Below are 72,089 nucleotides of genomic sequence, written 5' to 3' on the forward strand. Positions count from 1 at the left end.
GACGAGCAGGAGCAGTCAGGCCTAGGGACAAACTTGTAGGTTATCTGAACTTATGAGTTAAGTCTGGAAGAAAATAAAGGCAGTAAAATGAATTCAAACTGATAAGTTGGAAACATCTATCACAGTTCTCCAGATGAGGGATTATAAATGACATTTTGGCTAATCAGGCTAAATTGTTGGCTCGTTTTCAACCTGTCTGGCTGATCATACTTTTTCATTTTTGCAATATGGTTGTGTTCCCAAATCTCAGAAATGACCGACAGTCCAAAACCCGAACATACTCAGTTTACAATCACATAAAACTGAAAAATGCAGCAAATCCCCATAATTGAGGAGCTTGAACCAGAAATTACTCAATTAAAGAGCGACTCCACCAATTCACTATTGCACCTCCATAAAGTTGCAGACTCATGAGACACAGATTTAAGATTAGAATCGTCAAAATCAAAGAAGCATAAGTCCAGATGTCCTGACTTTTAGTTCCAGGTAAGAGTTAAGCTTCAAAAACGCTTAATCCTACAATTCCCATAATGCAACCAATAGCCTCTTTTCATTAGAAAATCACTCCCTGGTAAATGAAAAGGGTTCCCACTTTCTGTTATACAGATGTAGTCTTCAGTCTTAATCACACATAACCCTGAAGACATCATCAGGGGCTATTACATCAGACTTTACATCATATATTTGTTTTCCGAAGCTGCGTCTCCTCAAAGTAAACTAATCCTGAGGTGAGCAAATTGTTGGAGTTCTCCTTTATCGTTCTGACAATCAGTTCAGTGTTTCCGCACTAAAATCAAATATCCTCTTTCTTTATTCTTCTGGGTTGACCTGTTTCATCCTGTCTCGTTTCAAGAGACCAACACTCACTTCGAGAAATTTCTTGAAACAAATTGACGTGTCAAAAACCAGCAAACACAGTTTTTAGGACTTGATTGACAAAAAATGACTTGATGAGGGTGAACATTTCTTGCAGTGCAGGTGTCTATATGCATGAGCAAGAGTGTGTGTTTCAGGAGGGGAGGTGGAGTGTGTGTGTGTGTGTGTGTGTGTGTGTGTGTGTGTGTTGTATGTGTGTTTGTGTGTGTGTGTGTGTGTGTGTGGGCGTTGGTCGGGGTTGCTGCAGCAGCTTTGGGGATATCATATCAGATTGAACAACAAAAGAGGAGCAAGGGAGAAAAAGCTGTTTCCACACAAGCTGTTTTCATTCTTCTCCGCTTCCGGTCCAGTGGAACAGTTGATGAAGTTTAAATGAAGCAGAATTAGGAGATCAAGCAGACACGGGAGCCGGTGTTGATGGTATCTGCCCCCCCCCCACCCCACACACACACACACACACACCCCCGCACACCCAGGAGGATCGAACCGGGGGCAGCTGACCTGGATGAAATCGAGAGAAAGAGAACCGTGGAGGAAAGGAGAAAAAAGGGCATGGAGGAGGAGGAGGGGGTGGGGGGTGATGGGGGGGTGGGGGGGCTGAGAGAGATAAGGGGATGAAGTATCTCCTAAATGTGATAATCTCCAATCACCTCTAACATCAATTCTGTCAAGGCCTGGGTTAATGAGCTCACAGCCGATCAAGCGTTATGCACCGCCAGCCCCACCACCCCCTGATTCTCCCTTTCTCTCCCTCGCAGTCGCTCTCATCATCATTGTTGTTCTTTTGATTTAATCCCTCTTACTTCAGCTGATTTGAGCAAGAGGGGAAAGAGGGATGGAGGGAAGGGAAAAGCCTATTACCCAAGCTCCTCTGCTCTCAACTATCTAAATGCTAACGATGTGAGGGGGCGAGAGCGAGGAGGGAAGGAGGGGAGGGTAGGAAAATGATGATGGGAGGAAGGCATCGAGGGGAAATGGAAAAAGAGAGCACGAGTGTGTTGGCAGGAGAGGACAAGACGCAGCAGAGGGGGGCTAATCTGCTGTTGCTCGGGGTCTCCGGGAGCAGTTTGGTTATTTTGAAAGCAGGTTAGCTGAGGAGAAAGCCTAGCATCCTGTGTGCTGACCTTCCATCCCTGGGGTCAAAGCACCACATCTTGGTTCTTTACTTCCTCTTGAACAGTTCTGACACACCAACACCAACATCTCCTGCCTTTTTTTTTTTTTTTACCTGCTTTCACTTTTGAATTGATTAAAACACAAGGGGAGTGTGTCTGCCTGCTGCACAGAATAGATTTATAGAGTTATAGATTTGATTCGCTTTGGCTGGTGTAGTTGGTTGGAAAAGACTGGGGTAAAAGCTGTGGGTCACCTTGAACTGAGAGTAATGTCTGTTTCGATCTGGTTCTCTGCGGCGCACCGAGGGACCGGAGGCATTTTCACATTGTTTCATTATGAGTTTTTGCTCCTCGCTCTGCCTCCTGAACAATTGTTTTCTTAGTTAGGCTTCTTGATACAGTACCCAGAGGCCCCTAAAAACAACTGAGTAAATATTTGGCAATTGCTCGAGCTGAAATGATGATTATGAGCCAAGGTTTGGCACGACCACAGGATGCAGTATCTGTGCCACCACAACTCAAACCTACTGAGCTTTAATTGGACTACAAATTCTCCAAAGAGAGCACACGCAATCCAGTGTTTCCCTTGTTTAATTTCGCTTTTGTGAACTTTGCAATTACACGGCGGTAGGTAGCGAGGCACCTGTGTGTCACAAATTAATTGCCTTGCAAGTTCGCATGGCAGCTTGGCTAATTTACATGGCGATATGAGCGAGAGAAACACAGCGCAATGTGCCATTCCTTCAGCTGTAACAATCATTTTGACTTGTTTTCGCTGCCTGGCACTCAGCATTTCAATTCATCTCAAATACACAAGAACAATGGGAGGAATTTGCTCGAAAACACACACACACTCATTGGGCTTGTTCGCGTCTGCCTGAGAAGCACAGTTACTTATTCTGTGCATAACAACTCTACCCCTCAGATTCTCCTCTTTCAAGAATCCCATTTGATTTGATATTGGCCAATGAAATAGTAGAGGGTGAGAGGCAAGTGAACAATCAATCTTTGTAATGTGATCCATGGATTGAGCGCGGTGAGTAAATGTTTGCACAGGCAGCCATCCAAGCCTGCAGTCAAACGAATTCTGCAGAAAAGGAATCTATCCAGGGCAGGCCTCTCTCTTTATCTCTCTCCTGCCCGACAGCAGCAGGTTATCAAGCACATTATATTCCAGCGCTCTGTGCATTTTTCATATAGGCTCGCCTTTTATGTTTTATGTACGCCAGCTCAGGGGAGAACAGCTGTGTGGGCGCCGCATCCTCTGTAAGTTTAGAGGGAGAGAGAGAACTCATTTCAGTGGGAGAAGTGGAGCAGAATGCCAAACGCAGCGAGCGCTGTACCTGCGAACAAACAGGAGCTGCAGACCAAGGCCTGCCTCAGCTATTACATTACCATAATACACGGAAACAACACCTCGCATGCTGTTACTGCAGTAATTTGAAAACAGATTGACAGGATTTACAAGTTCTCAGCTTATCTTCGCTGTGACCTCTGTGACCTCTATCTTCACTGTCAACTTTTGGAGTAAAGTCATATGTTGGAGGCTTATTCACAGTTGTTGCAGACTTTTCCAGGATAATCTGGTATTATATATAATAATGTAAATTGATTTTTTTTTTTTATCATTTTGCGTTTGATTCTGTGGAAATGTAGCCAGACTAAAACAAGAAAAGAAGAATATATATAGTGTGATTTTATAATTGACCTTGCTTGCTCTTTCATGCAGAGTTGATAAATCCCCTCAGGCTTCTCCTGTGACTGTCAGTCTGTTAGAATATAATACACTTCTTATATGGAAGATCTCATTGGGTGAAGCGCCACAGTGGTTATAGAACAACAGCTCTTTGAGACACAGACTACATTGTAGATCAGTTAATGTGCTTTCTATAGGAAATGTAATACTTTTGTTTCTGCTAATGTCAATAGAGGATCAGTGGAAAACAAATAAATGTAAATAACAGCATACGACTTGTAGATTATAGTTTAGAAAATAAAATATACAAGGGTTTGGCATTTTTCTTCACACAGTTTAAATTAATCTTTATGTTTCAATATAATACAACATTTCCATATTTAAAAAAAAAAACAATTAAATGTTTTTCACAGGTTCTTTTACAAATATGTTTAAATGAATAAAAAACACCCATACACAGACATTAATATAGTTCATCCACTATTAAAAAAAGGCCAATTAGCTTTTATCAATACAATTAGCTGAACCTGGCCTATTTTTTATTCATCAGTTAAAGCAAACTAAAGCTTAATAGTGACTGCCTTTAGATGTCGGAACCTGTCTAAGTCTGAGTGTACTGGCCTTCTATTAAAATATGCAGAACACCATGACAAAAGACAAAAAGGAGCTATTTTAATGCATAGCTCTTATCTGGGTGCATAGCAGTGAATTAAAAATAACACTGAGTGATTTAGACCCTTGTCAAACAGTGTTTTAGGATATTTGACCTCTTTGAAGCTTCAGACTGGTCAAAGCGAGATGAGGAATCCTCCAACGTCACCTCAGAGACTCTCACTTCCCACAGACTGAGCTCCTCTGCTGGAGACAGAGGGTGAAACCTTTTTGTTTAGAGGGACATACTGCCACCCAGTGTTACAGGCTGTGAGGCAGGAAAAGCTGCAGTTCACTGAAGTTTGTCCTTTTCTCCAGTCCAGCCCCTTCACTTCATTCCTCTCTGCTTTAATGATCCTGTCTGCTGTTCAATAAATATATTTATTTCACATCAGACAGGATATGATGCGATAATTACACAGCTGTTCCATGTCATTATTTAATTATGGTATAACCTACTGAAGTCATAATTATATATGATGAAATTAATTGTCTCATAATTATGCCACAGTTATCTCATTATTATAAGATAAGTCATTTATACAATATGAAGTTTCTTATAATATGCTAATCTCATAATTAATAAATCTTGTGTAATAAGTCACATAATATGACTTTGTGATACGCTCATTACTGGAATAGCTTCATGTCAATGAGACAAACAGTATGACATCATAGAGGGGGAGTGCAGTGTTTGGTGTCATGCAGTATGTTCGAATCTAGATGAACAAACATCCTCTGCCCATCAATCAGTAATATGTCTGCCACCTTTCTATAACCTGCCTGCTACAGTGAAACCTGGATGGTTTCAGTGTCTGTGTGCGACAGTTGCCAAATGGCTCCTGTGAGGCCTGATCGGCTCACTTGCAAACTTCCATCTGTTGGTAGAGATACCTCTGGTTGTATTTTGACAAACTTAAAAAGTGTGTGTCACGGCTTCACTCCTTACACTTGTATGTCATGTTGTCAGTGCATTACACACATTATCTCAGATGAAGCTGATTAGATTTGCTTCAAATGTTGGAAAGAGATACATCCTCTTATTCAGTCATGATATTCTTAACATCGCACTGATGGTCAGACAAGAGCTGCTTCAGCACCTGTTGGGTTTGCTAAAACTTAGTTGAATGACCATTGTTACACCTTGATCACGAGTTCAGAGTTACACTGATCTGTCACTGTTCACTCATTTAGGTGCCATTAAAACCTCACGCAAGACTGATCTGATATTGACATGTAGGGAAGTACAGAGTTGGAAAAAAGATGATAAACTGATGAATTCACATATTGACTGTTGACAAGTCATTTATCAGTCCACAAACCCACGTCAGCTGCTGAATTGATGAATCTAACTCCATTTTTTTCAGTATTTGATACACAACGACATAGCTGTCCATATATTAATGGATCGCATTAGGTAGATTGAAACCCAGAACCCTGAACTGTATATAAAACAAACATCAATGTCCCGCTCTCAGTCTGTTTTTCATAGAGCAAGAGTTCCGTTTTTGACTCTTCAGACTCTAATGTAAAAACTATACAACTGATTCTACTCATAAAGAAAATTTTCTTATTCAGTGTAGTTAAAGCACTGTTTCTCTTTCAGACTGGGTCGGACCTGTGCTCAGCGCTGCTGTCTGCTGATAGGGACACTGTCAGCAGGCAGCTCACTGGAACCACCTCAATGACCCCTAGTGGCCACTTACCCAATCACTTATCAAACATCTACTGTATAATCTACATCCAGGATATTTACAGAAGACAAAGCCCCCACTGATGTCAGATTTCACATTTACAGACTCATGTTATTCATGCCAGCTGCACTTGTTGTCTATTTTTGGATTAGCACCACAGAATTGATTTTACATGCTCAGTTGATGTTCTATGATCAAATCTGTGAACCCTAAATTTCGCCATAAGTGTGTGTCCATCTGCCTGAGATCCTGAAAACACAACAAAAAATTACACAAACACTACTGTTTTAATACAGTAAAACCCTGAATTTGTATTGCATATTACATGGATTCATTTACATGTGCCAATTATATCCAGATTCTTCTGCATGTAGATCTGAAGCATGGTAATCCAGAACTGTATGACTTTGTACTGTGTACTACATTGAACTAGTTTCTTTAAGCCCTATCTGTGCATCTTCAAAGATCTGAGTAGGCAGCACAGACTATTTGGCTCTTAATTGATTCTTTTGTTCACCGCAATCCCCATCAGCATGAGGCTGAGCTTCTATTATTGACCAAGAAAGAAGGAGGGAATGTAGAAATTGACAGACAGAGCATGAAGAGAGATAGTTAGGGATGGGGAGCGATAACGAGGAGGGCAAAGTACCCTGTAGGCTTAGCAAAAAGGGTGGATAATAGGGAGCAAGTGTGACCGCAGATACAGTAGCCTATCAAGTGAGAGTGAAAAATGGGGGAAGGATTGGAAATGAGCGAATCATATGCTGTAACTTATCCTCCCAGTTCACCAGAGACTAGAGACACTTTGTTTTAGAAGCAGAAAAGCCAAACTCCAGGTAGCCGCAGGGGGATGGGAGGAGCATTTTTTCACGCTTGAGAGGGTCTTTGCTGTACCTAACTGGCCACACTGGCCACCAGTCCTGTACACTAGTCCCAGCTTGGTGCTTTGTCAATGTGCTGTGACTAATCCAGGAGGGGTCCCGCATTTTCTCTCACCCTAATTAAAAGAGGATTAGATGGGATGGAGCGCTAGGCCACTCCAACATGCATAGCCACCATCCCTTTTGCTTTCCCAGGATAATCGCACTCACTGGAATTGCCTGGATTTTCTGCGCAGGCCACCACCTGAACTCAACGAGCAGGTCTCCCACTGAAATGGTTGGAGCTAAGACTAGAGGGGCTTACAATATATATTGGTACAAAAAAGAGCATTGAAGCAATTCTCTAACTGGTGTCTATATATAGTCTATACACTGTAAATCTGCTTCATCTCCAATGTTGTATGTCTGAACTATGATTATTAACATTTTCAGCAGTGGCTATAGCATCTTTTGTATCATTTATACATGTACTCTGGTGATATTTAAAGTGATTACATTGGCCTGTTTATTTTCTTAAAAATGGAAAATTCAGAAAATTTCCATCAGTCCACCAACAATTTATTTTGATTTAGGGACAAAATTGAGTTTAGGTGCCTTTGCCTTCCTTTACACTGCAATAAAAATGAACTTATTGTCACTAATGAATAAATTAACATTTCAGCTACATCTAAAGTCTAAGTCAACGAAAGAAAACAATACAAAGTACCATTTGGACGATTTACTGAATTAAGAAATCAAGCAACTCTTAGCTATAAAACTGTATCTCAGCAGATAAAATAGGACTGACTGATTTGTTCTTCAGACAAAATTTGCCCTGTAAATTGACTTTTAGGCAGCTTGACTTTATCCAGCCCTGCTGACATTTACATGTAAGCCCCTTTTATACAGAGATCCCACTATATTGCCATTAAGAAGACCCTTTGTTATGCTGCTTTTGCTTGTTTACAATGAACCAAACAAAGCCAACATAAAGTCGCCCTAGTTTGTGATTTTAACTAGCATGCCTGAATCAGAGGCGTGACGTTTAACACAACAGTGTCAGTATCCTGTCCCACCATGCTGGCTCTCCCTTTCACACAGAAGTCGATCCCGCTCTGTGACGACCTCTGCTGTCGGCATAAAGACAACAATGCTTCCCTGGTGAGGTGGAACATTCCCGCCTTGAACAGGCGCTACAAAGACTACTGTAAGACTAATCATAGCTATATTTTCATCCAAATACATTTAACTATGATTTGTTTATCTGTCATCTGATTGACTTGAAAATAATTGAAAGGAAAAAGAATATTCTGTTAAAGGTTTTCAAATTTGCTAAACTATATTTAAACTCATTTAGAGTGATTTTTTGGCAACACACATCTGTGAAAGTTTCCACCTCTCCCTCCAATGACTCCCATGATTAAGGTTCTCATTGTGTTCTTAATCTTCCATTTGTTGATGCTTCAGATATGTCCGAGTGCATTTGCTTGTTATCCACAATGATGAAAAGCGGATACAGTATGTAACTTAAAACACTGCCATGCTCATAGATGTTTTTCTGATGTAGCCATTTCAAATCTTCAACGCTCTTTGTTCACTTACCACAAGTGAAGTGACAAATCAAAACGCACATAATTTGTTATTTGGTGACATTTTTAATTTTTTATGTTGTATACAAACAGGTGTGGCTCCAGGTTACCAGAATCAGAACATGAACAACACTGGTTTGCAATAGCTTTGCACTTACAAAGACAGAATTACAATAGAAAGTTAGTTTGGAGGGTTATTAATGGAAGCTGCTGTCAGCTGTTAACTAATCCTGCACTGGCTTATAAATAGCCAGCTGAGATGAGCTAGTTTAAAGTGCTGGCTAATTTAGCTGCCAGCTGCCACAGAGAGGAGTGTGTCACTCCCACTGCATAGTTGGTATCTGGGGAGGCCTTTTTAAAAAATGACCTCTCAGGTCTCTGAGTGGCCCCTGTGGGTGTAGGCCACAATATATTCTCACGCTCATGGACAGCTTGATTAGTCAGTGGGAGTTTGCCACTGAATATAATCATCCACACTGTGGCACAAGACAAATATGGGAGAATATTTCTGTTGTGGCAGCCTCTTGTCATGTGGCTTTCTCTTTTACATGTCTGTCCCATTTGATAGGCTACTGTCCACATCGCTTTTTATTTGCAGCTTGATTTGACAAAATAATCTTAACTGAAAGTCCACTTAATATCTTTTCCCAAAAACCTTCAACCACATCTCACTGTCACTAGCATTTTTTCTCCATTTATATTTGTTATATTCCCTTTTAGTTGCTATTAGTTCCCTTTTATAAAATAATGGCTTCATGTTGCTTTTTAAAACTGCATTTGAAAAACTAATTTAACTAAATTTAACTGATTCTGTTAAACTGTTATTAACGTTTTCGATTAGTCTACGACTTTAACAGGCTGAGCCGCGCCCACTTCACGGTGCCTGGAACACAACTTACTGCGTCACAGCCCCTACGAGCCAACACTCAGGGCAACAGAGACCATCGTGCCCAGCAGCAGCTCGCTGGACCGCGGTCCCTCCAGTACACTTAGCTCTAACACTGTTACATATTTTGTTTGGCATTAACCATGGACAACGAAGACCGTGCAATGAAAGAAACCAGAAGACGAGAGCGTCAGTCAGGTAAGGACTTGCTTACTTCACACGGGCTGCTGCTATGGGCAGCTTGGCTACAGAGGCTAGCATTTACTAGCTATATGTTCAACCGTTGAAACGCAAATGTGAACACCAGGGCAAAGGTTTTTGACCTTTCCATAAACAATACATATCTTATCACCTGGTGTGAAAATACCACCGTTAGCAGCCAACACTGGTTCATGTTAGCTAAGTCTGACCAACCTAAAGCTACCATTAGTCAGTTAAAATGCTCCACTCACTAGCAAGTTAAAGATAATGGTAGGGTAACGAATTAGTTTTGACAACAAATTTGTCAGTGCGATATAAACACTTTAAACTGCCAACTTAGCTAGCGTCATAGCCGATATTAACTGGATTTACCCAGAGGCACAAGGTGGGATCAGTTTGAGAAGCCCTATGGTAATCAGAATCGATTATTTCAGTGACGTAGTAAGGAAATAGGCGGACGGTTACTGACATTATGGCGCCTAACCATGAATTACTGAGTTACTGACTTTTCAGTGAATGCCTAACTGTAACATTGCTCTGAGTGATTCAATGGCATTCTGACCTCTAACTTTGTCTGTAGGCTCAAGCAGGTATGGTATACGTGATATTGAAGGTATGGATCTCAGCCATGAATGGTTGCATGTCACTTACAAAGTAAACACTGCAGGCAGGGCGGATGATGGGATTGCTAGTGTCTAGCTGAACAAATCCGCAGAAGCAGTGGGTGTGGATGCAGGTGTCATTAAACCTAACTAATCATATACATGTGTAAGTATGTCGTCAGAGATGGATGACAGCTGGAAGTGTAGTTAGTTTAAGTTCCGTCTGAATGAATGAACTTGCTTTGTGATGTTTTAAGTGCAGTGTGTATTTACAATTTCCAACAGATACTTTGAATCAGGTGAATTTATTGCAGCACATGTATTTGTTTTCTTCCCTCCCCAGCTTTGGAGAATACAGACTCTGACATCGGCTTGTGTGGCTGGATGTTGGTCGGGTTGTCCCTCCTTCTCATGCTGGTTACCCTCCCACTCTCCATATGGATGTGCATTAAGGTCAGCTGCTTGTCAAGTTCATTGTTTATTTTCCACTGTTCTAGCAAAGCTGACTGGTATGGTCAAGTATAGTAAATTAGTGAGAATGGCCCCTTCTGTAAATTCAGTGTTTTGGAAATTTGAGAGATTGTGCTGCAGACTCATCCCCTATGTTATGTATTTATTTAACAGCCAATGGAAGTTGTTGAACCATTGTTGTGCATTTATTTAATTAAAAAGCAACCTCAGTCAGCAGTGTAAATGCTCTTGTAGGGAAAAGAGAAGACTCTTGCACAAGCCGATTTTGTGTTTTTTCCCTGTACACAGATTGTGAAGGAGTATGAGCGAGCCATTATCTTTCGCCTGGGGCGAATTTTGCGAGGAGGAGCCAAAGGACCAGGTCAGAAACCGTCATTGTTTTTTGTTTTTTTTTAATACACCTTCATATATATTTGTTTTACTCTATCAACATCTTCAGTTCTTTTATTGAAATATACTTCAGACATGTTTCCAGCATGTGTATTATGTGCTCTTCAACTGACAAGATAAAAGAGCATTTATGTTCTGGTACCAAAAGGTTACATTCAGTTGTCTACATATATTTAGTATGACCTGCAATGAGCACAGAGATCATGCCAGTGTTGGAGAGTGTGTGCCTCCTGTTTGTTAATTATATCAATTTGCACAAAGATTATCTGTTTGTGTTGAAAAGCAACATCAGTCATCATCCTGAGACCAAATAAGATCATAAGAGAAAAATTGGTTACCTTGATCTTTGCATGTGATTATGTTCAGCTTTACACAATATTTCTTGTGTGCTGTTTTTCACTAAGTGCATTGGTGTCTCAGTTTTAGTTAACACTGACCTTCTACAACAGAGAAGGAAGAGACCAAGCCCTGGTCTGTCATTGTCCAGGCCGAACTCTAATTCTGGGGTGTGGTGCCTGTGCTTGAAACAATAGTGAGAGGTCACATGACCAGCTCTTCAGATGATCTTGCCAGTCCTTGGTTGGTAATGCAATTAGATTCCTGATTTATGGCTCCTTTTCCCAGCAGACTTAATGATGTAAGCTTCTATGATAACTGTGAGGTTCAAAGAGTATGCAGATGTATACAGTGCAGACCATAAGTATTTGGACAGTGATCAATGTTTTGTTGTTTTGACTCTGTACTCCATTACTCTGGGTTTGAAATGAAACAGTAACTATGAGGTTTGAATGTCGACTGTCAGCTTTAAATTAAGGGTGTTTACATCCACATCAGTCAAAACATAGCAGGAACTGTCACCATATACATACACACTCCTCCTACTTTAGAGAGACTACAATCATTGGCCAAGTTAACATAAATTCAAGTGATCATATTTAATGTTTAGTGTCAAATTCTTTCAAGGCAGTGACTGACTGAATGACCCACAGACATCAACATTACTTTGGTATCATCCCTGCAGATGCTTTGCCACAGTTCTACTGCAGCCATCCTCACCACTTTCTTGTCTCAGAGGCTGCAGTCTGCTCATCAGCTGTGAAACACATGGGCAGCTGCATTGAGGTCATGTGACCACTCTTTGGGCCAAAATGGCTTGTCAATGGTCGCCTTGTCAGTATGTTTAGGCTCAATGTTGTGAACTGGTGAGGGTTAGTGTTTAAGGAGAGTCTTACACTTTTCACCAATATGAATATATTCACTCTCGCCCTTAAAACTGAAAGTCAGCACTTTATTTCATAGTCATTGTTTTATTTCAGATGTGATGTGCTGAAGAAAAAAGTAAAACAATAGTAAATACAGTCACAACACTTAAAAACAGTACAGTATTAAACCTGTACTATGGGTGTTTAGGATTTGTTCCTCAGGAAGAAAATTTTAGCTTCAGCCCAAAGGATACTGGATTTTTTTCCTCTGTTAGCCAATATTGTTTGTTGCTGCCTGTTACTTTTTTGATTTTTTTTAGGTAAATTTAACTTCTAAACCCAAATTATATTAGTCTGTCAGTAAGGAACCAGTATGTTTTACATAATGTATGCATATGCTGTTCATTATATCCATTCTTATCAAATATTAGCAAATGTTAGCAAATTCTGTTACCATCAGTATTTTCTCTGCTCTGTGAGGCTGCGCTTGGGTGCTTTGAGCTAAATTCTAACATCAGTGTGCTAATGTGCTTACAGTAACAATGCTAACATGCTGATGTTGAGCATGTGTAACCACATCATTGTTTAATGTGTGGAGGATATGTGTCTGCCATATGCCTGGCAATACTGCTGCATATGTCTGTCAGAGGTCTGAATACCTGAAAGGCAGTGTATTTGTTTAAAAAAAAAAAAAAAAAAACACAGATTCCCACAAGGAATAATTTGCATACATATCATAATTCACTGTCTCTTTATCTTTGATTTCTTGTTTTTACTGGATCTAAAAACCAGGCAGCGTCCTCTCAAAATGCTGAAATGTGACTCCTCAGAGAGCCACCAGGCCCCTTTTATGACAGCACATGGTAATAATAGCTCTCTAACAGCAAACCTCACATTCCTGAGGCGCTGGATGAGCCAATGGCAAAGTAGAATTCAGCATCTGGTTTCCTTTATTGCCCCTTACCCTCACCCTCGTAATCTGGCTCCCTCTCCATCTACAACAGCTGTTATACAATAGTGACTTAGAACATGTCTCCATATATTTTGTTTGAAACAGGCTTCTGAAGACAGTTTGTCATAAGATGCAAAGGGTGTGTTGGAACATTTTTTGATCAACAGAAGTTTTTATTAGGATTCTTATCAGTGGAATTTTCCTCTGTGTCATATGATGCGAGAGAGCAACTTTAGCCTCTTTATTTGTCTGACGAGAACTATGAGTTGAGAATGCTGAGAATGTCATGGTGGAAACGGCACAAGGACACTGCTGTTGCCTTTGTTTCCCCTGCTGAACAGATGGCAGTGATCTCCCAATTTAATTGCACAATATCCTGAGAGGAAACGCAGCTCACAAGCCTCTAACTGGTGGGGTATTAATGTTCGCTAAATGATTGCACACCTAGCACATGTCTATTTCACTCAGGCACATGCCTAGTAGTGTTTATTGCACTAATTCAATTATTGTGACGTGAAACAGGCTCATGAAAGCTGCAAATATCTGCAGCTTTGCCTCGCTGTCAGCACAGCTGCAGTCTTACAAAGAGAGCTTGACTTGGCCTTCTGTCAGAATTTCATTCATCCCGGTGTGTTCATACATTTGTGAAGAAGCTTTCTCATTATTGTGTTTACAGTGCCTTTAGTCTTTGTTAAAACCATTTGCATTCTTGTGATTCTGCAGGGTTGTTCTTCATCTTGCCGTGCACTGACAGTTTTATTAATGTGGACATGCGCACCATCACCTTCGATATCCCACCACAAGAGGTATGACTTGCACACTTCCAGTTCCATTAAACAGTTACATTGTCACATTCCTTGAAATTCAAAGGACATCACAATAGTTGTTCAGATTCTTGACAGAGCCTGCCAGTAATTCACTCTTTGACAAATAGATGTATACACATCAAACATTTTCTTTTTAACATGCCATACCAGTTTTTTCCTGTTATCTCCTCTTGTACGTCTTTAATCACTGTCCTGTTTCAGGTTTTGACCAAAGACTCTGTGACAGTGAGTGTGGATGGTGTGGTCTACTACCGGGTCCAGAATGCTACTCTGGCTGTGGCTAATATCACTAATGCTGATGCTGCTACACGGCTGTTGGCCCAGACCACCCTGAGGAACGTCCTGGGTACCAAGAACCTGGCTGAGATCCTGTCTGACCGTGAGGAAATCGCACACAGTATGCAGGTAGCATACAGGAGCAGTTGTACACACTTCATAACTCAGTTCATAAGTTTTGTTGTAGATTTGCCACTTGAAATATAAATATGCTGGTAAGAGTGGTTTATCTAATATGCCATATAAGGCCTGTTAGCCTTTTTCTGCATCTATATACAGCCATCGGTTTTTGTTTGGTTTGACCTTTAGACATTTAACTGTCTGTATCACCCCTGTTGCCCACATTCAGTCTCATCTTTATGTTTATTGTTTGTTTTTTTTGTCCAGTACTCATTTCTGAGTTTGAAATATTTGAGCCATGCTCTTTAAATATTAAAATATAAAAACTAATAATTTGATAACATTATTAAGTTAATAATTTATGAATCAAATAAATATGTGGAGTATCGAAGGTGGCGCTCATAGTGACGAACTCAAGAAAAGGATCAATTATTGAAAAAAAAACAAAACAAAAAAAAACAAAAAAACTGTATGCTACCCACCCAGCACCAGGCAGTATACTGAGACAGTTAGCAGCTAACTGGTGAACAAAGTCAGCCTTCTCCGCAGTCAGTGACCAGACTAGATCTAAAGAGAGCAACTTAGACTGAGATTTATCACATGTCGAGAAACACAAATTATTGCTAATGTTTCTCTGCTGGACGTGTGAATAGGCAACTTTTTGTGTTGCCTAATATTACTAACAAGCTAACATGTTATCCATAAAAACTTAATAAGGCGATAATATGAGGTGTGTTTTCAGCTTTTCCTGCTGCTCACAATGTGGCAAAAATTCATAAATACAGCTTTAACTAACATTTTTCACATCAAAGATAATTCAGTTGGTTAGTTATACTTGGTGTTTGCAAAGCTGCTACAAATAATGAATACCTTTTGACAAATGGTAACCTGGTCTGTGCCCCTCAGATGTTTGGACATGTCAAGTGGAACATTACAATACAGCCTCAGGTCGGAGCATTCTTTGTGTGTGTGTTGCAACATTTCCATACATCCTGGATGTCTCTTGGACATTAATGAGGCTCTGCAGAGAAGCGTTCTTTTTTACTACCTGGTAAAACCGCTACAGTGTTTGCCATTGATCACCTAGACTGAATTTGTCCCACCATAGTTTCATAATGAATGGAAAGATTATTTACACTTCTAACATAACATAAAAAATCTGTAACGTTTTGATTTGCTCTGAGGCTTCTTTGTAGAGCTGTGCGCAGCGCGTTGATTAGCTCAGCCCTTCCTAGCCCCTCAGGGCGCACAGAGCTGCTGTGTGCAATGCCAGGACTGGACTCAGTGGTCAGTCACAATATGTTATCAACTCGCCACAAATAGAATCAAATTCTCTGTGAAACACTGCACCATTAAACTAACAATACGCCAAGGTGCAAGCGTGCCTGACTTTTAAAGGGAATGGGAGACGGCACTCTGATTGGTTTATTGCATGTTACGCCCAAAACACTCCCATGATTAACTAAGAGACTAAGTACATCCCTTGCGCCTAGATGCAGGCAATAATATGAGACTCCAGTAACACAGTCTGACTCTGACAGAATGGAGGATTACAGTGCCACCTTGCTTAGAGTCAGGTTTACCAGCTGCCTAATACATCTGTCACCTGAAGTTTGTGTCAATGTCAGCTAAACTAACAAACTGTAGTAAGTGTGTAACAGCTGTAAACTGAGCAAACCAGAGGTATCCTGTATTTCCATTTAGACCACAGCTGTTTGTTGACTTTGAGCTCAATTATTTATTTATCCATCAAACTTTTACTTTCAGTTTGTATCGAGCTACTGTCAAAGATAAAATATTTAGTTTAGTTTGGTTTGTCAGTGATCAGATGTGTTTTTAGGAGAGCTTATTTAGTATTAGATAAACTTGACTTGCCCATTAACAAGTTAGTGTTAGTCATGACCAAGTTGACTTTATTTGAGTCCTTTGACAAAGAGCAATTCTTCATATAAAAAAGGTTTTGTTGATTAATTCCCTTTGACTTTGCTATTTTACATTCTTCACCAGCTTTATTAGAACCGAGCACTGCGGACAGAACCTGCCACTTTTCATTACTGTAAAGGGCGAAGTAACATTCATGGTGTGTCTGAGATCACATCTGCACATATGCTAATGTGCATAATGTTGTTTGTGTGTCAGCCCCCACACCAGCTACGTTCACCATCCCCATTGAAATGTTACAGAAAAACAGTTGGACCTCTTCCTCCTACTGTGATGGTTTGAAAATGGCAAATCTGTGCATATAGACTTTGATGTGGCTTGGAGCAGTGTTGAACTAAGAGGCCATTTGGAAATTAGCATGTTTTTGAATATACAGCATGTAATCACGCAGGTGATAACTCTCTGGTTCAGTTGTCAAACAACTGTACAAATCTATGCAGTGATTTCCGCACTTAAATGCAGGTATTTGTTAACCAACACAGATTCCTTTGCTGCTGCATGGAGAGCTCCAATCACTGCTCAGTGGTGATACAATTATTGACAGCATGAACATAAACACAGTTGCCTTTACAAACACATTCAAGGAGCTTGCAGAACAGAGCATAGCCTCGTACCTTTCATTTTTGTTTTCACAGTAGGAGGCTTTGTCTGATTTGATTTAATAGAAAAAGAACAAAGCTCTTTTCTCCAACACCCTCACTGTACTGAGTACAGAGACCAGATTGTTTTAGATGATCATCAGAAACATCGTTCATAAGATACTTCATGTATAAAACTTAAAATAAGACATGCAATCTGGCACTTGGTAAAATAATAATTGTAGTAATATGATGTTTGTAGTGGTTACATTTTCGCCAGTTTTGCTTTATGTGCACCTGGCATCACCCCTATTTGATGAACTTTTTTTTTTTTTTTAAATGTAAATATAATCTAAATGTAATCTCTGTCCTTGAGGCGGAAACATTTAACCTGTTTGAGCTCCATCTGCTGGACAGTTTACAACAAACCAAGATAGTTTTTAGAGAAGAGGGAAGAGGAGGGTGATTAAAACTTAATCTTAAAATCTGGGCTTACAAATGTATGTTGGATCATTCATTAACTGGGGTTAGAGGCAAGTAGTTTTATAAGGGCTAGCCTATGAAGGCCCATTAGAGTAAACGTTGACCACTTCTCTCTCTGTCCTCTCAGTCCTCTCTGGACGATGCAACAGATGACTGGGGGATCAAGGTGGAGCGGGTGGAGATCAAAGATGTCAAGCTGCCCCTCCAGCTCCAGAGAGCCATGGCAGCTGAGGCTGAGGCCAGTCGTGAGGCTAGAGCCAAGGTAAGGTGGTTCTTTCTGTTTAAAGTAGGAGATTCTCTCAAACCTCAAAATATTCCCACAAGTTTGCACATCTGGGCTGCTGTTTTCTCTCGTGGGCGTTAATGAGGCCTAAAGCTCTAATAATACCCAGACTGAAGACAGTCTTTTAAGGGCAATGTCAAGTTTGTGGAGGAACAATTATCCAAAAATACAAAAAATGAACTAACACAAGCAACATAATTGTGTATTTATACCAGTAGTTGTTGTATATCATCTCTAGATATTGGTACTGATTTTGAAAGTATTTGAAACGTCGCCCATCCTGTCTCCAGTTTATATTTCAATGCATCATTTCCATTTATAGGTTACATTAGCTTCTATGTCAACTTTAACTCAATGATTTGAAAAAAATCACATTGCATAGCAGGGTATTAACATATTGGTCTGATCCCACTAAATAGTTTTAGTTTACAGAATATCTTTATCTTTTACAGAAGTGATGAAAGATTACAATAGAACTTTCATACAGTGAGCTGTGAGATCAAAGCCCTCTGTCCTAGTCATTCACCTTTCTTTCCTCCTGTTTCCTTCTCAAGGTGATCGCAGCGGAGGGAGAGATGAACGCATCACGGGCACTGAAGGAGGCGTCCCTGGTGATCGCTGAGTCTCCGTCAGCCCTGCAGCTGCGCTACCTGCAGACCCTCAACACAATCGCTGCGGAAAAGAACTCCACCATCATCTTCCCGCTGCCGCTGGACATGATGCAAGCCTTCATTAAACACTGAGTCTTTATACGCGTTGTTCACATGTACACACTCACGCAACACATATCATTTACACATGCATTTATAGGCTCTATGTCCATTCAGCACGTTTCTTTGAATCTACTACGCTAACACAACAGAAACATCTTTGCGTTTGAACACACCACAGACTGTGGTCAACAGTAGAGCCCACCTGTGTGAGGAGAAATAACTCCATACAAGGTGGTAGCAGCTGTCTGGACTAGTAATCAAAAAGGAAAACTAAAACATGGTCTTTTTTTATTTCATTCCAAAGTGCCAAAATATTCTTCTAGATCAATCAGAAAGCTAAAGCAGATGAGCAGAAATTAAAAAGGTTATCCAGAGCCAAAGGTGCCAAACACACAGCTAAATCTACACCAGCTAGACTGGTGTCTGCCAAGGACTGACCAAAGTAGGTGCTTTGCTGTAGAATATTCATTAGATTTGTTATTGTGAATTACACTGATCTCCGTAGTGCAGCTTTATGTTACACTACAAATGTAGATTTAAAGGTTCCCTGGCTGTCGGCATAGAGGCAGGAGCGCAAACCTTATCATCCGTTTTACTAAAGCTTTAAAGGAAAGTGCCAGCTGGATATGCAGCCTTACACCTGCGCATGCACGCACACACACACACACACACACACATATATATATATATATATATATATATATATATATATATATATATATATATTCTTCTGTTACTACTACTATCTCCTGATGATCTGGCACTCGTACAACCACTGCCAGTATCGCCATTGTCATTTTATACCCAAAATTATATTCATGATATCCATATATTTGTGTGTGCATGTTTTTTTAGATGTTTTAATCAGGAGAGTGAATGAAAAAAAGCAATGACATACTGGTATTAAGATCCTTTAAGTGTTAAGTGTTTATTAAATGTTAATGTTACATTTTGAAAGCTATGAGATGGATGCACGCAAAAGTTGTAATGATGTAATGTTTATGTTTGTGTTTGGCAGAATTTAGCACATACTAACCAGCTCCAGAGGCATGCAGAAGTCTTAAAATAATCCCTACAGCAAGTAGAGATTGGCCAGTGGCATACAAATAATAGTGCAGGAACACACACACACACACACACATATCCCTCTCTGTTAAACACCTTCTCTCCCGTTACTACAGTCCCAGATCACAAGCTAAAACGTGGCTGCCAGGTCACTAAGATTCTTACTGGTTGTCCAGCTGGATGTCACTATTTTATGTTTACAGTGTGCTTTCTATTCATACACAGTATATGTAATTTGGAGGCTGGTGGACAAACCTCATCAGCCCCACAGGTAGTAGTGTGTGTATTGCAGGGCTGCAGGTCGTTCCTGTCGTTTTGTCCATCCCCTGGCTTATTAGTCTGCTCAGAAAGAGCAGGTACAGAAATGTATTGCAAATCTTTCAGCCAAATGCCTTAACTTACTGCCATCAATTATTTTACAGTCTAATATGACATTTCTATGCATTTCAAAATGGAAATAATAATAAATTATGGATTCTATTTATAAATTTCTACTTAAATTAGCAATATTTTATCATATCATACATGCTCTATATGTTCTCTCTGAGTGTAACATAAGCCAAATAGTAAGTAGTTATTATACATTTCCTTTTCGCATATGAAGGATCAGTATCTAGTCTATGTCTGACTTAACACTACTATATATACATAATAGGGCTGCACAATATATCATTTCAGCATTGTTATTGTGATGTGAGCATGTGCAATAGTCACATCACTGGAAGTTAAATGCTCAAACTCAAACATGCTATAAATTAGAGTGACGTGGGAGTTGATTTTCATTTCAGAAAACCCCGTCCCGTCACAATCTCGGAAGAATGACTCCTGTCCTATCCCGTCCCATGAGAGGACTCTGACTCCATTGATGGCATGGCATTTTTTACAGTCTCCCACAGGTTGAGCAATTTCCTTGTGGTGGGTGGCACGGCATGTTACGGATGTGCCTGCAGTGACTCCGTAGACTCAGCAGTTTAGAGGGGGAGACTGTATCACCAGGTAGCTACAGTCTACAGATGTCCCCTAAACGTCTCACATGCAGACTATCGGTAGAAGCCACAATTTACCGATGTTCCCTAAACGCATTCGGCTGCATACAGAGCAGCCTCTAGTCTCCACTCAGTTACTGCAGCACAGCAGCTTAGACAGGAGTCAAAACTGCTTCAATTTGATTGTTATTATGATTCCTGTCCAGTCCGCTCCCGTTGACTTTTTTTTTCCTGGTTCTGTCCCAGTCACATGATCAATAATGAAATTGATTCTCATGCTACAGGAATCCTGTGACCCACAGGATTGCCTAAAAATTGTTAGCCTCTACTACAACTTTCTTGCAATATTGCAATGTCATGTCGTGCAGCCCTAATACATACTGTATACATATGTAATTGCATTCTGTGAATTATCATTGTTTTACTGTGGGTAGTTGGAGGGTTCAAGTTTGTCACAACTGGGCCTAGGTTTAATCTGACATTGTTATAAATAGGTATTTTTCATTTATTTTTATTCTAGAATATGACACCTGTTGCATTAGTTTACTACTGTAGCTCCTGTATATTAGATTTACTGTTACTTTGCTACAGCTACAATAAGCCTTTCATTGGGGGAACCATTCAGACCTGTTGAGTTTACTCTGTTGTAGAAATAGGAGAGGTTGTTACATTAACTGGCAGCACGACCACACTGTGTTGATGACCACTATGCAGCTACTCTGCTTCTGCTCTCACTTCTCTAATCGTTTGACTTTCACTGAAAAGAGAAACCCCATCATGAAAATGAAGGCTTTGTTTTAGTATCTGCCTTGTTTTTAAAAAATGTTACACACATGAATATTTTTTTAAAGCTTTATTTAGGATTTATGGTAGATTTGTTAGTTTTTGCAGCTAACTACTTTTTTTCTACACTTTGCTAATGTTTGATATGGTTTTATCTTGATATAATACTTACATATATATATATATAAACATATATAAAGACTTGAAATAAAGATCCTCTTAAAAAAATTTTTCTATGGATTTCATTCTTTCAGAAGAGCGCAGCAAGTGTTTGTAAAAAGTAGAGAAATTACACTTTAACATGTTTAATTAGGTTTTATTGAAATGATAACAAGTCTTAGGGAAACCTCAAAGTGTCACAGAAGACCTAACTGGTTGGTAAAGCAGCAAAGCATCGGTTTCCCACTGTAGCATCACACAAGCTTCATGGGCATAAATCTGGCATTTTAAAAAATAATAAATATAAGTGACATCTTAACTGAAGGTACAAACAACTTTTCTATAAAGGCATTCTTACACTAGAACAGTACCTTTTTAAAACGGTTCAAAGTTGAACAGGTTAACTGTAAACTAGAGGAAAGAATATTAAGGCATCGGTTGTATTGCTTTTAATAAGCAGTGTTTGCTTGGCAGTGAGTTTTCCAATGCTGACACCAAGGCTTTAAACTTGCTATATGTTTGCTGTTATTACATTTCACTAGTGAAAAGGCTTTATTGTCAAAATATGAAATAAATGAGAAAGATTGCCTTCAATAACAGTCATAGTACTAGACTATTTAGTGCAAAACACTATAGGAAGCCTGTGTATCTGTTAAAGCTCTACTGTTATTGGTTGGTTGAATTAAAATACTGCTTTATAGACGTCTGTCCCTTTTAAAAGCACAACAAAATGTAAAAAAAAAAAAAAGAGAAATTACTCATTTTCAGGGCGCAGCTTAAAAAAGTCTTTATGCTTGGAGCTCGGTGCTTGCGGTGGAACAGCAGGGTGAAAGGTCAGGGCTGACAGGGAGGAAAGCTCATATGGCCAACTCAGCCATAGCACGCTCCAGAGGGTCGCTGGTCCAGTAGTCGTGGTCCCAGCCCAGGAACCAGCCGGTGAAGGTGGGCGGCTCGAAGCCCTGCTTCATCTTGACGATGGGCGTCCTGCGGTCTCTGTTGGCTGGATCTGTCTCGATGTAACGCACCGCTGAGGTGGAGAAAGGTTGGATTACTGACAGTCACATGCCACAATTCTCATAGAGTAAAGCTGAATCACAAATGCACAGAATCATGTCACGGAAATGAAGCCAGATTGTATCCACATTTTAAAGGCCCTGAAAACATTGTCTCAGTCACTTCCTTTCTATGAGTGGTGGAATGCGATACGAGCATAATATTTTCTGCCAAAGCCAGAACAGTTCATTATTTCATATGACAGGTTTCTGTTTTTGAAGTGGGTGAGGCTCAGCTGGAAAAAGATGATGTCGCGATGTGTAGCTACAGTAAGAAGCCCTTACAGTTAAGACTTGCTTTAATGGATTCAACAAACATTTGATTCTAAATTCAATAATCTAACGTACATGTTACTTCAGGACATTATTTATCTTTGAAATGGAAAAATAAGTTTTAATCATCCTCAAAGAAGCTTTTATGACTCTGGGGTTATTTCTTTTTTTGGTGCAGTGTGAATATTTTCTCGAGGTACACAATTTAAATATGACCTAGGCTTTTTTTTTTATTTTGAATAAGAAAATGTTGATGTTTGATGGGTAAGAAAAACTAGGAATATTTTGAAACTATCAGAGATGGCAGTTTAGGATGCCAAAGAGTATTTAGAGAAAAAAAATGGAGGAACATACTGGCGGCGTTTTTCTTTTTCTTTGTCACAGGTCTAAATGATTTCAGCTCGTAAGTGCCACATATATAGATGTCACATCTTTATGATATGATGTTGAGCTTAAATGTCTTTACCAGATGCCATGGCTTCAGTCTTCTCTTCCTCCTGGGCCTCGTTTCCGATCCAGACAAACACCTAAAAATAGGAATGGTTTATGCATATTTGTTCTTTTTACTATTATATAACTCTGCCCCTGCTCTGACTTCATATACAGCTACAGCAGTCATAGCTCCGGTTTCTTTACCTGCTCCCAGGTGTCGAGGATCATGACATCATCAGTAGCAAGGTCGTCTTGGGTAATCTCCCCGGGTACCTCCTCAATCTGAGAAGTTGACAAGGATTTAGTGATGATGTAATTGATGCACTGTGTGCACAAAGAGCTTCGGAGCATTCAGAAGAGATAATGTTCATTGTAATCTGTCTGGTTTAAGGGGCTGGTCCACTTCTTTTGTGAAATGACCCTTTTAAACAGCAGATGAAGCTTAGACCAAAGACTTACGATGAAGTTTCCAGTCTTATTGGAGCAGGCGAAGAGTCTGGGTGGATGTGCGTCCATCTTGTCCTTGAGTCTGGTAGAAGTGCGATATTCTGTCTTTCCTCCTAGGATCTCCCAGAACTGATCTGTGAGGTGGACAGACACACTTCATCTGTTACCCAAGAGTTAGTTGAGAAGGAGACGGTTAGCTTAGCTTAGCATGAAGAGTGGTGGCAGGGGGAAACACTTGTCCTGGCTCTGTAAAGAGTTTTTTTTTTGTACAAATTAAAACACATGAGGTCTAATGTGTAAATTCATGAGCTGTAAAGGTGCTCATAGGTGGATTTTGTCACCTTTGAACAGAGCCTGGCTAACTGTTTACCTGTTTCTGTTCTCTGTGCTAAGCTAACTAGCTGGTGGTAGCTTTCAATTTACCAGAACCACTGAACCACACAGTGCATGTGCTGTGAAACCTAAACTATGAGCTAAAACACGCCAAAAAGCTCCACAGAGCTGCAGGGCTGGTGACGTCACTATGAACGCTCCCTTTTACATTACAGTTTTTCAATTAATATGAATTTTAATCACAATGTGTAAAATAGTAAGTGCGTTAACATATTATTTTACACATCACTTACCCTCTGGCAAATTATTTCTCTTACACAACAGCATGAATTTTGAATAGAGAAGGTTATAAACCATCTTCTTAAGCTCACAGAAATAAAATGTTGAATTTCTGACTGATCGTTTGTTCTTAACCATTTTTAACTCATGGGTCTGTCCATTGCAAGTATCTATCTAGGCCTATCTATCTATTTTTTCTTAAACAGCCCTCGACTGAGGCCAGTTTTTAAGAGCAGATTGTTTATAAAAAATTGAATGTGTTGTGTTTTAGCCTGAGGTTCTATATTTGAAACTGTTAGTAAAGTATTCTGTTTTTTTCAAGCTTTGAAAGTAAATCACAAGATTACAGATAACATCTAAAGGGGGGTGATACAATCACTCCTTTGTTTTAATATAGATGAACATGAGCCATTAGAGTAGCTGAGATACAAAAAGAAAACTATTTAGCTTCACACAAAAGTGTTATTTTCACATCTTGACTGAACTATTTTCAGTTTGAAGCTGAAACAGAAACAACATGTATACGTACACATATATAACTGGTATTATATTCAGTTTGTCTCAAAAACACAAAAACATGAGAAAATAATATACTGTGCTCATCATGTTTCCTCACCAGTCTCTCCTCCCTCAGACAGCTCGGAGGCCGACACTCCCAAGATGTCACACAGCTGCTGAGCTCCCTGCTTCTCTGTGTCGCTGGCACCCACTCCCACCCACATGAAGGAGTCTCCAGGGGTCACCAGAATGAAAGCGTCATTGGAGTTCAGGTTGGATGCCACTGCATCAAGCTGCGTGAACACAGAAGTGCCGTAGATTTACATGTGCAGTTCTGATACCGCTAATGTTTCACATTGGTTGCAGTCAGGGTTTTCCAATTTATACACACAATGACATACTGGTATTAAGATCCTTTAAGTGTTAAGTGTTTATTAAATGTTAATGTTACATTTTATTTTAAATTTTATTCTAAATTTCCTGCATTCTGTTTGGTCATTTAGTCCCCCCCCATGATTTTCTGTGATATTTTCATTTTAGTAAAACAAATTCATGGAAAATTTAGTTGACCATGTGACAATAATAAAATCAATATCTTAACAAGCCATTTAGTCTATTACAGTATTATAATTACCCTAAACAACAGGGCACTGTAGTTTTTTGCAAACATTACTAAAACAGTGCACAGTAAATGCATTTGCTAGGGATTATTTTTCAGCAGCGGATTAATACACAAAATCATTTCTGGTAAAGTTAGAGGTTGAATGACGTATGTTCTCTTACCTCCACGGCTCTCGTGTGTCCTGCAGAGTTGGACCGCACCTGGAAGAGTCGTGTCTCTGCAGGAGCGGACTGACCTCCTTCTCTGGAAGTGCCCCCCTTGTACACCACCATGGGCTGTCCTCCAAACAGGCTCATCAGATGGGCCGGCTCCTTCCCTTGCACCACCCTCACCTGGTACGCCAACAGCACGATTAAAAGTCAGGAATGACGAGACGGTTGTTACAGTAACTCCCCGTTGCAAAATACCTCATGCGTTTTGATGTTGTGAGTTATATTAAGGTGGTGCAACCAAATCACAGCAGACAGATCCTCCCCTTGTTGTGTCTTGTGAAATATGCATCAACAATATGTGAAAAAAAAAATCTGCTGCAATCTCCACCACAGACACAAGATGGCGGCGTGGAGCAGAGCCACGTGTTCACTGTCTGTGCCACAAGGTGATGGGACTCAAGGTTTGTGAGATTAGGACACAAAGTGATGACGCAGGTCATGTCTGAAACAATGTTATGAGTCTCTTTGGTCTGCAGCTTTTCTCATAAATATTTACGGCAGTGAGGTGGAGCAGTCAGCTCTTCTCTCAGGTGTTACTGCAAATTGTGATAATCCTCAGTTTACATGAGAAAATGGAAACATAGTAGTATTCATTGAAGAGTTAACTCAAACATTGCTGCAAACAGTCCCAGCATGCGTTACATGTGCATGAAACCTGCAACTTTGATATTATACTCCTGCCAATTTTGTACATGAGTAAAATTCTTGTGCTTGGACAACATTTAACATTTCAGATGTTCTGCTCCTTAAAAGAACAGCAGGTTTTGTTGAAAAACCATTCCATATTCCTTTATCATTTTGGTATCTTTACCAAAAAAACATTCAAACAATACCCAGTAAAGTCAAGTTTAGTTTGACCAACTGTGAATACAAAAGAGACATTTGGGAGACAGATGTTCTCTATTTTGAAAGTGAGAGCAGGGAAACACCTAGAAAAATAATCGTGACATTTACAGATGTTTCAACACTGGACAGAGTCATGCTGAGTGCAGAGTGCAGAGTCAGCACAGATATGAAGACAAGAACACGAACATGCAAATGAAGACACACGTGGGGAGTGAAGTGCTGATGCAGAACCCAGAAATGAATGAATGAATGAAGACTCAGGCGAGCACAGAGCCAGAACTCACGACTCTAAACGCCTCAGAGTTCACAGACTGATCTTGTTTTGGTGAACTCCACTTATTATTTCCAAACTCAAATTGTGCTCATGCATATCTAACAAATATTACTGACACTGAATATCATCATAATGTCAGCTCAGGACAGAGTGTGGAAACTGGGCTGTTGTTTATGTGTGGCAGACTGAGCTGGCGACAGAGGAGGAGGGAACCTCCCATTAACACTGACATAGGAATGTCCTGTTTCTGTTTGACCGAGATGATTTCATTGTAGATTTGATTTGACTGATTATCGTATTGAAAGAGCCAGAAAATATACATTTAAAGCCCTTTTTTTAATATCAACATAGTCATATTTACCTGGAACTGACAAAGAAAGTTTGTATTGTTCGCTTCTTTTCGTTTCTGGCTCTGGACAAAATCATATGAGTCATAATGAGGAGGATGAGGAGCAAAGAAAAGGAAAGGGGAAAATACCTGAGTGGTTATAGGAGCACCAACAACCTGAGGACACAGAAAAGGTCAGAAACCAAGGAGGAAAGAAGAAGCAGCAGCCGGGGAGCCAGGAGGGAGAGGAGAGAGAGTGAAAGGATGTCAAAGGTCAGACAGGAGGTGGCCGGGATGAGTGAGCCGGAGGAGAGCACAGACATAAATAACATGAATGATAAAGTGAAGATAAGCCTATGGGAACAAAGAGCAAACACTGAAGGAACGATGTATTTTACCTGGACAGGACCGCCGCCGAGCTCCTCATCCAGCTGAGCGCCGAGGATCGCTGAGGCCCCGATCTCATCCTGACTGGAGTCCGCTCCCTGCCTGGGAAACAGTTCAAATGTATTAGCATCACATTCACACATGATGAGTGGAACAAACCGGACTGTGCCGCTGGCACGCCTTAAACTGAACGCTTGTTCCGTGCACCCTGTGTGTACTGTTTATTTTGTCATGCTTGGTCCTGTTCTTGTGAAAAAGTCGCAAACACTGTTTTCTTTTCTTCTTCTTTTTTTTTGTTCTTCAGCCAAATACAACAAACAAAGAAGTGCTTCTTTTTGCAGTCAGAAGTTCACCGTCATGTTTTCTAGTGCACATTTGTTGAACGTGTCCTCATACAAATACATGTAAAAGTCTGAGGGCAAGCGGAAACCATTTTTTGCCTTCAGCCGTGTGCTAGCGCGCGTGCGTCCTCTCGTGTCTGTCATAATTTACCTTTAACTTCAAACAATCAAACATTTGTCGTTTGATATTTGATATTTGAGTTCAGACTCCTTCGCTTCTCGTTCTCTCACCACATGTAGATGATGTGTCCCTGGCGTCCTCCGTGGTGGTAGTTGTACAGGATGATGTAGCTGTCTCCTCCGTAGAACTGTCCATATGTGGGCGGACCCACCGGCGCCTTGTCCGCTCCCTCAATACGCCAGATCTGTCAAGAAAATTCACAAAGAAATATAAGTGCATTCAATGTTTTATCCTCTTTACTGCAAATGTATTCACATTTGCCACTACAGGGAGCTCTACACGTGGAACACCTGCACCCCCTACAGGTGGGAAAGTGACAATCTTCTCACCTGTTTCTCTCCGCTGCCGTCATCCACCATGCCGTGCTGGGCGGCCATGGCGGCGGAGTCGTGCAGGGTGGCGGCGTCGAACGGCACCTTCTCGATCTTGGCGATGCTGTTGGCGATGTAGGCGATGCCCAGGCCCTCTGTCTGATCTTTGTCCCGCCAGTTTTTGAAGAATTGCTTGAAGAGCGGCGTCTCGCCCATCTCTGGCAGGATCTGGACCTGCGTGTGTTTGGGGTAACCCATCTTCTTGATGAACTCCTCCGCTGCGTTCATCGACGCCTTTCGCTCGTCCATGTTGGCGTCTTTGCCTGTGGAGAGAAGAGAGTCAGGATTATTCAGTTAAGTGAGTAATATTACAGAATTTGTTTTTTTTAAATTGGAAATCTCAGAAATGGATGATGTGGGTATTTAAATTTAGAAATAATTGGAAGCACTAAAAACAAAGCACTTGTTATACATTGTCGGAAACACGCTTATTTGATTTGTTTCTGAAAGTCTGATGAGAGCTGACGCCACTCATGTCTGTACAGTAACATGTTGCACTGTCGTTTCTAAAGGTGTGAAGTATTTCAGCTGATTGTGGGCTCACATTAACTGTTCAGAAAAAACACACACAATATATGTTATAGAGAGGTATCAGTTATCTGCCTGTGTGGGTGAACCACTGCTTCACCGCTGCACTGACCTTTCCAGACGAAGATCTTGCCGTCGGAGCCGTGGTCCAGAATGAAGCAGTCACCGGACTCCAGGGCGCTCTGGGCGAAGGGGTTCTCTGCTGCCACCAGTGTGATGGTCATGCCCCCGCTGGCATTGGACACCTGTGAAGGCGGAGAGTTCGATTGGACGCATTCTTGTGAAAACGGAACAATCCGAGGATTTTAAAGCTGGTGAATATCAGCTGCCATAAAATCACTTGGACATGATATTTACAGGTTTGTCACTGGAAATGTTTTTCAGAAGGAGATTGGTTTAAATTTTCACATTGGTTTTATATAAAAAAAAACTGTATTTCATAATCCTAAAGCAACTGATCACAATAAAGTCCAGTAAACAGGCTCCTCTCACAACAAACACGGTTAAGAATCCTCTAGCGATCGAAAAGAGTCTCTGTAAATCCATGTTTCTCACCTTGTAGAGTTTGGCCCTCTTCCTGTTTGAGGCATCAGCTTTGATGTCGTCCGAGGCTCCGGCAGGCAGATCTGGTTTGGGGCCTAAAACCTGAGGGCAGAGGCAGCCATTTTAACGAAAGTCTGCCGCAGTGAACCCAGACTCGGCTTGTCCTCATCATTCACCGATCTCACCTCTAACATCTTCTCTCTCTCCATCCCCTCGTCACAGACATACACTCTGGCTCTCCCGCTGCGCTCGTTGTCACGGATACCCTTGGCGACCTGTGTAGCCTTCAGCTTCTCAAAGCGGTTGCTCTGGGAGCCACACCACTGGAAAATCTCCTGTATAACAAAAAAAAACAAACAGAAAACAGATCGCAAAGAAGGTGAATAAAATCTTTACTGAAGGTGGAACTGGCAGAACTAAAGACTTCTTTAATGTAGATTTAAGATCTGTACAAAACTCAAATTGCGACAGTGACATATAACACAAAGACAAATAACATAATATATATAATAAAATAATATTATAATGTATATCTAGTAATAATCTGCTCCGTCTGACTCACATCTCCCAGGTCCAGGATGAAGCAGTCTCCCTGGTTGAAGCTATCCCAGCTCACCGGCACCTCTGTTGCCCGGACAGTACGGCGACCTTTGACCTGGAGCACCCGCTGCACAGACACCTCGTTGGTGACGACATGCTTGAACCCAGACGCCACGCCCCCTTTCTGGAAGGCAAGAGTTGCACATTGAATTGTCAAAATAAAATACCTGCCTTTTAAAGAGATTGTTGCTCGCACCTCAACCAAACTGCAGTCAAAGACTTATTAAAACCATTTTAATGGCTACTGGGACATTTAGACACTTCACTGACAAAATAATGATGTCATAACAAAATGAATCTTCTAATTACAGATGCTGGATGATAAAATTCATGTTATGTGTTATTACTTTTATTGAGTGCAGTGATTCTTCAGCAGAATATGAAAACATTTAAATATAATGCAATTTTTAATGGATATTAGGAAATGTATACATGTTTGACAAAATTATATTATATCATAAATGACTTGATCTTCCCCTGTACACATATTGAATAAGACATGCAGTTTATCATTTAAAATATGATGAAACATGAGCTTAAAAATGTTCATAAACAGACAGAAATCAGATTATCCTAAATTTAAAATGCACAAAAACAAAAGAAAAAAAAACACAAAACACATGTGTCATAGTTTTTGCAGATAGATGTTTATCTATGTACAGACACAACATCTTACCATGTATTTGATTCCAGACTTGAAGTAGCCCAGAAAGGTTTTGGACTCGTGTCCCTGGACCTCGCGGTACTGGATTGGTTTCCCCCCGAGGAAGTCGTCCATTTGGACAGTAAAGATGGCCGCCGAGCCGCTCTCATCCTGAGTGCAGAAATCACCTGCACCACAAGGACCAAACACGCACTCCATCTTAATCCTCGTCTCATTCGTTCTCAGCAGACATCCTCTGCATCCACCCAGAGAGTCACATTTTGTGTCTGACGGGTTCTCTCACTGAGGACTCGCTCAGGAGATCGATGTGCGGGACCGGCGAGGGGTCACATCCCGGCAGACACATTAATACTTGCGACATTATTTTATTTCTGCTCACAACATGGAGTTCAGTGGCATATGTGAGGGGTTACATCATATCCTGTTTACTGGTAAATGCCGTTTCCATGATCAGTCGAGCGGACTAAAAGCACATGGAATCAATAAAGGAAAAAAGAGCAGACTCAGCTTGTGGTTTTATGTTTGCCCTGAGCTGAATCCTGATAAATGACCCAGTCACTCACCTTCTGTCAATACTTTTGCCTCAACCAGATCCCAGTTTGACTTCAAATACAGACACTGAAATCAATCAGCATCCAGTGGAAAACTGCAAGAGTAATTTCTCCTTCTCTTGTGTTTGAGTTCAGACAATTATTCTGTCCCGGGTATGATGTAATATCTGACCACAGGTTACTTTGCAGTTTCAGATGTTACATACAAACGTTAGCTCAATGTATACGGCATAGTTTGTATGTAGTACCTCCTTTTCATTTGCATTGTTCATGCTCATAATATATAACATTAGACGTCGATGCATTTCATAAGCGATAATAATCAACTATTCTGACTTTTTTACTTTTGATGTTCAGATTTCATTTAAGGTCCAATTTTGAATTCTGAGCTTTACTTTGAAATTAAATATTTGCTGATTTGACATAAGTCAGGGGTCTGAGTACTTCAAACACTAAATATAATATTGTATTATCTACTATTCTATTAAAAACGAATTCATATTTCATTCAACTTTCACAAACCGTTAACAATTTACAAAAGCACATCTGTCCTTCCCTCGTTGAAAAGAAAAAAGGCCCATCACAATTTTCCAGGCTGGTCAAAGTAGGCAGGATGTGAACGTGTCAGAAAGATCAAACACAGCAGCAGCAGCAGCGTCGGTTCACACATCAGTGTCTGTGAGCTTACAGTGGACAGAAGTGCACACACAGTTCCTACATCACATCACATTTACAGTAAAAAACCTGCAATGCAGCGACACTGTCAGGTGAAATTAGGCTTCAGGAACACAGACACAGATCCCCACGGGCTTTGCGAGTTAAACAGGGTCGTAGCTGCACTGGAAAAATAAGATCAGCTCTTCTATGTTTCGCCACACCTCCGTGGAAACCAGAAAAAAATCATTCAACAATAAATGACGCCTGGAAAAATGCTGTGATTTCATGTCTGCCGGCTGCTAAGTGGCCTTCAATCCAAGGACCTCTTTTTTTTTTTTTGTTGCAGTGTTTGTGGCTGTGATTCAAGTTTAAGACACAATTTCATCTGCTGTCTAGCCCGACTCATTCCCGCCTCACTGCACTCACCCAGCCAGAAGTGGAGGTCATACTGCAGGTTCCCGGAGCGCTGTTTGATGGTGTTGAGGATGAGGTAGGCGTCTCCGGTGTAAAATCCCCCGTACAGGTTCTCTGGGACTGGCACCAGGTCGAACTTCTCCACCCTCCACACCTGGAGGCCCGGCTTCTGTCCGGCCCGATCAAACTCTGGGTGGTGCGCTGCCATCCTGCCTGCAGAGAAGTCACACACACCTGAGATTTTATTGCTTTTCTACCCCTGTGATTATTCCGAGTCGGCGGTCAAATACTGCAGAGATAAGAGTCGTAAAGCTTCGTAATAACCTTTGAAAAGTGAGACCGGGGCTCTCGATTTGTGAGGTGTTTGCTCTGGGAAACATGAAGCGACTCCTTTTAAGGCTGAGTTGTTGCCATGGATACAGAGATAAAGTTTAGGGTTATAGTTAGATATTAATGCTCAACAGGGTTAGTCACTGTTGCCCTCTGCTCAGAGTGTTTCCTCCAGTGAGGAGGAAGAGGAAGTCCTGGCAGTAATGACTCAGGCCAAGTCATAACTGCCGATGATGGCGGTTGAAGGAATACTGTGTGTAATTATATACAGGAGGAGAGACTGGCTATGACACAATTTTCTTTGTACTTTTGTATAACAATATGCAGACGGAGGCAAATCAAAGGAAGAACCTGCATAAATGCGTAGAAAAACATAAATGCAGATGCTTCTATACAACAAAGAAAGGCTCGATGAATCGTATGATGAGTCATGACTCCTCAAAGATTTGATTTAAAACTACAAAGCATAAAATCCCTCATCATTAAAACAATAAATCAGTCAGTGACCTTGTGGATGTGCAGCTTGATGATTGAATTATTAGACCTATGCATGAAAGGACTTGTGAAACACTGTAAACACAACTTTGGAAAGTGTCGCTCGTCAGGACTGAATGCTGATCATACCTGACAGACTTGCATGACGCTGCACACTAGACTTAGACTTGCAGCTCCATTGAATACCGGACAAATCAGAGTAACTTCATCACACTGATGCACATCATTAATCTATGAAGCAGTCCCAATCCTGGATTTTCAACATTACTTGAGATGGCATGATGGGATTTTTTTTTTAGTTGTTTCCTGTTTGCATGAGGAACTTCCTGTTCCTCATGCAAACAGCATGCCTGTCATCAGCAGCACCGGTTCCCAATCACTCACATGGCCCTGATTATCCCCACAGTCATCCCTGTGTACATTTACTCCCCTGTTTCTCATGCTCTTCGCCACACTGTCTCTGTCCCCTCATGTGTACAGTGATCCTGGTTGATGGATTTTTGCCTGCCTGCTGCCCCCTGCCTGCTTTGTTTGCCATTTTGGACTGTGTATGACCTATTGGACAGTCAGTAAAAACTTTGCCTTTGTGCACTCATCCTGACCTCCAGTGCGCTTCCCTGCATCTGAGCGTCTGATCCAACCAGCACTCTCAAATGCAGAGGCTGAGATATCCTCACTTTTAGTCCCTAATATGGTTTACACTCCAAAGATGCTGCACCCTACACTTCCCATAATGCAACTTGATAGCATCTTTGCATTTGAAATGTTTCATTAGACCTGTAAAAGTCCTCATATTTCCAACTTGACATCTCCAGTTGTTACACTGTTAGAAATGTGTCGTCTTCAAACTCAGGCGGCATCACTTGAGTAATCTTATCAGACTACAGAATCAGAAGACATCCCTGGACGTTATTGTACTCGTCAGTCACACACACCCACACCTAAACATCCATGGACACTCATACCACACACTTCACTCATATCCAACAGCAAAAAAAACACATGGCGCCCAATCAAGAGTTTCAAGTACGTGTCTGCGCTGAGCTGGCTCACGGCCCGCTGACTTCTCATTATGCATGTGTGGATGTTTGAGATTTTTAAGATTGGAGTTGAGCATCTTGTTAAGATCTTTGCTGTGGCTGTCTGGAAACTGCTTATAGAACAAGATAACAGTGAGGAAATCATCTGATTCTGCTGCTGTGGACACGTTTCAGATGTCAGTGTCAGAGAATTTCAAAGAACTGATTATGGAGGGTGGTAACGTTCTTCTGCTGCAGACAGAGGTTTAAAATTAGTATTACACTTCCTTTTTACTCTGGTTTGATAAAAGACACAATAACAAAGAAGGTTAGAGTAGTGCAAACAAATAAGTCCCCTTGCCTTTGTACATATGCAAAGACTTACTTTAAATTTTATTTGTACATCACTTGCTACTTCATATTTCGAAATATGAGAGGCAAAATGAGAGGCAAATATTCTACTGTTGACGCCACTATATCTGTAGTTGCTACTTATTTGTCACATGAAGACTGTTAAGTAAACAATCAGAGTACATCTTCTACCTCTCGTGTGGTTGAACCTAAATGTTTGCAGTGTTTTGCAAACATGATGTTTACACAATTAACTCTGTGGAGCAATTCTTTGGTCGCAAGAGTTTTTGCTCACACACCCTGACTCCAACAACCTCCATATTAACCGATGCTTGGCACAGTAAACACTGCACAGAGAGCGCAAACACTTTCTCAAAAGTGAAGCTGTGTTCTCAAATTAGAACCTGACCTCTCTGAAAAGAGCCTCTGTGACCTCTCATGGTGCACTTCTTCTTCAATATAACTCCTTTTTTTAAAAGGCAGCGTGCTTATAAGACATTCATAAAGCATAAAGGTTCAGGTATTACATTAAAAAAAAACATGCACAAACGGGAGGTCATGTAGTTCAGAATGGACACAGAATCCAGTTTTCCACAGGAATGCTGCTTGGATCTGCTGCCTCTCAATTTGCATGACTAACCATCCACAATGGAACAAGAATCGTCCATTCTTCTACGTGGCCGTCTGCCCACAAACATGGCAGGAATCTGCTGCTGACCCTGGAAAAGGGAAGCGCCTCAGTATCGAAGCAACCGGGCCAACAAACGTGGGGATCCTTTTCCCCATTTCTACTCTGCTCTTATGTAACACCCAGACCCACTGCACTGTACTCTGTAGCTAAGGGGAGTTCCCACATGGAAACGTAAGTGGATCATTTTGGCAGCAACACACAGTCAACCTTCCAGATTTTTCATTCTGGCATTTTACAACATTGTGGTGGCTGGCTGGAAGATTTCTCTGATACGAATTATTTGGATAAATATCTGACTTATATCTGATACATATATCTTGCTAATTGGGTCACACTATGAAGACCTCACCCTTTTGTAGCTCCTTTAAACTTCATTTGTAAAATGACAGTTTGGGGTGAATGCAGTCAAAACAGTGGAAATGCAGCCAAAACAACTAAGTGCACACAAGGTTGTGCAGAGTCTGAACTTGACGCTGCAGCATCTGCGCCCGGGTTTGGCCGGACAAAGAACAACTGGGGCTGCTGGGCAATTCCATTACGGTCATTACAGGCTGATGGAGGACGTGGAAAGCTGAATTTTCCTGCAGTAACTCTTAAGTAGCCAGGTGCAGATTTTCCAGCTGGGAAAAGCCTGAATCCTCAGACAGTCAGTCAGACAGCAGGTCTGCAGACTGTGGCCACACACAGGCACCATCACAGAAGTTAAGCATTAGGTGAGTTAAGTATTAACAATTTTTAATCTTTAATTTATCAAGCCATAACACACAGTGACCAATCGATTAATACCAGTTGAAGGGGGAATAGGGCTACATCAGCTGATTTGGTCTGTTTCTCTGGTGCGGATGCTGCCAGGATTTCTACAGACTTTAGGAGGTTTTGGTGTCTTATTATCGTCTCCATGGTGATTTGGATGGTTTTTGTCATTAGGGAATAGTTAGAACTCATGTTTGGGACATGGAAATGATTAAATGTGGAAACTTTGAATACTGACATATACACTTATCAAGTGTCTTCAGACTGAGGGTGCTGTAGATGCTAATACAATTTTATAACATGTGACCCAACACATTGTTTTCAGTGATGATAGCCTGGTTTATTTACTATCCAGCACTGATAACAGTCCAAGGAATCAAATCAGGCCATTGCAGTTTGGTTAATCCTCAGTCATTCTTTTTTCCAATGAGCCATGTTGATCACAGAACAAATAGCAAGAGTGTGTGTCCCTGTTCAGACCGGTGACTGGTTGAAGTGAACTGGATTGTCACAACGGTCCAGTCCTGGAAAGACTGACAGGAAAGTATGCAAGACTGCACCAAAGCACTTCCTCACAGGATGTTCAGAGCACTGTAATGTCTACAGTACTGTGGTATTCATTCATATCTCTAATCAATCATACCAGCTAAAGACGGGGCTCAGTTACTGCAATATTTCAACTTAGAGGAAGAGCTTAGAGAGATTTTAGAGACTGCGCCTTTTTTTCTGCGGGCTAGATGAGAAGATCGATACTGCTGGAGTCAAGAGGCCATTAGCTTAGCTTAGACTGAAAACAAGGGGAAACAGTGCCAGCTGTTTCCCCCTGCCTCCAGTCTTTATGCTAAGCTAGGCTATTCACCTCGCCAGCTCCACACTTGACACACAGACATGAAAATCAACTATTATTTTAAGCAAGCAACAATAATGAGTTTAGTCATATTAGTGACCCCATCTAGCATTATACAATCACATATGGTGACAAACTATCACTCAGTGTTTAAAATGCATCTAGATGAGGTTAATACCACATCCTGCAAACTGCTGCTTCCAAAATATCACGGAAGCAGAAAACTGGTGACAGAATACAGTGACTTAATGTTCCCAAGCTACTGGAAGTAAATCAGTAACTTCTGCTTCATATACTTCATCCAATCATTAATGTCATCTGCCACACCCAGCAATATGAGAACAGCTTGCTTGCACAGATCTGAGTGAAGCAAGAGGATCCTCACTAACACGGAGGCGGATGTACAGCAAGGGAAACAAAGTCCCTGAAGGCAACACGGGGCATATTAACACCGAAAACTGTGGCCAGAGTAAAGAGCAACAGAAAAACTTCAGTTTCCACTTCTTAACCACTTTAAGTAAAGTTTTGCATTTTTGTGAATTTCATGACAACAGTACTCATGTATCCCATTCAATCCTCATGATAAATGTTCAAAAACGTACTGCAAATGCAGCTTTCTCAAAGTCTGAAAAAAGAGCCGTCTTTCCTTTTAAAAAAAAAAAATCCTGAAAACTTGACTAGTTCAAGGAGACAGCCTTTTCATCCAGTAACAGCCACATACCTTTACTCTGAAAATTTTAACTCACGGAAAATGCAACTTCGTATCCTAAAGATCTGAGTCTCTGTGGCACTAAATAAAAACGGCTGCCTTTGACTGTGATCTTTCCCTCTGATGGGGAGAAATGTTCTGTCTGTCTCTGCACATCAAAGCTGTTTCATCCCAGAGTTAGAAACTGTCTGTGACTTAATAAAGCAAACATCAGAGGGGATACGCAGCATCTGAATCACCTCACACTTTGAAAAATCAAAGCCAGTATTAAAAAATGTGATAACAACTCTTGACAAAAGCTGGATAATAACAAAAGAATCTAACAGGGAGACAAAGAGTTTAAGTTTTAGAGAATATTTTTTGTGTTTTTCTCTCTCTCTCTCTCTGTCTCTCTCTCTCTCTTTCTCTTTCTTTTAAGGGCAGCAGCTGACTAAAACAAACATTAACCATTAAATGTTGCTGGCTGCTCCAGGTTGCGACTCAAGTGACTCAAGGAACTGCAGTTTGACTCAGCTGTGAGCTTAAATAGAACAGGTCACATGACTGTTGGTTAGTGGGTCTTTACAGGCATGCTGGTTAAAGCAGATGGTGTCTGCAGGCCACCCCACGCCTCTGCAGAGCTGGAGGTATTCGTCGGGTTTCTACACCCTCATCTGCTGGCTCTTTGTGCCCCGACCCCACCCCCCCCACCACCCCTCCACACCTCCAAACAAACATGGAGCAAGTGTGTGTCATTCCAAGCACAGTTATTTAGCCCCCTCCCCCACTTTTACCAGCCTCTCTTTTGTTGTCTGCCTCCGCTTGAGGCCCGAGTGAAAACTTAATACTTGATCTGCTGTGCTGATAGCAAAAGTGGATTCGTATGACATGGAATATTAAAAGCCCTTGTGATTTGTCTGCTGGTGTCCCACTTCACAAACATGCACTAAATATATTTATCTGTGAAATTATGGATTTCTGGGCTCTTGTTCTGAGTCCCCCCCCCCCAAAAAAGAGGCTCCTTCTTTCAGGAAGGGGGATTCTTGATGACTCATTTTTTCCATGCATGCCACTCTCAGGCTCCTGAGGCCTGCTTGGCTGCCCCGCAGCTCGCTCAGGACACATCAGATAACACACACACATGCACTGACTCTTTACTAGCCGCAACCTCTTTCTTCTGTTTACACAGTGTAAAACAGACACAACTAAAATGAGTGTTTATGACTTGGTAAATAACCGTCCTGATATATGGGGGGTTATTAAAGGATATGAGAGGGGCTCTTTCAGGAATATCCACCTGTACACACTTCAAGGAGCCAGCCACTGAAACCAGTTCTCTCGCCTAAAGCACATGAAGTCATATTCATGACAAAATGGCATCTTGTCGGATTGACACTGATATTGCAGTTCAATGTTACAAAGACAGATATATGCATCTAACATGTTGTTTAACCTTTATATGTACAGATAAGGATATATATCAATATTGCGCAGAATGTGTAACATTAAATACAGTGAAGCAGAGTTTTTAACCACTGTCCTACCCTAAATGCAAAGCAGCTACAAGATGACATGATGTACGTCATGAGATAGGAGTGTGGCCTTCTGTTTCCTCGTCTGGAAAAACATTGACCATATCAGAGTCATCGGGGAAACCCCAAACGTTTTTCCTGAAATATAGTGAATATCATCATCAACAATGTATGTGTTGCTGACTCCACTTTCTCTCGTGTATTTCAGTATAGATTGTGATAGTTACTGTCTCATGTAGAAGACATAAGGGCTTTTAGAGGGGTGTGTTTGAGGGCGACTCTACTTGATGTACATGTATCTCTATCTGTCAGTGTACTCGCTCGTCCTGTCTCAGCTTCACTATAGCTTCTAAATTCAAATTTCATGCCAAATTAAATGGCCAAATAGGTCTTTTGTCATTGCCCCACCCAACATCGACCCATAACACAGTTACAAAAATGACTCATACGTGCGTTTTCTGAGCTGCCAAAATGTGGTTATGGTCTAATTGAGTTTACACAACTAAAACCTTGAATTGGTGATTTACAGGCCACAAGACATCTGATGTTTTGAGTCAAAAAAAGATAATAAATTTGATTAAAACAGTAAAGGTCTCTGAATGTTTAAGTTAAAAAATATTGCATAACCTGTTTAACATAGACATACAGTTATTTAAATGCTGAAACAATGGTTATAGTTAACCTGCACAGCCCTGGCCCAGTTTGAATCTTGACATCTTCTGACTTGTAAATCACCAAATTAATGTTTAAGCCAAACCAACCATCCAACCTCCTCCTCAACACTTTTCACAGCAGTACCACGATGTCACCTCCACTTTTACTCCTCAGAGAGGACCAGGAGGACAATCGTTGCATGACTGCATAACCGCAATAGGTCAGTTGTCAGGAAACATCATAACGTTTGTTAATGTTTAAATACCAAAAGACATGCTGTCCTTTTTCATGTGAGGACATTCTCCCAAATTTAGATTGCCTGGCTCACAGAAGGGGGAAAACCCAAACTTCAGGCAACAGTATGGCAACACAGAAACCTTTTTGGTGCCTTCACAGATGCTGTGTCTGTTTTCTGACAGGTTTTGAGCCCAGACAAGAAATCTGAACAGCGAGAAACACCTAAACATAAATGAACGAGCGCTAGAAATGTGTTCAAACGTTATGACTTTGTAGTAAAGAAGAAAGGTATTTCCTGTTTTTTCTGTCCTTGGTGAAGACAGAGAATATGTCCACATACAAACACTCTGCTATCCTGCCCTGTGTGTGTGCACACAGTTGTCTACGGCTTGTATCTAAATCTGAAGTGGGTGCAGTACAGTCGGTGGATGCAGGCATCCCATAATCTCTGTCCGTCTGACAGCTGACTGTGGATCTGACACAGTGCTTTCTGAGTGTTTATACACATACACAGACACCTTATATGGTTGCTGCCACAAACACCCACTCTACAGGATGTTGTGACTAACTTCCTCAATGAACAATCTCAGTATTTGGTTGTGCGTTTCTATGGCAACCTGCAAATGCCTCCAAATAGACAGCATAAGCAGCTGCTGAGCAGCCTCAGCAGCTGTATATACCATCTAATTTGGAGGCATCTGGTGGTTGTCATAGAAACACACAACCAAATAGTGAGACCTCCTATAGACAGCATATAGAGCTGCTGAGCAGTTCTTTTTAACTTTCAAATAAACTTTCTTGGCTTTTCTTTTTTTTTTTTACTATGATGCAGCGAAACACAGCAAATTACATTTTGTTTAGGGTTTGAATCACATGATGGCAGCCTCAACCCATCTTATACAGTTAAGGAAGAATGGCCTGTTAAGGTGGAACCACTGCGTTTTAATCATCATTCAGCTTTTCCACTGCCTGTCCATATATAGCAACGGCTGCGTTGCACTTTTGACGATAAAAGGTGGTTTACACCTCTTTGAATGAGCTGGACAAAGAGAACTTGTGTTCAGGTGAAACACTGTTCATGCAGTAAGAAGCCACATCTCCTGTTTCACTCCGTACTGTATTTCTCCCATCAGAGCAGAGCTTTGTTAAAGTAACGGGTCACTACTGTAGCTCTAATTAAGGCATCAAATTACCGTCCTGCAATCTGTGCTACAGGCTGTGTTGTTCCATAGAAGAAAAGTGGGGTTGTAACGTACCTGGACGCGTAGGGTTGTAACGGACGGGTTTGGACCTGACTGAGCGGCGGTGAGCGCTTCTAGCTGAAGCGGGAGCAGAGAGGCGTCGAGACGGCGGGCCAGCGAAGTGCGGAGCCGCTGTTTATGCTCTTGGCCCTGGACACTCCCCGTTACGACACTCCCCTGGTCGGCCCGCTGCACCGCCTGCAGAGGGGCGGCGGACACATGGGCGTGTACATGCACACATCCATCTGTCTCGATGTCTGTCCCACTGTCTATCTAGATATCCATTCATCTATCTGTCTATCTGTCTGTCTATCTAGCCTATCTCTATAAGGCCTTTGGTTGTGGTGTTTTTGTAGGCCATTAGAATTAATCCCAAATTCTTTTTGCTGTTTTATGTGGTACACTAGGTAGCTACACATTGATCAAACACTACACTCCCTGACATGTTGAATCAAACCGTCTCTCTCTATTACAGTCTCAATAAACATTTGAATGCAAAGGTGTTTTTTATTTTTGCAAAGGTTGTAAATTTAATCTCAGCCACGTCTGAGTCAGATATCCAGCAGAACGTGCCGTGCATATTGAACAACACTGCCCCTGTCTGTCGTGGTGGACTTCTGAATGGTACAAAGTTAAGCCCTACGGTTTATGTCTATGTAAACTGTGCATGGTGCCTGTATGTCATATACAACACTAATTCAGTACAGATACGGGTGTCTGAATGATGCTCCACGGAATCCACATGCTCACTAAAGGCCTGAGGTTGGGCAAAGTGAAGCTCTTTAAGATTCTCACAGGTAAACTTTACTTGCTCTCCAGACGATTGAGGTTATAACCCACTGTTCCTGAAAACGACATATTTTGTTAATTTATACTACATCATTCTAACGTTTCGTACCACAGGAGTGTGTGTACCTCTCTGAGATATTACTGTGAGCCCCTCTGCCACACACCTGCATGAAAAGCATTGAATGTAAAGTTTGTATCTATGTGCTTATCTGGTCATTTAACATTAATGTGCCTGAAAACAAGAGAATTCAAAGGCATGTGCTTTTTCACCTGAGTTATGCAGTCAAGATGTCATATTAGTTTCATGTTTCTGTGCAAAGAAGATGCATTTATTTTGCTCATGATTATGTATTAAATATACAATTCCAGACAACAAAATCATTACATTGTGACTGTGATGTAATTGCTAATTGCCGGACTGTAATTTGTTCATTATGTGATTGTAATATCTGCAGCAGGAGTGTAAAGCGGACTGCAAAACACTACTTTTAAGGCCTTGAAACATTATTTAAAATGTATAGAAGGGAAAAACACAGCTTGTAATGTATTCACTTTGTAAAAACATGTTAAATGATCATTTTGAGATGTTTTCTTCCCTCTAAAAACAAAGACTCGTCTTCTTTTGGACACCTGACATTCAGGGGTTTAGAGCAATTAGAGAACTCAGCACTTGGTGGTGTAGCATGAACAAAATGTTTATGTTTTACAAAATTGTTGTCTAAAGCTGGATAATGAGAACATGCAGCAATCTTTAGCAACTTAAGCAGCAAACAGCTTTTTGGAAGTCAGTGAAGAGTCTGCGGATGTTTTTGGATGATAGAGATGTGCCTCAAAATACGAACCGGTTAGCTCCACTGCCTCCAAAGCAAGTGCCGGTCAAAGGTATTCTGTCAACTTAGGAGAGGAAATAACCATTGTGAGAAAGTCTCTCTGACTGAGTGCCCTCTATTATCATGGAAAACTGGGACCAGTTATGGTTACCTTCCATTGCTATCATGGTTTGTGCATTTGTTAACACATATATCGACTTTTCATGATCATTTCATGTATTAAAAAGCACAGCTGGCATGATGTCCTGCCAAACTGCTTCAGACTGAAAGCTCTGGAAAAGCTTATAAAAAATGAACTGCTCATGAAAATTTCTGTTGGACTCACTGTAAGTGTTTATTTTACACAATGCCGAGACAACAGAGAAAACAGCTGTCCACACCTGGCAGACAGCCATGGAAACTGGGTTTTTAGATCGTTGGATGTTTATTTTGTTCTGTTTTCTGCCTTACTAAACATACTCTTCCACTGTTACTATGCCACTAAGGATATTTATAATTATATGCAATTATAAATACCATGTTAGTGTTGATTATTAATTGGAGCATATTGTAGCTAGCTTGATCCTGATAACAATTATTGTTAAAGACTTAACTGATTCTTCTAAATGCTCCATACTGAGTCATTACTGCTGAGGATTCACTAAATAGTTGAAACATTAAATTATGCAGTTTGTGATGTTTTGGGTGTTTTAACTGACACATGCAATTGCAGGAAAGTTAGAAAGAAACATATAAACTGATACATAATGAGTTATATCTGGGTGGGTAAAAATCAAATATTTTCTTAAATAAAAAAATCCTACATGACATTTTCAATAAAGACAGTCATTTCTTTTAAAAAAAAATACATATAAAAGTAAAAATATATATTAAACTTGATTTAATATTTCCATTGTAAGAGGTTGAAAAAAAATTGAGGAAGCCATTGAGGACTTCAGGCTCAAACAACATCTGGACAACATCTGTTTTACTGCAGGAACACCCCACAGATCAGACAGCACCAGCTGACACCTTCCTCCACGGTTTCTACAAAGACATCCATTCTGAGGATATTCTACACATGCTTTTTTCTGTTGAGGAGGAAACTGATGCACGTTCACACTGAGAGCCTCTGTTGTCTCCTGGAGCTCAACATTTTAAATATAAAAGTCACAAAATTGACTTTTACCAGTGTGATAAATGCCTGTTGAGATATGTGAAAAAACATATTTTTTTTCAGTTAAATGTTTGGCAAATTCTTTAGTATTTGATTCAGCATTGTAATACAAACATTTACATATCATGGTTTGTTGGTGTTTGTGAATCATAACACAAATCCAGACCACATCTTGTATTGTTTTTAATCTTTTACAATATAGGACCCCTAATAGCAAACTTTTCCCTCAAGTCCTCAAGTCTTGGCGGCCCTCTAGTGGACAACAGACCAAAAAGCAGGGTAGTTTTTACTCATCCCTTTCAGACTGGCATAGTTACACAAATATGACACAGTTGACTGAGCGAGAAAGACAATGTTAGAAAGAAGGTTGCCTTGTTAGGTGGTTGCTTTAACAGGACATTTAATTTGAATGATGTGAAAACTTTGACATCAATCTCCTTTTCCTTCCTAACAGTTATAAAGAAAGTAGAGTGATTTCTTACACTTTTTTGTTGTTGTTGAAAGTATCTTATTATGATCCATGGTAACAGCATGTTGCATTAGGACAGCAGGGAAATAGTTTTGCTCCCCTTGGGAACGACAGCTTTATGGAGATTACATGTTGCCTTAAACAGACACTGTATATTGAATTACTCTCACTGTCGTATTGACTACCAGTTTCTAAAACTAGGAGATGTAATTCATGCACACATTGTACGGCTCCAGTCATGGATGAAAACATCCCAACAAGAAAGTCTTGTTTTTGTGCCTTGCTGCCTCAGACAGTAACACAAGCTGCATTCAGCCTCAGAGGAAGTCCAGTTTGCCTCAACACACAGAGCTGAACACTTGAAACTTCAGACTAGAACTTAAAGGACCAGGTCACCCAAAATGACCTTCCCATAAGCCTCAGTTGTGTGTTCAGTACCATGCAAATTAGCATGCTAACACTTTAAAATAGTTCAATGAACATGGTAAAATTTATACCAGCTAAACATTGCATGTTACCATTGGCACTATGAGCATTTTAGCATTGACCTTCAGCTCAATGTGTTGCAGTATTGCCTTTACTAGCATGGCTGTAGTCTCATTATTCTGTTAAACTGACATGGGAGGGCAGCATGTCTGTTTCCCCAAAAGAATTAAAGGGGAAAAGGGAGAAGGCATCCAAATTTGAATTTAAAAACTCATCAGCAATGTCTGGAGACCATGTCCTGGTTACTCTGAATAATCCACAGATCTCACTGTGAACGGGTGTCATTAAAAACTAAGCATCACAGACATGGCCCCAGTGAAAACAGTTGACAGTGAGGTCTGCAGATTACCCTTAAAGATGGATAGACATGGAACTCAGGCTGCCAGCTGGTCACTGCAAATCTGAATCTTTCAGCAGGGGTGTCCAGTCCCCTCTTTGCTGAGAGTTTTGCTGTCTGTCTCTGGGATGAGGGGCAGGTGGCCAGCAGAGGGGCGCGCTGCTGCTGGACGTTTGAGGAAGATTGAGGGGGACCTTGTCTTTGCAAACGTCAATTAAAGGGTTTGAAATCATTGAAAGGTGAAGTGGGTCAGAAAGCAGTGTCTGGGAGTGAATCGACAGCTTCACTGAGTCTAATAGGATACTGCAGCTGGCAGTTTATTCTAACTGAACATGCCTCTGGCAAAGAAATATTCATCTCACTTTGTTTTCTCGTGGGCTCAGCCTTTTGATGGTGTTCCTCACATTCCTGCATTTCTTAGCAAGCCACTGCTCAGGAATGCTGAATTTCTCTTTTCTTCAGTGGGTACACTCACTCTGAAAAAAAATAAAGGATCTGAAGTGTCCATGTGGGTGGTGAAACTATCACTTACACATTTGAAGGCGTCTGTTGTGCCAAGGAGTCTTACAAACTCTGCAATCCTCCACAGAGTCCACCAACAGACTGTGGTTCCTTCACAGTATGCATGACTTACGAAAAACAATGTGAGCTGAAGAGAAATATATTATTATGAAATTTTGACAGGCAGTAAGATATTGATTTCAATTGTGGATCGCATATAGATAAATATTCAGAATGTGAATAGGCTTACATTATAATAATGCTATTATATGGCAATCTGTGCAAATAAATGTCCACACTGAACACACTGAATGATACATTATAGATAGATTTATTGTCAGATTTTACTTAATCAGAAAAGTAACAACAAGTTCCTTGGAATAAGTAGTGTCTCTTACAGTATGTAATTTCTCCTCTTTTTCTCTATGTCAGCTCATCAACTCAAATACAGAGAAGTCAGAATCATTATATCCATAATTGCTGTGATTGTCTTGCAACACTGACAGTTGTAATACAAAGAGAAACAGGTAAGCATTTCACAGCCAAACTTTTTTGTCTGAGATATGCTACAAAAATAGTTTATACTTCATGTTTAACACCTTGTATGTGTTCTATGTTTTACTGTACGAAGACTAAACTGTTCTGTGTCACTGAACTAAATCCCTTATTGCACTGTGTCATTGACACTTTCCCAAGAAACTCCACAGGTTACATTCCTTGTAGGATCATACAGATAAAAACATCAGAAGTTATCTTTTTATTTTAAGCATGCCATATTAACCAGTGTGGAGCAAAAGAGGTTAATGGTGCAACAATGATGATGATGACTGGGCTTACACATTCAATTTGTTGAATGTCTTTTTTCCTGGTTTTGTGTCGTATAAAATCAGGAAATTAATTTATTTATGAAGTACTTTTCAACTACTTCTGGAAAGTCAAGAATTCTTCAGCCAGGAAGATTCTCTATTTAATTTTTTTTTTTTTAGATATTCTGCTTTTTCTACTCATGAGGAAATCATTCCAAATCAAAATAAACTTAGCTGGCCAAGTAAAAAGTCAAAGAATTTGTCTCTGGTTCTCAGTAGCTATTTGACAGATTGTTACTGTCTGTACAGGAATTATATGGTAGTGAAAGAATGCATGGTAACCTGGAATTTATGTATGGATATATAAAGGTGATGTATGCACATATATTGGTGGATTGTGTTTAGACTTTATGTGCACATAGGCTACAATTTGAGAAAGCTTTCACATACTACAGACCACAGTTTTGGAGAGAGTTCATGAATTGGAGGAGGTTGATTGTGAAGGTGCAGTCAAATTGAAATACTGTAGCCGAGATACTTCAGGAAGCCACACTGCTGCTTTCACTGTGACCAAATGTCCAAATGATCAGTATATAGTCCTACTTTCCTGTTGAGTGCTTTTTAAAACAAAAAAATATTTATAGCTCAGTACAGTGTGAATAAAGTAACAGTGTTACTGTTTGAGTAGGACAGTCTAATACTCTCTCATCCTTAGCTAGGTGTCCACCGATGTGCACGCGCGCGGCGGTGCATCCACCATACTGTGTGCGCGCGCATTATAAAAACCCTTTAGTTCACGTGCAGAGAGGCTGTGGAGGGGTGGGGAAGAAGTGACTTGTGGGATGCGAAGTAGCCGGCGGCAAGAGAGACAGAAGGGGAGAGTGAGTGACACACAGGGAGAAACAACAGAGAGAGAGGAGCGGGAAAGCAAAGGAGGGGAGCCATAAAATAACGAGTTTTACGGTTAATTTAGCGCCTGACATCCAGGTTTGCGCAGATACAGCAGCGGAGATTCAGCGGAAGAAAAAGTTCAGATCCCACGAACCAGCGCGTGGGAGTGGGAAGCAGGATCGTGACTGACTGAGGCAAGCTCCACTGTCTGTCTCGTCATGGCAGGTAATTCAGTTTAACCATTACACACATAAACAGCACCGACTGACCGGCGTTTTAGCAACGCGACTCTGTCCCAACAAGCTTTCTGTCCTTACGGTTGCAAGGCTTCGCTAACACTAGCTACCGTGGGTGTCAGTTTAGCTAACGGTAGCTAGCTAACAGAACTTAGCTAGTGCTAACGTTAGCTAGCTAGCAAACTGGAGTGTCGTCGTCCATCTGGCCTGTCTTTGCCGACTAACGCTAGCTAGCCAGCTGCTGCTAACAAATGATAGATGTTTACCATTATCACCGGCCCAGCACCAGTTTTGAAAGCTAACTCTTATTCCGTGTTAGCTAAACACAGCTATCCGTGACACCCTAGGCTAACTTCTCGTAGCCGTAACGGCTGATTGTCAGACTTGTGCATGGGTCTTATGAACCGCAAATTGAGAGTATCTGGCTTGCTGTTTAGATTGGAAAATGAAACAAATAGAACTGACGGTTTTCACTCCAGTGCACATATTTCTCAAACATGCCACGACTGGCTTGACAAGCCAGGCGAGCTAACGTTAGCTCAAACTTTGACATTGCCCACATGCAGGCTAGCACTCTGGGCCTGCTGCAGGTTGATCAAGCTGTTAAATATTATGTTCAATCACTGGAAGGACTGAAGAGTCAGAGACCTAGTATTTGGGCACAAATATACTTCAGTGGGAAAATCATCCCCCTCAAATAAGACCCATATAGGTAAGTATTTGTTAAGCCTAACGATGCAATTCAAATTCCATTCATCAGCTGATACGAGAGCAGTGAATGTGAAAAATTATAGTTAATAAAATTATGAGGGACTATAGTCGCATGCAGCCAATTGACATTAATAGTTGTTTAATCATAAATCATAAAGTATGTTTGTAATAATATATTTAGTACTTGCATTCCATTCATTTGGGCGGGGAAATGACACTGATCTTCACACATCTTATGGAAACACATCATATTAAAACTGGTGAGATGATTTGCACATTAAAACACCTGTTTGCTTGCAGGGGATGCTGCCAATCTGTGAGAATGCTACATTTTTTTTTAACTTGAACCCTGTCCTGGCATTTTGTATTAAATCATGATTCATTTCAGAGTAACTGTATGATGAAAGCACAGTGACTCATAAATGTCCTTGATTTTTCTGCAGAGCTTTTCCACTATGTGCAGACATTGTTATTGACAAATCAGACCAGTTTTAATTGCGTAATAACAGAAATGATCATGTGTAAAATTATGTGGAATTCAACTACCTTACTTGTGCAATGGTACACGCTGATGAAGAACCTGTTGAGGCGAGTGATGGAGGTCATTATCAATCAATGCAGCATGTTTTTTCTTGTTGATGTTTAACATAGGAGCCTGGTGTGAGAGCATCTCATAATGCTAAAACAGTTGCCCTGGCCTAAAAAGAAGGATGTGTAGAGACTGAATTTACCTATTGTATCAACAATCTGGAGTTCAATAAAATAAACTCTATGATCACAATACATAATCTACTTTTTATCTGAAAGTGAGAACCACAGTACCAAGGCTCTACAGTTAAGATTTGATGGATGCATTTATACATTTATTGAATGGTAAAGATACTTAAGATCAAAATGGCCTGTATGTTGTTGGCTACATAACATAACTGCCCTATCATGTGTAGAGCAGTGTCTTCAGATAGATTTTAGTTTTAGGAGAGATTGAAATGTCTCATGTGAGATTGATTTCATTTTTGTTTGGAGGCTAGACTTGCAGAAGTTGTGAGAGGATATGTGCACATGTGTGACCACACAAATTTTCACAACAGGTCTGCCATCTGTCTGTAGTTCCAACATCATTTAATTTACTCTGCCTGAGAGTGACAGCGTGCTGAAACAAAATCTTTTGAGGAGTTACTTCTTTTGAACTATTTGCATTTACATGCAAGAGAAGTCCAAACACATGTATAATGTTTTGACACACCACCTCGATTGTTGCTGAGGAACTCTCTTCCATTATTAAAAAATAATTAGAATTTGCAACCTGGCCATCTTTGTTTATCTCAACCACTTGTAAATCATAGTTGATGCACACTGCAATAATTGATAGCTGAACATATGAATGCTTCAAATGAAATATATAACCTGCAATCAGCCAGAATTTTACTTGAATGTTTTTTTTGTTTTTTGTTTTTTTATCTCTGCAGGACCTGGAGGTGACATGCAGTGGTGCTTCTCTCAGGTGAAAGGAGCTATCGATGACGACGTAGCTGAGGGTATGAGCTCTGCCAAAAATTGAATATTTTTAAATTTAAAGCATGGATAAGAAAATGGTGATGGTAATATGTACGTCCGTAATATGTAGGTAGTACACAGCAGCTTGCAGTGACTGAACAGTTAGCAGCTTAATGTCTTCCTCATTTTTTCCATTTCCACTAGCTAGATATAGCATGATTTAGCAATGTTATGATGTGAGGAGCTGCAATGCTGTGCATTTCAACTGCGCACTCCCTGCGGTTGGACAGTTATTTGATGGGTCTTAACCCTAACTGTAAACCAAGCTTCATTACTGCACTAAATTGACTGGCTCTCTGTGTGTGATAGTCATGCAGATAAGTAGAGAGAAAGGAGTGGTTCCACTCCTGCGTTCTGTTCTTAATTTTATCTGACACCAGCTTGTTTCCTGAATTATTGGCTGTATTGGAGGTGTAATATCTTTGTTAAAGTAGTGCTAATACAGGGTGCCCTGGTGGCTCACCTGGTAGAGCGTGTATCAAGAAGGCTTAATACTAACTGCAGCAGCCCGGGTTCGAGTCCGATCTGTGGATCTTTCCTGTATGTCAACCCCCATCTCTCTCCCGGACTTTCCTGTCTCTCTCACACTGCAACTATCGAATTAAAGGCAAAATGCCCCCAAAAAATAAATAAAAGTAGTGTTAATACAAACCAAACACACACTAGTGGTCAAAAGCTTTAGAACACATCAGTTTTTTCCAGTTTTTATTTAAATTTAAACGCACGTTTGGTTTCTTAATAAAAACAATAACAGAAGATAGAGCTCAGTTGCGTTGTGAAGTAGTGTGGGAACATTGCTGTCATTGCAGTCTGCTGCACCCGGTTAGGAGTCCTTCAGTGTCAGGTTTTACCAGGAGCTGAATTATCCGCAGAGGTCTCCTCCCCAAAACAAACATACCTCGTGATTAAATCCAGTAAAAAACACTGAATAAAGCTCCTTTAGCTTCTTGCTTCTTGTTAAAATCAATGTTTCTCAGGATGCTATACGGCAGACACAGGATGTATCAGAGGGGATGTGAGCTTAGCTGCCACTAATGTTTGCTTAGCTTGGTTCTCTGATAACTCATGATCCAGATGTTCAGACAGTGATTAAATCCACTAAAATAAACCTGCCTTTTCATCTTAAAGATGTTAACAATAGCTAAATAGAAAAAAAAATGTAATTCACTGTGCTGCTCAAAGGATATCTCCAGCGACCGGCAACTTTTAAGGTGAAATGGGGTTTTTTTGCATGTTACTTGATGCATAAGTTGTGAATTAATCCTCTGAACAAAACACTTAACCTCAAAACCTTCACTAATTTCAAATCAGCTTGGCTCTGTCACATGATTGATTAATTGATTTTATTTAATGATTAAAAGTACAGTTGAATTTTTTTCCACAAATCACAATAAATTTAATATTTATATTAGTAGTTTGTAGTGCATTGGGCCGCATAAAACTATTGTTTTTAGTATCCATAAATCCAAATATTTTCTTAAGTTTTGGTTTTTCTAATGTAAAATTTCAGAAAATAGTGACAATTATAATTTCTCATAGCCCAAGGTGATGATATCACAGGTCTTAGTTTGTCAAACAACAGTCCAAAACCCAAAAATGAACTAGTTTGCAGTGACATTAAAGAGAAAAGCTGCAAAGTCCCACAATTAAGTAGCTGGAAACAAAATCGTTGCATTTCTACATGAAAGTTCTAAATGACTGAATTGATGTTCAAAAAAATTGGTGATTTTTCTCCTCCATCAGTTGCAGGATTTTATTTTTGCTCTGGTGGAGCTGATCCATCACCTTTTTATATGATATTGAATCAGAAATCACATTGAATTGTGACCTTCTAAATCGGAATTAAATCACAGTTGCATAACTTGCCCGCAAACCCCACAGTCACACAAAACCCATTTGGTTCATTCTCGTGTATCAACGGTAGCGTTGTTTAAAAAAAAAAAACTAATTTTGTAAAATACTTGTCATCAATACTTAGTCAGAGGTTACAATTATGAACTGGAAGTGTCTGCTCCGTGCAGCAGCAGACTTGCATCACAGAGTAGCAGTCTTGTGATGAGAGGAGGCTTGACCCACAAGACAATGACAGAGGATTTGGTGTCAAAGTGAAAACCAAAAGCATCTTCTGGGCAATATTTTTAGGATTTAAACCCAAAGTCAAAAGGGAACCTGATAACATTAATCAGTAACATCAATGTTGTCATGAGTTTATTCCCCAGTGGGAAAATTTCCACACCGTAGCGTAACTACATACATTTATATATATATATACACACACACACACACACACACACACACACACACACACACACACACACACACACACACTCTGATGTGGATGTCCACAGTAAACCTAACCCAATTCCTTTTTAAGTTCCCCTTTCTTAAACTTACAAATTACACTTTAATTTTAACATGTTCTAACCAAACAATGTATTCTCACATTCAACAACTGCTCACACAGCTAAAATATTCAGTGTATGGGAAATCACACGTCTTCCTTTACAAAATGTGGCTCACTGGTTAACACTGCAGTCTTATAATCAGAAAATTCAATCCTTGCTAAGGGCAGACACCTCTTGGCAGGTTATTATTGACATTTTGTTGAGTAAATTGTTAAAATAAGCATTTAATGATAGCTGATGGATGATGAAAAATTTGATTAACTAGATAAAAAGTTCATTGCTTCCATAATATAAGAGCAGTTTTAAGTATGTCCTTCCAAGTAGTCTAACTGCTAGCTCACATGTATTAGTGTTTACATTTGGCTTCAGGGAGTGCATCGTTCACAAAGGCCTCCAACAACAACCTTTTGCAGTATTGTCTTTCTGCTCCAATGGGCAGCAAAGGGTTAAGTATGTGTGTGTGTGTGTGTGTGTGTGTGTGTGTGTGTGTGTGCGTGTGTGTGCGTGTGTGCGAGAGAGAGAACAAGCGTGCTTTGGTTTATAAAACAACATACTGCTGCTGGGGGAAATATGTAATGCTGTCTGAGTGAGGGGGGATAGAAAAGAGAGAAACTAGGTTACTGATCATTTTCCGTCTGCTCTACATGCTCTGACATCCGTCTGCATCTCCGGCCTACACGCTCATCTATCTAGTGCGCTCTGATTCCCGGACAGTAATACACAGGGTTAGTCGGGATTAACTGAGACGTTCCTCATTGCCTTTAGTATTGGAAAGAGGTTGTTCTATTTCTGTACACCAATTTGAAAATGACATTGTTACGAATATAAGTTTAAAAGTTTGTTGTGTATGTGTTTCTTCTGCAGCGGACATCATATCCACGGTTGAGTTTAACCACACAGGGGAGCTGCTGGCCACAGGAGACAAGGGTGGGCGTGTAGTCATTTTCCAGCAGGAAATAGAGGTACAGCTGCATTTTTGTCTTTTTTTGAGTTTTATTCCCACAAAGATAGTAGATAAGTAGATTAACTCCTGAACTAAATTACTCAGAAGTTTAAAAATAGATTATTTTATTCTGGAAACTATTGTGTAAGTGAGTTTTAGATTTTAACTAGTGATACGCTTTACATTTCAACAATGAGCTAATGGACACATGAATTTCCCCTAGGGCGGGGGTTGGCAATCCATGGCTCTGGAGTCGCATGCGGCTCTTCAGTCCTTCTGCAGTGGCTCCCTCTAGCTTTGAAAAAATAATAAATAATATGAAAATAAATAACTGATTATTTTTTCTTTTAAAGAGAACACCTCATATTTTGGAGATCGAGGTGATACTGATAATATTTTGTCGACTAAAATATACGTCACATCTTACAACGTCTCCATAGCAACATTTACAGCCTCCCGCCTCTTCCTGCTGCCAATAGGTGGCTAATCTTGAGTTTCGGACCCCCGGCAAGCTAACCATATATAAATCCAAAAAAAAAAAGAAAAGAAAAGTCTCGGAGGAAAGAACCAGCCTGTTCTTGTATATATTTATTTCAAAGTGGGTTACTTTTTTATTTATTTTAATCCTTCACAAATAAGAGAAGGACTTAAATAGACCGGCATGATTCTGTGTTTTATTTAAAAGTAAGCATACACATACCAGTGTTTTTTTCTCCTATTCATAAGAGGTAAACAGGTAAAAACAGCTATAAAATGTCATGTTTTTTGTAGTTCTATAATTTCCTAAATGCAATAAACTATAGTTTATTTATTTATTTATATATATTATAACTATATATAAAACTGTAACGCTGTGTTATCTTAATTTTAAGGGTCAAATAGGTTTTGCGGCTTCAGATGATTTTTATTTGTGGGAGAGGGGCCAAAAATGTCTCTTTTAATAGTAAAGGGTGCAGACCCCTGCCCTAGGAAATGATGGAAATGCCCTCTCTTGCAAGTCAAATTTTTTTCATGAAAGTAATTGCCAGTGTTATTTGAAATATTCATATGTCTTTCGAAATTAAACTCATCAAACGTAGAACAAAAATCGTCACACTGGCTTGTTTTGTCTAATGCAATCTCCTTTTATTTTTGTCTGATACTTTGCATGGCAGAATAAGAATCAGCCTCAGTTTCGGAGCGAATACAATGTTTACAGCACTTTCCAGAGCCATGAGCCAGAGTTTGACTACTTGAAGAGTTTGGAAATAGAAGAGAAGATCAACAAGATTCGCTGGCTTCCTCAGAAGAATGCTGCTCAGTTCCTGTTGTCAACTAATGGTCAGTTAGTCGTTTGTACTTGAGCACATAACCACATATTTAATAACAAACTGTGGTGACTTTAACTTTAGATACACATAAGTGTAATTAAAACTGGTTCTAACAGAGAAACAAATTATCTCTTTGGACACTTAACAGGTAAATGTGAAAATGAACTGGGATTAATATTTCAGAAAATATGATGTAGCAATTTCCTCTCTTTTTCCATCTTGAGCAGATAAGACAATTAAATTGTGGAAAATCAGTGAACGAGACAAGAGACCAGAGGGCTATAATCTCAAAGAGGAGGATGGCCGCTATAAAGACCCCAACACTATCACGTCTCTTCGGGTAAGTACTTAAATCAAATACAACCTGAGAAGTATTTAAATGAGTGGAATTATTCAACCACACCAGGGTTCCTACATAGAACTTCAATAATCCCTACATATTTGATACTTAATTATATGGTATATTCAATTAATTATTAGTACATTAAACCAAGACCACCACAAATATGAAATATAAGAGCAGGGGTGGGGGCAATAAGTTATCTACTGATAAACATAAAACAACAATTACAATCTGCTGAAGAGCATGTTTCCTTTGCAACTTTAGTGTCACTCTGTCAGTTTCTACTCTTGAAATCACATCCACTATGAGAAATGTCGATATGTTTTGAGGAGTAAACGCAATCAATTGCGCAAGTTGACTTCCCTGTTTTTATATGTCAAAAGACATCCATTATAATCCATGGGACCTATTCAAAACATGATGAAGCAGAAAAAGCTGGTAACATGGGTATTCAAATAGTTGGTTATAGTTTATACTTCCTTGTTTGATGCAGACTGCTCAGGTTTCTTGTCCTGCTGACATGTTAATTCTGGTTATGAATTGTATAAAAATGTATGTTGAGGTCACCAAATGATATGTATGTAAAAGAATCACTTGGGTCTAAGCTCCCTGCCCTAACAGGTGTGACAAAACTGGTCCAGCACTGTCTGTACATGACTAACAAAGTCCTGAGAAGATGTCTCATGAGCCAAAATAACTGAAAATGCTGGTGTGTAATATAGGTGTGGTGGGGCTTTACCTACTATTACTGGTTATGTTTACTTACCAAGGAGCATCTGCGCAGGTGATTGCTTTGTATAATATCCAAACTATAAATGGTTGTATGTCTAACCTGTAGGAGAAGCTACTACTTGTTATCTTAAATTTTCATGGCTAAAAACCATTTATTCCAAATCTTACGACAGACAACCTTGGATTTAAAAGTATTAAACATGGGTGTGTTAGCAGTCAGGAAGGGCTACCAGTTTGGCTACATTTTCTGTTGCTAACAAAGAGAACTGCAACTCCCAATCTGTGCTAATACGTTGCTCTTTGAGCTAATGTGAGTACTCCTCAAATTTGTTTCAGACTCGCCCGAAGCAGCTGACATGCATCCTGTATAGACTGGGTGTTAGTGCTACCTATTTTACCCGGCTAATTGAATATATGAAATACTGTGTTACACACTGGTTGCATGCTCTGGTAATTAAATGTATGAAAATTTAACTGAATCTGAAAAGATAGCTTTCAGAGTGTCAAAATTCAACCTTGTTTGCCTTCAGTTTCAAATTATGTCCCGTTTGTTCTTACCTCAGGTACCAGTGTTAATACCCATGGACCTCATGGTGGAAGCCAGTCCACGGAGGGTGTTTGCCAATGCCCACACCTACCATATCAACTCTATCTCAGTCAACAGTGACAATGAGACTTACCTGTCTGCAGATGACCTCCGCATCAACCTCTGGCACCTCGAGATCACTGACCGCAGCTTCAGTATCCTCAAATGCACTTGGGCGTGTTTGTCTATGTACCTGCCTAAACCATGAAACTCAGTGTTAAGCAATATAAATTAATCCATGGGGTAGCATAATACTGTCACACAAGACAAAGAAGTATCTTTTGTCTAGCTAACTAACTGTCATCCCTACTGCTTTTCTCTACAGGACTCTCTTTTGGACTGGTACATTATAGTCAGATGCTTTATGTTTTTTTTCCCCTATGCAAATGCCTTGTTCAGGGCACAACTTCTGGTGCTGAAAAAATGCACTGTACACCCTATCATGTGTACCAGGTGCCGTGGTCCTAATCTCTTGAAAGTGGTATTCCTCTTAACCCTGTGCTTTTCAGATATTGTTGACATTAAACCAGCCAACATGGAGGAGCTAACCGAGGTGATCACAGCAGCAGAGTTCCATCCTCATCAGTGTAACACCTTTGTCTACAGCAGCAGCAAAGGAACCATCCGTCTGTGTGACATGAGGGCTTCAGCACTATGTGACAAGCACTCCAAATGTGAGTACCCACTTTGCTCACTTAACATCACCTTATCTCTACTTCAACAGGTGGATTTTACACTAGATTGATTATGCTAAGCCCCTTGAACTACACTTTCTCAGACTGGAGCATTTGAGAATACAGCAGTTTGACTTTGTCATTTTACTTATCTTTGTATCATCCTTCTTTTTTTGACAAGTGTTTGAGGAGCCAGAAGATCCCAGTAATCGCTCCTTCTTCTCTGAGATCATATCCTCAATCTCAGATGTTAAATTTAGCCACAATGGACGCTACATGATGACTAGAGACTACTTGTCTGTGAAGATCTGGGACCTGAACATGGAGAACAGGCCAGTGGAGACCTACCAGGTGAGACTGACAAACAGATGCACAGTTACAATATGTTTTTTCAAGTTTGCGACGCACTTGTAAACAGATTATGAGTGACCTATCATGAACTCTGAATTAACATGTGATGGCCCCATTGTTACAGACCCCATAAAGTGTAGAGCAGCTGATACAGTCCAACACCCTGAATGATACTGGTCATTTCCCATCATTTTAGTGCCCCACAGTGCATTACACCACTTAAATTGAACCTAAACTAATTTTTGTTTCTCTAGATTAATTTGGTTTCAAGGCTAAACATTTACATTTGGGGGAAAGTATGTTACCTTGTTTGAACCAGTTTCTGAATAAAGTTAGCATTGTTCAGAGTCAGATAATTAGTTTTGTTAGAGTTGCATCAAAAATTACATCAATGTAAATACTAATGTCTGTCTGTAATACTACTGATATATTTTTTTGTCTTAACAGAGGCCACACCTTTTCTAACTTTAAATTTTTAAATTTTTTTTAAATAATTCATTGTAATTTCACATAGTGGCCACTAGGAGGTACCCTAAATGTGTAGTTTTGCTGTGCACTGGCATTTGTATAGAAATAAGTTCCTTATGTTCCTTTTATGATAAACGTATAGATTATCTAATAAACTTACACATTATTTATCTACATAATTGAATTTGATTTTATGTGTCTTTGCCTCTGATCATTACAGGTTCATGAGTACCTGAGGAGCAAGCTGTGCTCGCTCTATGAGAATGACTGCATCTTTGACAAGTTTGAATGCTGCTGGAATGGCAATGACAGGTGAGGACATGCTGGTGTTTATGTGCTTATGTGTTTGGACTGATGCCCTTGTATTAAATTTAGCCCTTTTGTTTGCAAATCAGGACAAAGATGCTTTAACTCTGAATCTCTATTAGTCTTGTACTGTGTAACATTGTGAGATTTGGATTGCTGATTGCACTTATGATATTGCTTAGAAATTCATCCTTTGGCACTCGAATATTATCCACGTGTGTTGAAGTGTTTTGTAATTTTGTTTAATATGTAATATTTATTTTTAATAAATTTTAATATAATAACGAATTTCTCTCCGGGTACTCCGGCTTCCTCCCACAGTCCAAAGACATGCAAAATGGGGACTAGGCTAATGGGATACTCTAAATTGACCATAGGTGTGGTTGTGAGTGTGAATGGTTGTCTGTCTCTATGTGTTTGCCCTGCGATGGACTGGCGACCTGTCCAGGGCGTACCCCGCCTCTCACCCGAAAAGATGCTGGGATAGGCTCCATACTCCCCGCGACCCTACTAGAGGATAAGCGGTAGAAAATGGATGGATGGATGGATAATAACGAATTTATTATTTTCATTATTATCAAATTATTTGTCCATCACCTGTATACCAATGATAAGTTCAGTTTAAGCCTACTACTGAAAACACAAATGTTTTTGTTAGGGACATTATCCTAAAACAGCTGTGTTAAGACTCTCAAACTTTCCCATATCCCCCTATCAGCGTGGTGATGACTGGCTCATACAACAACTTCTTCCGGATGTTTGACCGTGGCCACAGGCGGGATGTAACCTTGGAGGCGTCCCGGGAAAACAGCAAGCCCATGCAGGTTCTCAAACCCCGCAAGGTGTGTGCAGGTGGCAAGCGCAAAAAGGATGAAATCAGCGTGGACAGTTTGGACTTCAACAAGAAGATCCTTCACACTGCCTGGCATCCCCAGGACAACATCATCGCAGTGGCAACGACCAACAACCTCTACATATTCCAGGATAAGGTGAACTAACTATGGGGATGAGCTTATATGAGATCTGGTGTGGGTGATGTGTAATACCTGCAGCCTCACCGCCTCATCCAGAGTGATCTGTGGTAACACCGATAACCAGCATCCCTGTCCGTTGCTACTTGGTGACCAGACTTTGCCACTTTGTTCTAGATGTGGACAGAGGAAGCCTCGCTCTTGCCCATCATCAGCCTGTTTGTGGCAGAGTGACACCTGCCTTGTTGTTTAAGTGATGTTGTGCCAATTTTTTTTCCTTTGGTATGTTTTTTTTTTTGTTTGTTTTTTTTTTTTTTTTTTTGCCAGCCCACCTGCCCTTTTCTTCCCCTGGGGTAACATGGGTAAACCAGTTTAATTTACTTAATATTCTGAATACAGACACACTTATTTTTATAACTTTTGCCCCCAATGGCTCTGTGGTAGAAAATAAAAAAAACACTTATTTAGTATGTCCCCTTAATTGTCCTGTGCCATTGTAGTGTTTATTTTTCTAAGAAATTTGCCAGTCTTTTTTTCTTTTTGTGTAAACACATTTTATTAATTCATCCGTTATACTGTCATAGTATTCTTTGATTCTCTTCACGTGTCTCCTCTTTCATTAAACCATGCATACTCAACAGTCACAAAAGTATGCTCAGTTTCTTTACACACTTGCTGCTCAAACTGGACAGCAACACCTCAGCGGTTACCTCCAGGAGTTTGAGAAGTACAGTGTGTTTTCACAGATTCAAAGCCCAGTCCAGTGAGACGTCATACCGCTCACTCACTGTGCTTTAGACTCTGGCTGGCCTAGTCTCCAGAAGAGTTTTTTTTTTTTTTTTTTTTTTTTTTTTTTTTTTTTTTTTTCCCTTTTGGATCGGCTCTGTCTTGACATCTTTGTGCATTGGTTCCTCTTCTTTTTGTTTTCTATTCAACAATAGTCAGGTATAAGAGATAGCCTATTCAAAGATAATTATGATTGTCATATTTATATTAAAAAAGTTAAAACGTCACCAGATTTGTTCCGTCCTATTTTGTGAAATGAAGCTGGACCTCACATCTTTTTGAGTGATTTTTAAGTATTGTCTTCCCATGGTGTACCACAGCTCTGAAGCAGTACTTCACAACAGGGAAAACTTTTGATTTGACACTGGACTCTCTTACTGCACCAACTAAAGTACTTGGATGTCTGTGTTGTAAGACTACAGTTTAAAAGAAAACATTATTTGAGGCATTAAGTCACTTAAAATGTTTGTTTTAACTACCGCAGACATTATTACTGCTACTGTATGTGATGGTACAATAAGCTGCACAAGGATTCGCAGCAATTGATGTCTCCACACCGTATTTAAAATGTGGACAGTTCAGACTATATTGATGCCTCCAGTAATGTATAACTACAATTTTAATCTATGACAGTGAAGATAATAAAGGAACTACTTTTTGCATTCTTGTGATTGCCTGATCGTTGCTGAGATTTCAGTATTAAGCTCTCGTTTGCAATGTTATCCATGTTGCGTTTGTACTAGTTGCTGAATCAATCATAAGATACCAGATCAATGGTTACATAGCAGCAGATATCAATGATTTGGACACCTTCAGATTGAGAACCACGTGTGTCGAGGCTGTAGCTGCAGTGAACCTCCATTCAAATCCCTGCTAGTTTAAAAAAAAATAAATCTCCTGCACCCGGTATTTCAGGTGTAAATCCAGCTGTGGTTCTATAACTGGTCTGACCAATTGACAAAATGAAAACTAGCCGCTCTCTGGTACTTGATGAACCACTTACGGTTAATTGAAATCAGCTGATGGGGTGTCTGCTTGCTGAAAACTAGGCTTGGACAGTAGGCACACATCTGCCTCATGTCTCCACTGGCGTGTTCATATGTACGTGCGTGCACGCACGCCTCCGGCATGGGCGGATTGAGTTAGTAGTAATAATTTGATGTCATATTCATCGAATTTCCATTATCCGTTATTAATTGGTGCTGCTGGTAAATGCATGTCGGCGGATGTTTTTGTTTTGTTTTTCCAGCTCGTTATGTAATTCGACTCCCTCTCTTTGTTATCAACCGGACGGTCTGACGTCATCACCCAGCTCCGGGAAGGTCTGAGCGGCTCGCGGCTGCTGCCTTCAGACCAGCTAACGGACGAAAACAAACAGCAGTGCTTTAGCTTAGCTAGCCGGTCACTGAAGAAACGGGGTACCAGGCGACTCGGGTCAGTTGTACTATCCCACGTCTGAATGTGTGCAGATAAGTTGGTGCGCGTTTTGCACTGACTTGAGCCTTTTATGCAACCCGCCCTGCTCACCAGGCACGAAGATGTCCAACGCTGCTAACAGTACTTCTACAGACAACAACGGAGACTCTGGGCTAAATGGTAAGCTAAACATGTTCAAATTGCTGAACTAGACCAGCCTGTCAGTGTATTTTCTCTCTGGGTCATGTGTCGGGGTACGCGGCTGTATGCTAAGAATACGTTTATTGGTAGCTTTTAATCGTTAAAGGTAGTTTAATTTGCATGTGAATGTTTTTTTTCCTCGCCGAAGCTACATCGAAAGGGGAGGAGTGAGAACGCTATGTTCCGTGTGTTTATTGACAGTGGGCGCACCAATGGCGTTTCGACAGGCTTGACTGACAGGATAGTAAGCCAATCAGCGATTCACGCGAAGCGGTGGAGGAGGGTTTAAGGGCCATCAACAAGGCGAGATGGTAGAAGTCGTCAGAATCGACAAATATGGGGACAGAGAGATGTTGACAATTTACACGTAGTTACTGTACTGTACAGTTAGTGAAATTCTTGTAAACAACAGAGGCCAGCGTAGATATCTGAACGTTATGTCTGCATTCAGGCTTTTATGTATTTTATTTTTGGGGTTCAGTCCATATAGGAGTACCAACACTTATGTTAAAATAATCCATTTCAAAGTAATTACGGTTTATTTCTAAATAGATTACTAGTTCAATTAGCATTTGACGAATATAATTGTACACAGTCTTTTCACAGCAGAAGTCCATCTGTGTAGAAATATACGGCATGGACCCTCAGTTATGTAAGTGGTATAAAATACACACAAGACCTCGGCTTTCATAGGCCATAGAGACGTAAACAAAGGCATGTTTATTACTCTGACTCAGGGGCCTTAGAAAGCTGTTGTGGTTTAACTTTTACCACACTATGGAGGGGGGGCATGACTTGGCATGCTATTTATGGCCACAGTGACAAGGAGACAGACGTTTTGGACGTGCGGAGGGTGGGGAAAGTGTTAAAGCACACGGCAGAGAAGGAACATGTAGGCTGGTGGATTGAAAGCCACAATCTGGACAGGAATCAAACTTTCCAGCCCATTTTCTTATTTAACAGACAAAATTTTTCATGTGATTGGATAGCCAGCAGTGGATAGTCATCTCTTTAAAAATGAAGCAAGTTGTCAGCATTTGGCTGGTGCTTAGTGATAATGTTCTACCCTGGTTTGTCATTTGTGTATTCAGCAGCATGTTTAGTTGTTTCTCCCCCCTGTTGTATGAAATGAAAAGCAACAAGTGTTGCTTTTATTCTGCTCAAGTCTGGCAGCCCTGTTGTGTATTTTAGAGCAGTCTAACCCAGTGGTTCTCAACCTTTTTTGGGCCAGTGCCTCTTATCCATTATCCAGGACCCTTACTGCCCCCATCAAAAAAAAAAAAAAATTATTATATTATTATGATATTCTATTCATTATTATGACTATTATTCTGTGTTGTATCATGAAAAAACATATAATTGTATGCCAAATAACAGATTTTATTTAAGTTGGAATATCATTATCATTAGTTTCCCTGGGAACAAAATAGACTTTCATGGCCTCAAAACACTTGTTCACACAATAAACACATTAGAAGTTGTGCATTAGTGGGAGAAGGTGTGAATCCATAGCTAAGATATTAGATACAATACTGGCGACAATTTTCTTGTTCTGTGTCATTATACTTATACTAATATGTTGAAAAACACACAGATATGCCACATATTATGCAGCATGTAACTTTTTGGCAATTGAATTGTGTGTGGTGTCTGTCTTGTAAATTTGTAACCACAGCAATAACACAGCGTTGACGATGTGTTCTCCAGAGGTACAAATATTATAGAAAGAAGAAGAATATTTAGAAGAAACTCTTAATTTTCTCCACAGGGAATACCAAGGAAAAGACCATTGGTTTTCCTGAGTTGACATAGTAAACGCCATACTGGTGAAATTTTATAGATGATACTCGTATCTCTGAAGTAAAGATTCGTTGCTATGGAAACGACACACTTAACGTTGTCTAGTTGCATTTGTGTAAACTGGCATATTTCAGTGTTGCAGATCACATTCTTCTGCAAATAGTTGCAGGTTTCAGCTTGTCTCGTGAAGATTTGGTGTAAACTCACCTTAAACAAACATCCCTGAAGAACACCTCAACGCCCCCCTTTAAAAAATTTTGTTTCCAGCGGCCCCCAATGTTCTCCTGTGGGGCTGTATCTCCCCCCATTTAGAAACGCTAGTCTAATCTGTTATATCTTGAAAAACCTGGTTGGAGAAGGCCTGTAAATACTGCAGAAGTATTAGCCATTTTAATTTGTCAGGGGCCCCATAATCCCTTGCTGCAACATTAACCCAATACCATTTTTGAAAAACTTAGTGGTTGGTATTACATTTTACTAAGCCAAAATAACTTACGAACTATAAAATCCACAGCAGACTTTGTTGGTGGCATTGGTGCACCAGGACATATATACACTGTAACGGTACATGCTGTGACATAGCTTTAGGGACAATAAGACCTTGCACTTATCAGATGGAGAGGCCAGCAGTGTGCTGTTATCTGAGAGTGTGTTATTTTTAGCGTTTCCCTGAACTCTAACACCAGTGTCATAAACATTTTTATCTAATACCTGGATCTTCAGGCGAGAGGCAGCCTCAGCCCTCCTCCCTCCCATCTGAGCCTCAGCATCAGTGGATCAAAGAGGTCACATCATGTCTGCCTCCTCTAAACCACCCGGCAGCTGATAACGGTTCTGTGGCCAGAATGTTCGGAAGCGTCGGCTCCATGGCAACGTGGTTTTAGTCCACGGGGCAGAGACAATGGGCTGTCGACAGCAGCTTGGCTCGCGGTCCGCCATGTAATCCGCGGGATGAGTGTGAGTGCTGAGTCGAGGCCTGTTTTGGGGTGGGGGCGGGCACCGCTTGGGTAGTGGGTATAGCTGGCCTGATGCCTGTGAAATACAGTCCCCTGTATGCTCATGCGAACATGGTGTTTACTTACTGTTATGGGGTCATGTGACCTGCTCAGGAGGCATTCCTCTTTTTAATTTGGTGAAGACAGAAGGAGAAAGTGTTTTTAAAGCTGCATAATGACAGATATTAGAATTTTTTTTCCCCCTTTCTCCAAATTCTTGCCCTGGATAACCAGCCCCTCCTCTGTATTTGTAACCCAGCTTTGGCATGCTGTGCCTCCTCAGCTGCCAGTCCATGCCAGAGCTCACGTACAAACAGGGAGACTATCATATATCACAGTCAAGGTCTGCAAGAACCCACAGCATATACACAGGCAGGCATTTCTACTGCCCTTTCATCACACAGCAGTAAATAGACCTTTACTCTTGAACTTCTTTGACTGACAGTCTCAAGCTCTCCATCTTGTTGTGTGATCAGTGCGATCAGAAAATCATTTTGACATCACCCTTCTCTTTTGCATTCCCCCTATTTGTCTTTTGCTTGACAAGACGTAGATGTTTTGACATGTCATAGCAGGAAAAGCATAGGCACAATTAACATCAATGATGGTTGTAAATCCATTTAGGTGTGACAGTTCCTGGGCCTCTTTATTGTGCACACTGGCTCACCAGGACACTAACAACTGAAAAGAGCCATCATTAATCTTATCCGTTACACCTGTGCTTGTCAAATGTCTGCTGTGAAAAAGGTCTTTCCAGGATCAAACTATAGCTTTCCTTGCTCTCATTAGTAGTTCAGACAGTGTCAGAAATCTAGCATTTTGGAACTAAAGAAAAGAAGACTAATAGTGTCACTACAGACAAAAATTGTAATTCTTATTCTTCAAAAGGAGACAGTAGGGCTGATGGTGGGGTAGGTGTGTCTTTAGTTTCAGGCCCACTCTTATGATCAATTATGGTATTATTAGTTCCACCTGTGCTTGTTCTGCTATGACAAGTCAACATGTCTGCAGTAAAAATGTCTATTAGGAACTCAGTGACAGCTCAAAGTGAAATTATTTGTGAAAGCTCCTGATAGGATCAAACATGTGAACAGTGAAAAATGAACATAAGTGGTTTAACTTAAGATGAGGTGAGCAGTGTGCTTCTCAGGCAGGTTATTATTCTGGGAATGTTACCAAAATGGTGTTAATACACACCAAAAAAAAAAACATTTTCACACTATTAATTTTAGTGGTAATGTAAGCAAAGAGCCTGCTCCTTGGGACATAGCAGATCTTGATCTAAACAGGATATTGGCTTATTGCTCTGAACAGGATATTGGCCTAATGGTTTATTGCCATTACTTTCCACTGGCTCTGTCTTATCAGGCAATCCTGACATTTGTATCCAGACATGTTTAAACTGAGAAACTCTTTTAATATTGTAATGTACACATATTACAACATTAACAGTCCAGTCAGTTGAAAAATCACTTTGTAATGAAGTTGACTGCCATGCCAAATATTTTCTTTGAAAATATTTTCATTCATTTTCAAAGTTTCATCTTTAATACAATACAGTATAATAGCTTAATTTTGGTTTATAAACCAAGTGGACAAAACAGTTTTACAAAATCCAGGTGAAAATAGGATTTAAATAATGTCACTTGGAATTGAAACTCATTTGTAGTAGTAATTCCTTTTTTTTCTTTTTATTTAAAATATATATATTCTTACTCGCTGCACGGTGGTGCAGTGGTTAGCGCTGTCGCCTCACAGCAAGAAGGTTCCGGGCTCGGCCGTGGGATCTTTCTGTGTGGAGTTTGCATGTTCTCCCCGTGCAAGTGTGGGTTCTCTCCGGGTAAATTGACCATAGGTGTGGCTGTGAGTGTGAATGGTTGTCTGTCTCTATGTGTTTGCCTTGCGATGGACTGGCGACCTGTCCAGGGCGTACCCCGCCTCTCGCCCGAAAAGATGCTGGGATAGGCTCCAGCCCCCCCGCGACCCTACTAGAGGATAAGCGGTAGAAAATGAATGAATATTCTTACTCAGTTTTCTGGTACATATTCGTAAGCTCCTGAATTTTGCCCCAGTTTTCCATCCACTTGTTGCAAGGGGATGTTGTGTAATGGTGGTCAGTTTTTCTTGGAGCAGGAAAAATGGTTTAAACTGATCCTTTTTTTTTTTTTTTTTTTTTTTAATATAAATGTGTGCATTTGAAAATAATTAAACCCTTTCTCTCCACAGGCTCCTGGGTGGAGTTGGAGATGAACAGAGGTGCAGCTGGCTCGGCCCAGTCGCCCTCCACAGGCGGCCCGGCCCCGGGCCTGCTGCCCCTCCCTCAGGTGGAGGAAGAGGAGGCCATGGTAGGGGGGCTGGAGCACGTCCCGTCCTCATCTTCAATCCACAACGGAGACATGGAGAAGATCCTGTTGGATGCCCAGCACGAGTCGAGCCGCAGCAACTCCTCCTGCGACAGGTAATGTAAAAAATCCTCTGAAAGTATTTCAACTCACTTCTTCAAAACTGACCCTAATTTGCCCGCTGAAGGGACCCTGAGAAGATGCGAGCCCCCAGTTCCTCCAGGGGTACGGTTACATATCTGAACCTGATCTCTGACCTCCTTGAAGATAATGGGAAAAGTATTTGAATGCAACTCATGTTATTGTGAATGCATAAATAACACATACAAAAAGTTAGTCATGTTAATGTAAGTACAGATGAGGTCATGAGATTTTCCACCACAAGACAAAACTTCAGAGAAAGTCACGAGGTCTTGGATTCACACATGCCTGTTTTTATAGCTGTGGAAGATTAGAAAATGTGGTGAAGTTGGTTTTCGTCTCCTCTTGACTTTCACTCAGTTTGGAGCTGCCTGTTTCAGAAGACTCAACAACACTGTTTATTTTAGACCCCAAAACAAAATCACTTAATTATAACCCTGAATCTGATGTAAAGCTCTGGGATGTTAAGAAACTCCGCCTTAGCATCTAGTGTCTCCATTTGTTAACACCCTGACACCCTGCCCCTCTCTTTCCATCAAGGGTGTAATAGTAGAAAAGTAATGGAATGGATTTACATATAATCACATGTATTTTTCACATGTTATGTCTTGGCAGCAATATAATGGAAACATCTATGTAGTTTAAAGTCTGTGTAGGCTGTGACTGAACCACATGTGGTCATAAAGCCAACTTTCACTAGACCTTCCAGCTCTTAATCTCTGAACTACTGTTTGTGCTGTGTTGTAGGTACAGTATGTTATTTTTTGTTTTTAATCCAACAAAAATCCAGTTAAAAATGTAATTTAAATGTAAGTACTATTGCATACCAATGCAAACTGTACTTTTATTTCTTTTTTTTTTTTTTACGCCTCGTCTGTAATCATTTGCTCATTTGCTTCATCTCCCATTTGTTCCCTTACCTTTCTATGGCTATTTGAACTACAAACAGTGTCTTCTTGCTGAAGTTACCATAACCTCAATGAAAAAGATGATCATTCAAATGCAGAAAAAACTGCAGTGTTGAGTAGCTTTCCAGAGAGATAACTCTTCTTGGATGCCCAGGTGGCTGTTCATCTGCTAATAATCCAATAAAACATCACTGGAGAAGCTGTAATGTAAAAACATTTTTATAGGAGGTTAAATATTGGAGTTATAGCTTCTCAAAATCCTCAACCTTCCTCATTATTCCAGTGGAAAAATGAAATGACCTCATAGACCAAGAGGAGCTTCTCTGTCATAATTACACTCTCACCATGTGGAGTCAGCTTTGACTTGACAGCTGCTCAGAAGTTGAGTTGGCTTCTGAAAATAAAATGACGTCTTCTCTCACAGCATGCCTCCCATTTTATTCAGCACGTTAGAAAAAGCCTTGAGGTCGCAGCTATATCATGTGTTTGTGTGTAATCAGTGAGGCTGCGATAAAGCAGAGCTTATCAGAGAGCAGGGAAGTCAGCTGTCAGTGAGTCACCTGAGGATGTTTTCAAGCATTTGAGCCAAGAACACTGAATCAACAAGATGCTCTGAAATAAGCAAGAACACAAGCAACACAACCAGCATGGCACTGTCTGAACAATTTAAGAACAATCCCAAGTGTTATATGGCACAGAAGTACTTAGGAAAATGTTTTCTTTACTTATCCCTCTGGAACACACACCTCAGTACACATTTCATCAGAGAGGTCAGAGTGTAGGAGCAGTTGGACTTTACTTACTCTTTTGTCAAAAACCCAACTGCTAAATGATGTGAGATGGTGGAGACGGAGAATTTATATTCATTGATTAATTGTATTGTCATTGTTTAATTGATCACTAATAATGAAAATAAACTTTATTTATATAGTACTTTTCTTAACAAAGTTCTAAAGTGCTTAACAGAAAGTAAAGGTGAATTTAAAATTTTTAAAAACAGCAATTACATACAAAAGAAAAACAAAGGGATCATAAAACAGAGGGTAATGAAATTAAGTTGCACAAAAATAATAAATTGTCTGTAAACACAAAAACATTCCGATAAAGTATTTTGAGAATAGTTTAATGATACTGCCTGTCTGACCTCGATAGGACTGTTCCACAGAGATTAGTGCTGACTATTAATGACTATAAATAATGTAGCCAGAAGTATTAAGTAAAGATATTAAAGATTTTACAGTTTAATTTTATGTTAAGTGTTTTTGGCCATCACCTTGGGACCATATTGGAAAATAAGTGTTCTTCCTGTAACCTGTTGTCTCTTGAATTCAGTTTATTATGTAGACTCATAAATAAATCAAATGGAAAAATCAACTTTATTACGTTATGAAAATGTCAGACTAGGAGGAGAAAAGGTGTTTCCTCTGTCAGTTACACCTCGGCTATATATTTTTAAGGTTTTGCAATACTCTGATAAACCTTAATGGCTTAACTGGGAACAGAGCCTGTACCCACGGCACTGTTGCTATGGCTACCTTTCGTTTAATATTCTTTCTCTAATATCGTAATATTCTGACTGGTTGTTCAATTTTAGATCTGAACTACGTTTGAGGTTTTCAGTCACCTGATTGCATCGTACGTCTGTCATTCAATCAGCAACAAATATTTTCCATATCATAAAACCTATAAATTCCCTCATGAGAATTTACATAAAGGAAGTCTTGAGTTGAGACATATTGTTGTTGACTTCACCTGCAGCCCTCCACGGCCCCACAGTCCCCAGGATGATGGACAGATCATCTTCGACGTGGATGTGACCGGCAGAAGAGACAGCCAAGTAAGAGCTTGTTCGCCTCTCAGGTTCTCATCAGTCTGTTGCCATGGCAACCTGAACCACTGGCCCTGAAGTGGTGTGTGTGCACATGTGAATGACAGATGCTGCCTGCCTTTAGTTTCTATGGCGATGGCTGTTGCACCCAGTGGGGATTATTGTTTCTTTTACACAGCATGTCTTGTCACCATGACTTTCATTCTTTTATTCCTGACCTCTCTCTGTGCACTCTCGGAAAAAAATCTTGTTTTTTTAATCTTTTTGTGTGTTTTTCTGTAGTGAAAAACTGATTTAAGAATGAGTCTCTGTGTCGGTGGCACAGACATGCACAAATATACTGTACAAGAAGTGTCCTGAAAGAAGTGTGTGTGTGTGTGTGTGTGTGTGTGTGTGTGTGTGTGTGTGTGTGTGTGTGTGTGTGTGTGTGTGTGTGTGTGTGTGTGTGTGTCTTCAGTCAGAAGAGGATGTCTTGGACAAGGAGAGGGACATGGACATCCTAATGAAGGACGCAGACTGGGTTGCTGACTGGTCTAGTCGACCAGAAAACATTCCCCCCAAGTAAGTTTCAACTCGGTAAACATCAGCATAATGTTTCTATGGCAACTGAACACACACAGCTGCTTGTCCTGTGAAAGTGGTTAGTCATTATGGTAATAAAGTTGGTCTAAGGCACAAATGTAAAGCCAATTGGCAGAAATTGTCTTTGAAAGTGATGCTAATGTAACCTTTGAAGAGTTGAAGATTCGTTTCTTTTACAAAAATCTGGAGAAAGTTATTTACATTTTATCTTTCATTATTTCTTCCTTGACAAAAATCACTTGTGTCTAAAAACTGATGGCTCAATATTGCTCTTTAGGCATATAGGCAAATGTTACATAGTGAAATTATGTCATACTTTTAGGCTTTCCACCCAGCCTCTCCTTTTATATAAAACCCACAGCTTTGTCAAGCCAGTCTACCAAGGGTTAGCAGCAAGATATGTGTGTTTGGGTGTCAGTTTGTAGCAACATAATCATCAGCTCTCTGTGCTGCTAAAGGCTCAGACATATATGGACTTAGGCCTGGAGTGCCTCTCCTTCATTCTTCTCATGCAGCAGCCACCATAACCAATGACTGAAGTGTCTAAAGATGTAGCTGCTCTTATGGTTGCTAAATTATGACCTCAGTTAAAAGACTGACTGTAAGGAAATGAGAGGAACTGTTCGCCCAGCATCTTTCTAGAAACCCCACTTCAATACTTTTTTCTTCCAATAGAAAGTGAGACTTCATAGCTAATTTCAGCTCTTGTAATTGGTGTCTTGGTGGAAGCTTTGAAAATGACTGTAGCGTTAAAATGAATGAATATTCTCATCATTAATTAATCAGTTAATTATTTTTCCATTACAAGATTTCATTACATTTCAGGTTTTCAATGTACAACAGAGAAAGGAAGCATATTCTCACTGCAGAAGCTTTTAACCACAGTGAGATGGGGGTGTGTTTACCTTGGTTGTCAGGCTGTCAGTAAACTGCTCTGTGTCTAAAGTGCCTGTGATTTGTGCAGGGAGTTTCATTTCCGCCACCCTCGACGCTCAGTAACGCTCAGCATGAGGAAGACTGGGGCCATGAAGAAAGGAGGCATCTTCTCCGCTGAGTTCCTCAAAGTCTTCATCCCCTCGCTGCTACTATCACACATCCTCGCTCTGGGGCTGGGGTAAGAAACACCGCAGATCACCTACACAATGAGTTTACATCAAGACTGACAGGAGTTTAATGAACTGATCAGAAGTGTATTCTTGTCAGAGTGTGAAACCAGTATTTACACAGAACACTAAAACTGTGAACTGAAGCCAAAAGTTGACAACTTCTTGTAACTTATCTAAGGTCGAAGGTCAAAGACTACACAAATTTAACATTTATGAAACGTAAATTTCATTTTATTCTGACTAATATTTCCTACTTGTTCACAAACCCCAGCAGGGGGAGCTGTAGAGCTGCAGACACATCAGCTGTGTGTCTGTCTGACAAACTGACAGAGCAGCTGCTGACTGAAAAGCTGCACACCTGCTTTCTCATAGTGAGCTCCGACACTCCCTGGGGCACTCCATGTTTGTAATAATACATTTTACATTAATCCTGGCTCCTCAGTCACATAATGTCACAGCAGTGATATCTGAGACAGCAGTCTTTTCTTGGACATGATGCAATATGCAAAAAGTGTCATTAGCAAACCTGTCAAGATCAAAGCGGCGTCCCTGTTAGCCATTCACAGGTTTATATGGTGACATAATGAGTCACTGTTGTTAATTTTTATTTTATCATAATTCTTTTATATACAAATTTGAGTTTCCCTTTTTCTGAGTGTTACCTGATGGTCTATAGTCCTGGGTTTATGGGTTATTTTAGTTTCTGTGTAGATAGATACTGATATATAGGCTTATATATTAGTTTGGCTGGTACCAACTATCAAAAGCTATATCAATAATTATCCTCTCATACTACAGTTGAGTTTCAAAATCATAATGTCATACAGTATTCTTACATTCAAAGGAAAAAAACACTTAAGATGTCTGAGAAATTGGATCTGGAATTGTAGAAAGTATATATGAAAAGAAAATTGCTATTGTATCAAATTAGTATTATTCTGTGTTACTGTATACATTGCAAGCTGCAATATGCTGTAATATAAGACAACTGGTTAAATTCTGTAGTTAACGCAACACATTTTAGAATACCTCGTTTTTATAGATATTATATAAGCTTGG

At 40.3% G+C, this 72,089-nt stretch overlaps 4 protein-coding genes across 5 annotated transcripts in view; 3 read left to right on the plus strand and 1 right to left on the minus strand.

Annotated features, from left to right (window-relative positions):
* Positions 1-9,386: 9,386 nt before the first annotated feature.
* Positions 9,387-22,101, plus strand: stom (stomatin). The gene is made up of 7 exons (XM_056402830.1): positions 9,387-9,565; positions 10,514-10,623; positions 10,930-11,002; positions 13,909-13,991; positions 14,214-14,417; positions 17,538-17,672; positions 18,248-22,101. The coding sequence occupies exons 1-7, from the start codon at positions 9,511-9,513 to the stop codon at positions 18,434-18,436; spliced, it is 849 nt and encodes a 282-aa protein (XP_056258805.1). The 5' UTR covers positions 9,387-9,510; the 3' UTR covers positions 18,437-22,101.
* Positions 21,536-41,244, minus strand: gsna (gelsolin a). 2 transcript variants are annotated; one of them, XM_056402828.1, is made up of 17 exons: positions 41,086-41,244; positions 32,245-32,445; positions 30,623-30,777; positions 29,909-30,070; positions 29,532-29,681; positions 29,359-29,448; positions 28,916-29,048; positions 28,234-28,538; positions 27,955-28,088; positions 27,394-27,484; positions 27,146-27,172; positions 25,497-25,667; positions 24,832-25,006; positions 23,616-23,737; positions 23,361-23,438; positions 23,191-23,251; positions 21,536-22,426 (listed from the first exon to the last, which is right to left on the minus strand). In XM_056402828.1, the coding sequence occupies exons 2-17, from the start codon at positions 32,438-32,440 to the stop codon at positions 22,257-22,259; spliced, it is 2,220 nt and encodes a 739-aa protein (XP_056258803.1). In that variant the 5' UTR covers positions 32,441-32,445; positions 41,086-41,244; the 3' UTR covers positions 21,536-22,256. The 2 variants fall into 2 exon arrangements, with proteins under 2 accessions (XP_056258803.1, XP_056258804.1); XM_056402829.1 differs by lacking the exon at positions 27,146-27,172.
* Positions 41,245-47,257: 6,013 nt separating this feature from the next.
* On the plus strand, positions 47,258-60,373 carry ppp2r2ab (protein phosphatase 2, regulatory subunit B, alpha b). Its single transcript, XM_056403080.1, has 10 exons — positions 47,258-47,560; positions 49,749-49,817; positions 53,106-53,203; positions 54,339-54,504; positions 54,722-54,834; positions 56,133-56,310; positions 56,665-56,829; positions 57,011-57,180; positions 57,869-57,960; positions 58,673-60,373. The coding sequence occupies exons 1-10, from the start codon at positions 47,554-47,556 to the stop codon at positions 58,950-58,952; spliced, it is 1,338 nt and encodes a 445-aa protein (XP_056259055.1). The 5' UTR covers positions 47,258-47,553; the 3' UTR covers positions 58,953-60,373.
* A 628-nt stretch (positions 60,374-61,001) lies between these two features.
* The window catches only part of bnip3lb (BCL2 interacting protein 3 like b), a 14,626-nt gene continuing 3,538 nt past the window's right edge, over positions 61,002-72,089 (plus strand). The window contains exons 1-5 of the mRNA XM_056403081.1: positions 61,002-61,307; positions 66,350-66,581; positions 69,273-69,351; positions 69,800-69,903; positions 70,889-71,038. Of these exons, the coding sequence (XP_056259056.1) occupies positions 61,250-61,307; positions 66,350-66,581; positions 69,273-69,351; positions 69,800-69,903; positions 70,889-71,038 (623 nt within the window). The 5' untranslated portion in view covers positions 61,002-61,249. The remainder of the gene's footprint in view (positions 61,308-66,349; positions 66,582-69,272; positions 69,352-69,799; positions 69,904-70,888; positions 71,039-72,089) is intronic.

This window comes from Seriola aureovittata, chromosome 18, assembly GCF_021018895.1.
Source record: "Seriola aureovittata isolate HTS-2021-v1 ecotype China chromosome 18, ASM2101889v1, whole genome shotgun sequence".
NCBI classification, from domain to species: domain Eukaryota; kingdom Metazoa; phylum Chordata; class Actinopteri; order Carangiformes; family Carangidae; genus Seriola; species Seriola aureovittata.

Coding starts and splice junctions, on each gene's coding strand:
- stom (XM_056402830.1), top strand. CDS start 9,511: ATGGACAACGAAGACCGTGCAATGAAAGAAACCAGAAGACGAGAGCGT. Junction 13,992..14,213: donor TCGATATCCCACCACAAGAG/GTATGACTTGCA, acceptor GTCCTGTTTCAG/GTTTTGACCAAAGACTCTGT. Junction 17,673..18,247: donor GTCGTGAGGCTAGAGCCAAG/GTAAGGTGGTTC, acceptor TTCCTTCTCAAG/GTGATCGCAGCGGAGGGAGA.
- gsna (XM_056402828.1), bottom strand. CDS start 32,440: ATGGCAGCGCACCACCCAGAGTTTGATCGGGCCGGACAGAAGCCGGGC. Junction 27,485..27,954: donor GGACACATCATCTACATGTG/GTGAGAGAACGA, acceptor ACTGTTTCCCAG/GCAGGGAGCGGACTCCAGTC. Junction 22,427..23,190: donor GACTGAAGCCATGGCATCTG/GTAAAGACATTT, acceptor TCTCCACCTCAG/CGGTGCGTTACATCGAGACA.
- ppp2r2ab (XM_056403080.1), top strand. Junction 53,204..54,338: donor TTTTCCAGCAGGAAATAGAG/GTACAGCTGCAT, acceptor TTTGCATGGCAG/AATAAGAATCAGCCTCAGTT. Junction 56,830..57,010: donor ATGTGACAAGCACTCCAAAT/GTGAGTACCCAC, acceptor TTTTTTGACAAG/TGTTTGAGGAGCCAGAAGAT.